Genomic DNA, 72,089 nt, shown 5'->3' with positions numbered 1-72,089 from the left:
TTCGGGATTAATTCAACTAGCGATTTGGATGAGCGTCTTGTTGTTTCTTCATATTAATAATTTTTTGGATGGGATGCTTTGAAATGCGATTAATTCCTTAACTTTTTAATCAATAATGTGTATACAATGTGAATTGTTGCAATGAAAAAACGATTATCACAGTATGTAATAAGTATGTAATAAGCAAAATTTGTATAAAAAACATTCACAAAAAATATATTTAGGAGGTTGTGTTCAGGGCACAAACGAATGTTTTTTTAGTAGGACTACACAACTATTATATTCAATTCGCTTCGTTATCACTTCGAATATTATTTTGGAATGCATTGAAATTCTAAAATTTATTCTTCAGTAGAAAGTTCTGAGAACCTAGGAACGAATGAGTCCCTCCTTCTTCTTCGAGTTATCACGACAGCCATGTGCCTTTCAAATAAAACAGAACCAAATCATCAAGATGATACAGTTTGTTCTCAAATTTGCCAAACCACTAAAATCATCACCCCAAACCATTAAAATCATCAAGAAAGCTGGAATTCGCAATGTTTCTTCGAGGCAACAATTTTGACATCGCAGCCATTACCTAGACTCATTTCAAGTAGGGATACCATCTGTCCTGATTTAGCAAGACAAGTCCTGATTTTGAGATGCTTTTGGGGCGTTCTGATTTATTTTTCCTATTCCACCATGTGTTTTAATTTTTATAAGAAATCCTATTTTGTTGACGAATCATAATCAGGGCCTTAAAATTGCGCTTCAATCAGCCTATCGCCTTTCAATTTGCTACAAACACATGCAGGCTCTATCTTGTTTCGTGTCACGTTCATTTGTTCCACTCTCAACACTGAAGCGAAGTTATCACATCGTCAAATGAAAATGAAAGTGTCGAATGAAATTGTCAATAAGGATTTTTACGTACATTTATGAACATAAGAGTGCCAACGGATTTATGGGAAAAAGTAACCTTCTTACTTTCTTAAAAATGTTAATTGCCATGGAAAACTATCCATTTTTATTGGCACTCTAATGAACATCGATACAATAAAGCCAGAGAATTTCGCGTTTTTTGTGTTAAAGTCTATCTGATTTTGAAGTAGGATTACGTCTTTCGGGAACATACTGGGGTACAAATAGTACATCGTGAAAATTGTCCGATTTCAAACGCTTATTGCTCAGTCATTTCATGATGGATTGATGAAATTTTTGCGTCAATCGATTTCAGTGTTAAATAACAAGTTTTTGTATTGAAGAAAATAATATATGTAATGAAACTAACTAACGAACAATTGAAAAATCTCAACCCCTATCCTAACGGAAATACCCACTTCTGAATGGTCGAAATTAACGATTCTTGCGGCGGGTCCCTAACAGAGACATCGAAACCAAGCTGCCTGGGAGAAATCGGCATTGCAAATACATGAAAGTAGGGGAGCTTTTGTTCCTACCGAAAAGCGTTCCTCTACAGAGACATCAAAACCAAGCTGCCTAGAAGAAATCGCAATTGCAAATACATTAATGTAGGGGAGCTTTTGTTCCTACCGAAATGTGTTCCCTAACAGAAACTGTATTGCAAGTAAGGTGCATGATACGATTAATTCTAGCAAATAAAATTTCAATTTGGAACTTTAATGTTGGTTGCTTCGTGAAATTTCATATGAATAATTTAGCACAAATGTAAGTGTAAAATTGTATATGATAGCAGTTGTGTTGGCTTGACTATATGAAACGATTTATTTCAATTTTCATAAATAAAAACCAAGGTGTGCTCCCGCTCGAGAACGGCTCGTTTGGTTTAAGCTGTCTGTTATGTTGTATTCAAGCTGTCTGTTATGTTGTATTCAAGTTCACAAAAAGTTTAAACGGCGATAAAAATTAAAAAAGTGAAGAAATAGTGATTTCTCATTTGCTCTACATATAGTATTAGGTGTTGTTAGTCCAAATAAAATGGGTTGAATAAACACTCAGAAAGAAAATTATCTTTCCCATTTCAAATATGTTTTCTGTATATTAAAATGACAAGTTTTACTGATGAGAAAAAATTATAATTGTGTTCGGTATTGGTAATCATCTTATATTAGATTGGTTAATGTTTTTCTTCTTTATTTCATCCATACATATCACGGGAGGCATCTCGTCTAGGATCACAGAGGGCGGTTTTCATCATATCTCGTTCCACTTTGGTATCTTATCTGATACGCACCATCTAACGACTGTTTACCATCCTTCTGTCATCATCACTCGGTAAACACTGGTGGAGTGAACAAACAATATCCAACAATCAAACAAGACGGCCCTTTTCAGAGTCACCATATCATTATCAAAGAGTTTAATGATGTAATTCTTCAAACATATTGTTGGAGAGTTATCATCCACCCAACACTACATCCCTGGATTGATGAAACCATAACCGCTCAGAGAACAACAGAAAACATAAGAGCTACAACGATATGGAAACAACAGCAATACAACAACGAGAGTGCGCTCGATCGAGAACGGCAGTGAGTGCCGTAAATGTGTGTGGTGTTTTGTGTTGGCTTTCGTCAAGTGGATAAAAAAGGAAGAAAGGAGAGATAGATTGTAGAGTAGAAGAATAGATGTATAGTACCGTAGAATAGTCGTTGAGTGTAGTTCGTCTAAAATTCAAATTTGTATATGCTGTAAAAATAAATGTAAATAGTCCTGTAAAAGAAAATATATGTTGTTTCGTGCTGAATGTCGAGTGCGTGAAATTTAATTAATTGAATTGTGTGATTTATCGCACACCCAATACGAGTGTTCGTCCACCCACCGCCCGTTGGAATACGGCTTAATTGGAAGGATTCTACTATTTGGTACTAACACGGAGTTATTCTCGGTACTGTGGACCCGCCAAAATTACATTCTACGGAATTGGAGCGCGCTGACGAGGGCTGTCACCTTTGGAAAATTAAATTGTACGAGCCGATACACCGAAGATTGATCGACTCCGGATACCTGCTGTTAGAGAGGAGCATAACAAGAAAACATCGACACCACTACCACCCACAACGTCATATTCGAGGAGGACAGTAGCATAATACGACATATGAGATAAGAAGAGGAAGTGCAGCTAATATTTTGCCTGGGTGAGTGCATAGAGCAGTATATGTGCCGAAGCTAGGCAAGATTAATACACCATTTTAAATAAATATATCCTCTTCGACTCATTCCTACACACTGATCCCTGCGAGAATATTGGTATTTGGCTGTTGATTATTCACTGCTGTTGAGCATAATCAACTTATCGTTTGGAATTGGTGCGACTACTGTTTCTGAGGGTGAGTTGGAACGGTATATGTCCGCCGAAGTTAGTTTACGGAAAACTACATAGCATACCTCTCTTCTTCTCCCAACCCTTGGTCCTGTCGGAGCGTGAAGATCATTATTTCTTGTGACGATCAAGGATTCAACGTTGCGCTGTTGCATACCATAATTATTTTGTCATATTAAGGTAAACTACACTGGTATATGCCTAGCGGAGCTAGGACTTCGATCGATTACTACCAACACATTTCATCCCTTTTCACTAACGGTACCGATAACGTGAGATCAACATGCCGCCAATGATACCCGCTGCCAAGAAGGCTCCTTCGCTGAAGCTGCTCATAGCGAGGTTGAACGATGTCCAGGCTTCCTTCAACGACATCTGGCGTTTTGTGGAGGACTATGAGGAAACGTCAACGGTTACGGATGTTGACATCCGTTTAGAGAAAATTGATGAACTGTGGGAGAAGTTTTGTGACACTTTAGTTGAGATTAGGGCACATGAGGATTATCTCGCGGATGAGGAATCATACGATAAGGAACGACAGGAGTTCAGTGATAGATATTATCGAGCCAAATCATTCCTCGTAGACAAATCCAAAAGGTTGCAGGGTCCATTGGTACTAGAGCAGTCCGTCCGAACAAACGACTCAGTTGGTTTTGGTGCTGATCGTGTGCGTCTTCCTCAAATAAGTCTACCGTCGTTCAATGGGGATATAGATGAGTGGCTGAGTTTCCGTGACCTCTTCACTTCGCTCATCCATTATAAAACTGAGTTGCCAGCAGTGGAAAAGTTCCACTACCTCAAGGGATGTCTTCAGGGGGAACCGAAGAGCCTGATAGACCCGCTGAAAATTACGACGGCCAACTATCAGATCGCCTGGGAAATGTTGTTGAAGCGGTTTGACAATAGTAAACAGTTGCGGAAGCGTCAAGTTCAAGCACTGTTTCTTCTTCCAACATTGACTAGGGAATCGGTCAGCGAACTTCACACACTACTAGAGGGATTCGAGAGGGTCGTGAAAAATTTGGATCAAGTGGTAGAACCAGAGGACTACAAAGATCTATTGCTGGTTGATATACTCACAGCACGACTCGACCCAGTAACACGTAGGGGCTGGGAGGAATTCTCATCGACTAAGGAACAAGACACGCTGTCTGATTTAACGGATTTCATTCGGCGGCGTGTTCAAGTACTCGAATCTCTTCCCAGTAAATCGGTGGATTCCAGAGGACCACAACAGTATTCGAAACTAAGACCGGCGTCTACAAAGGCAAGTTACAGCATCGTGCAAGGTTCCGAAGCACGTTGTGTGGCATGTAAAGGAGATCATCCGTTATATCAGTGTCCAGTGTTTCAACGTCAAGAGGTAGCGGAAAGAGACGCATTATTGAGAACCCATTCGCTCTGCCGCAATTGCTTCAGGGTAGGACATCAGGCGAAGGATTGCAAATCAAGGTTTTCCTGTCGGACTTGCAAGGGTCGGCATCATACGTTGGTCTGCTTCAAGATCGATAGAGAAGGTTCCACGAAAGTTACGGTGGTCGCAAGGGGCAACCATCAGCAGCATAGCAAGGAAACGAGGTCATCGGCATCAAGTTCAACACAAACAGCAAACGTGTCAACTAAAGCGGTTTGTTCTGCGCAGCAGTACTCATCCCAGGTGTTACTGGCTACGGCTGTTGTCATATTGGTGGATGATAGCGGTCAGAGGTTCCCCGCCCGAGCATTATTGGACTCAGGGTCCAAAAGTAATTTTGTTTCCGAACGGTTGAGTCAGCGGATGAATGTCAACCGAGAAAGCGTGGACATATCGGTTCTTGGAATAGGACAAGCAGCGACTCAAGTCAAACACCGAATTCGAGCGATGGTACAGTCACGAGTTTCTGAATACTGCCGAGACATGGATTTCCTAGTTTTGTCGAAAGTCACGGTGAATCTTCCGACCTTGACGGTGAATACAAAGGGGTGGTCGATTCCAAAGGGCATTGAACTGGCCGATCCTGCATTCTTCCAATCCAAGGGTGTGGATATCGTTTTGGGTATAGAAGCTTTCTTCGAATTTTTTGGAACTGGTGGAGTGATTTCGTTGGGTGAGAGACTGCCAGCATTGAATGAGTCAGTCTTCGGCTGGGTAGTATGTGGAGGCTTGTCGGTACCAAGTCAATCCATTCAGGTCAACTGCAACATATCCGCTTCGGGAAGTTTGGAATCCTTGATTGCTAGATTTTGGGAATGTGAAGAGATTGGATCAACAAATCATTATTCACCGGAGGAAGTTCAATGTGAGGAACATTTTAATCGAACGGTAAAGCGTGAAATGGACGGTCGATATACAGTGGCTTTTCCCAAGGACGATGGCGTTCTGAGCAGACTAGGGAAATCCGAGGAAATCGCACTACGTCGACTTCAGGGAACGGAAAGAAGATTATCACGCGATTCCAACTTACGGGATCAGTATTTGGCTTTCATGCAGGAATATCTTCGACTCGGTCATATGCTTAAGGTTGAAAAAGTTTCTGGTGAGGTTCAACGGTGTTATTTGCCTCATCACCCGGTAGTCAAGGAAGCCAGTACTACCACAAAACTACGGGTGGTCTTCGATGCTTCGTGTAAAACCTCAACCGGAGTATCGTTGAATGATGGATTGCTGGTGGGGCCAGTGATCCAAGAAGACCTACGATCGATCATCATTCGGTGCCGCACGAAACAGATCATGCTCGTTGCCGATGTGGAAAAGATGTTCCGGCAAATCAACGTCTGTCCAAAGGATAAATCCCTGCAATCTATTTTGTGGCGTTTTTCTCCCGACGATGAGCCGGAGACCTACGAGTTGGGCACAGTAACGTACGGTACTAAGCCAGCACCATTTCTCGCTACTCGTACTCTCAAGCAGTTAGCCATGGATGATGGCAGTCGTTTTCCATTAGCAGCAAGGGCGGTGTGCGAGGATGTATACATGGACGACATCATCACCGGTACAGATGAAGTAATGTCAGCAATCGAGCTGAGGATTCAACTCGACAATATGATGAATTCCGGTGGCTTTCACCTCCGGAAGTGGGCGTCAAATCATCCGATGGTTTTGGAGGGAATCGCAGAAGATGCCTTAGCGATTCGAGACGTGGAGGGTATCAACTTGGACCCAGATCCGTCAGTGAAGACACTTGGCCTAACATGGATGACGAACACCGACACTTTCAGGTTCCAGTTCAACATTCCGATACTGGACACCAGCACAGGACTTTCCAAGCGAAAAATTCTATTAGTCATTGCCACGCTTTTCGATCCTCTTGGTCTCTTGGGTGCTGTCATAACCAGAGCCAAGATTATAATGCAATTATTGTGGATGTTAAAGGATGAGAACGACGAAAATTTGAACTGGGATCACCCAGTCCCTTCGACGGTGGGTGAGACCTGGCGATGTTATCACCGACAACTACCGCTATTGAACGAAATACGCATTGAACGCTGCGTGATCATACCCGATGCGATCCTCGTCGAGATACATTGTTTCTCAGATGCGTCCGAGAAGGCATATGGAGCATGTGTCTACATAAAGAGCATGGATTCGAGTTGAACTATTAGGGTCAGATTACTGTCGTCCAAATCAAGGATAGCTCCGATGAAAACCCAATCCATCCCGAGATTAGAGCTTTGTGGGGCACTTCTTGCGGTTTTACTGTTCGAGAAGATTCGTGATTCGACGAGAGTAGCAGCGCAAACGTTTTTCTGGACGGATTCGACGTGTGTCCTTCATTGGATAGCAGTTTCCCCATCCACTTGGAATGTTTTTGTCGCTAACAGGGTTTCGAAAATCCAAACGATATCAGTTGGCTGTCAGTGGAGACACGTGTCAGGAGCTGAGAATCCTGCGGACCTCATTTCCAGGGGTATATCTCCTGAGGACATCATTGGGAACAAGGTTTGGTGGCATGGACCAGCTTGGTTGGAGAAGGGCCCCGATTATTGGCCAACATTTCCAGAGAATTCTACGGTTGAAGAAGGTGAGGAAGAGAAGCGTCGTACAGTAGTAATCAACATTGCCTCTGGAATGATGGAATTCAACGATTGGTATTTTGGGAAGTTTGGATCGTTCATTGCATTAATCCGGTGTACAGCTTATTGGCTGAGGTTGATGAAACTGCTTCGTGAACCAATAAATACTCGTAAGGACACGAGATTTCTTTCCGCAATCGAGTTGAAAGAGGCAGAAAGGCTGCTATTATCAAGGGTGCAACAGGAATGTTTTCATCTAGAATGGATTTCATTGTCTAAAGGGGAAATGGTTCCCCGAAAATCTCCGCTTCGATGGTACAACCTATACATATCCGAGGACGGGTTGATAAGAGTTGGAAGACGACTGAAGCATTCAGCGGAATCCGAAGAAACGAAGCACCCAGTTGTTTTGCCAGCTAGGCATCATTTTACGCAAATCATTATAAGGTACTACCACGAGAAGCTGCTTCATGCAGGACCGCAACTACTATTAGGAGCTGTAAGACTCCGCTATTGGCCATTGGGCGGAAGGAATCTCGCTCGCTACATTGTGCATCACTGCCAGAGGTGTTTCCGAGCAAAGCCGTCTGCAATCCAACAATTTATGGGAGAGCTGTCATCAGCACGGGTCACCGTATCTCGTCCGTTCTCACGAACGGGCGTTGTCTACTTTGGACCACTTTACCTAAGGGTAGCCCCACGACGACCAGCAGTGAAGGCCTATGGTGCAATCTTCGTTTGCATGTGTACGAAGGCGGTACACTTAGAGCTTGTAAATGACCTATCTACCGACCGATTTCTGCAAGCATTGCGGAGATTCATCTCAAGAAGAGGAATGTGCACGGATCTTTACTCCGACAATGGCACTAATTTCGTCGGAGCTCGAAATAAACTACGAGAATTCCTGATTTTATTGAAAAATAGTAGTCACCATAGTCGAGTTTCGAAGGAATGTGCCAATCAAGGGATTCGATGGCATTTTAATCCCCCCAGTGCGCCCCACTTCGGATGTTTGTGGGAAGCCGCCGTACGATCTGCTAAAATCCACCTGCTTAAGGTTCTAGGCGAAAGTGTTGCGACTCCCGAGGATATGAGCACTCTACTCGTCCAAATAGAGGGGTGTCTCAATTCAAGGCCATTGACACAGATGTCTGAGGATCCAAACGACTTAGAGCCATTAACGCCTGCCCTCTTCTTGATCGGAACTTCTCTGCAGGCGATCCCGGAAGAAAATATAGAAGCAGTTCCCAGTAATCGTTTGAACAAAGGCAGTTGATTCAAAAACGTCTACAGGATTTGTGGAAGAGATGGCGCAGAGACTATTTGGCACAGCTGCAAGGGAGAATGAAGCGATGGAAACCACCTGTGTATATCGCAGTTGGCAAGCTGGTGATCATTCAGGATGACAACCAGCCCCCTATGCGTTGGAAAATGGGGAGGATTGTTGAGGTTCACCCGGGGGACGATGGAGTTGTGCGAGTTGTGACGCTCAAAACTTCTTCAGGTATAATGAAGCGTCCGGTGGAAAAACTGTGCATGTTACCAATTGAGGATCGTGATAATTAAACCCATAGCTTCGAATCCCATTGCACCCCACTCCCTTTCCTGTCGAAGAGGTTTTTTATTTCAGAAATTTCGGAAATTTCAGGGTGGGTGAGAATGTTGGAGAGTTATCATCCACCCAACACTACATCCCTGGATTGATGAAACCATAACCTCTCAGAGAACAACAGAAAACATAAGAGCTACAACGATATGGAAACAACAGCAATACAACAACGAGAGTGCGCTCGATCGAGAATGGCAGTGAGTGCCGTAAATGTGTGTGGTGTTTTGTTTTGGTTTTCGTCAAGTGGATAAAATAGGAAGAAAGGAGAGATAGATTGTAGAGTAGAAGAATAGATGTATAGTACCGTAGAATAGTCGTTGAGTGTAGTTCGTCTAAAATTCAAATTTGTATATGCTGTAAAAATAAATGTAAATAGTCCTGTAAAAGAAAATATATGTTGTTTCGTGCTGAATGTCGAGTGCGTGAAATTTAATTAATTGAATTGTGTGATTTATCGCACACCCAATACGAGTGTTCGTCCACCCACCGCCCGTTGGAATACGGCTTAATTGGAAGGATTCTGGGTGGAATTGAACACATTTCCTAAATCTACAGATAGCCTGAGTAGGCGATCTGGCGTAGTGGTAACATCCATGCCTCTCACGCTAAAGGTCACGAGTTCAATTCTCACTCCCGACATTCTTCCAAAAATGGAAGTAAAAGTGACGAACCAGCCAAATGAGTTGAAAGTCACTATAATACAGATATAAAAATATAGATAAAAAAAATATAGATAGCCTAACGGAATCCTACGTCAAATCGCGAAATTTGTTGAATTTTGAGCGCTTTTTGCTCAGTTATTTGCTGATGGATTTTTGAGCTGCTTGCATCAATCGTAAATCGATTCTCTAGCGTCTCTAATAATTCAATACAATGAAGAAAATGAATATAAAAACTAACCATCGAACAATTGAAAAATGTCAAGCATTATCTCCACGAAAATCCCGTGTTCTAAATTTGTCGAATGACTGAAGCAATCTGTGCTCTTCCAGTCGCTCATTTAATAAGTATACGGGACTGTGTAATGAATTATGCATTTGTTTTGATTTTCTTCTGCATAAATCCCACGTTTTGATTAGACCAATTTGCACTCCCCCAGTTCTATTCTCAGTCCCCTTTGGCATCTTTTATCGTGTACCATCCAACGACTAAACACCATCCTTCTGCCAACATCGCTCGTTTGTACCACTGGTGGAGTATACAAACAATACTCGACAATCAATCTAAACGTTCCTTTTCAAGGCCATCGAATTATTATCAAAAAGTTTAATAATGGAATCTTAGAAACATATCCAGATTCAATTTGCAATAATAGCTTAACGTAATTCTACGTCATATGCCGTCGTTTCTCCGATACAACCTTCTCGTATCTTTTTTTTTTGTGGTTTAGTTTTTAAATGTCTAAACGGAATGGTCATTTTACCGACGAATTGCTTTGTCTCACAGAAAGACGTAAAGATTATAAGACTAAGTACTGCATATCTGATTTATAAATGTTAGTGGTCTATAGCGGTATGTGCATTTTGTTAATTTATCGAAAAAAAAAGTTGGGAATCCACAATGAACCATTACAGGTAAATCTGATTTGGGAAAGCATATCCGAACACCGAATATTGCAATTCAATTGAAATGCTCTTCCAAATCCATGCTGAATTATGTGGTTTAAAAATCTGATTGCTCAGAAGATTTGGGCTGCAGAAGGAACTTTTGCGTTTCATACATCATTAAAAATTCGAAACCATGGATTGTTGCCGGCACTATTGTGCATGATGTTTGACGACTCGGAAACCTAAAAATCCCATTTTCTCGTACAAAACAGAAGCCAATACTCCACCGCATGATTCGTCCGAGGAACACATTAAAAAAATATATTTAAGTATTTTGGTCTCTTAAAGTGCAAATCACATACAGCGTGTTCTATTAGTTTATATCTCAAAAGAATGATGATGGTTTAGTCATAATCGTAGCTGTGTCCGTAGGTGTACTGATTTTCAACTCTGACCAGATGATATCCCTAATATCAAGTCAAACATAAACTTTAGCCTCCCTGGCCATTTTGACATATGACTGGTTCGCACCGGCTTGCGCGAGGGCGGTGTCGATATAGCAGTGAGATGTGGCTGGAAGTTTTCAAGAAGGCTGCAGTGCAGCCTACCTACTTGTCAAATGATGTTATATTTAAAAAATGATAGTTATATTTAATCACCCCTTGCAATGCCCAGAAGACATCAGTTATACACTAGATATTATGGGAGAGACAATACGTTGAATCCGAGAGCAAAATATCCAACCAGTTTCAAATGTAAGAAGTATTCCCGAAATTTATGATATAACAAGATGTTTTATAAGTGCCACTCATTTTTTAGAATTGACCTTCCAACTATTGGAGGGATCGAAGCTGTTGCTTGTCATGCAAACATCAGAGGCAAAGACCTCTGTATTGTCAGCTTGTATTGGCCTCCGAGAGCTGCGGTTAGCCGCAAACAACTTGATGACATGTGCTCACTCCTTCCTGAGCCACGATTGATCTTGGGAGACTTCAACTCTCACGGAACTGCCTGGGGGGAACAGTACGACGACAATCGTTCATTGTTGATATATGACCTTTGTAACAGCTTCAATATGACCATTTTGAACACTGGGGAAACAACACGTGTACCTAAACCTCCTGCTATCCCTAGTGCTCTTGACCTCTCGCTTTGCTCGAATTCACTATCGTTAAATTGCAAGTGGAATGTAATCCAGAACCCCAACGGTAGTGATCACTTGCCAATCAAAATTTCCATCACCATTGGGTCGAATTCTTCTGAATCTATAAACATGGCATATGACCTCACAAGACACATTGACTGGAAAAAATATGCGGACGCGATTGCTCTAGCCATCAATTCCAGAGATGGTTTACCTCCATTGGAGGAGTATAACTTCCTTTCTCGTTTGATATATGACAGCGCGGTGCGCGCTCAAACGAAACCCATCCCAGGTTCCACCATTCGCCGAAGGCCTCCCAATCCATGGTGGGATAGCCAATGTTCCAAGCTTTATGTAGAAAAATCGAATGCATTTAAAGCTTTTCGGAAACGTGGAACCCCTGAAAATTTTCAAATGTATTTAGCCCTTGAGAATCAGTTCAAAAATTTGATCAAAGGGAAAAAACGTGCTTATTGGCGAAATTTCGTGGGAGGTTTGTCACGAGAAACGTCAATGAAAAAATTATGGAAAGTGGCTCGAAACATGCGAAATCGCTCATCAACGAATGAAAGCGAAGAATATTCACATCGATGGATTTTTAATTTTGCACGGAAGGTTTGTCCTGATTCCGCTCCTGTGCAAAAAATTGTTCGAGACATACCACAAGATAGGTGCGATCTTGATTCCGAGTTTTCGATGGTAGAATTCTCTCTTGCTCTCCTTTCTTGTAACAATTCGGCTCCAGGATCGGATAGAATTAAGTTCAACTTGTTGAAAAACCTCCCTGGTGTGGCGAAACATCGCTTGTTGAATTTATTCAATCGGTTTCTGGAACATAATATTGTTCCAGATGATTGGAGACAAGTACGAGTTATAGCTATTCAAAAACCCGGAAAACCCGCGTCCGACTTCAATTCGTACCGCCCAATAGCAATGCTGTCTTGTATACGGAAATTGTTGGAGAAAATGATCTTGTTTCACCTTGATCGATGGGTTGAAACGAATGGCCTACTCTCAGATACACAATATGGGTTCCGCAGGGGCAAGGGGACGAATGATTGTCTTGCGTTGCTTTCTTCAGAAATTCAAATGGCTTACGCCGAAAAAAAACAAATGGCTTCAGTATTCTTGGACATAAAGGGGGCGTTTGATTCAGTTTCAATAGAGGTCCTGTCAGACAAATTACACTCTCGGGGTCTGCCGCCTCTATTGAATAATATGTTATATAACTTGCTTTGTGAGAAACATTTGAATTTTTCTCATGGAGATTCGAGTTGTCGTGTGAGTCGAGTGAGTCGGATCTCTTACATGGGCCTCCCCCAGGGCTCATGTTTAAGCCCCCTTTTGTACAACTTCTATGTAAGCGACATCGACAATTGCCTTACACAAAATTGCAACCTAAGACAACTTGCAGATGATGGAGTGGTGTCTATCGTAGGATCAAACGAATCCGACCTGCAAGAACCCTTACAAGATACTTTGAACAATTTTTCAACCTGGGCCATTGGGCTAGGGATCGAATTCTCCACGGAGAAAACAGAGATGGTGGTTTTTTCTAGGAAGCATAGACCAGCAAAACCAAAGCTTCAACTTTTGGGTAAACCGATCACTCATGCTATGTCATTCAAGTATCTTGGGGTCTGGTTCGACTCCAAATGTACTTGGGGGGCCCATATTAGGTATCTGAGTAAAAAATGTCAACAAAGAATAAACTTTCTCCGTACAATTACCGGCACCTGGTGGGGAGCCCATCCTGAAGATCTTATAATGTTGTATCGAACAACTATTCTCTCAGTGATGGAGTATGGCAGTTTCTGTTTTCAATCAGCTGCCAAAACACACCTCATTAAACTCGAGCGAATTCAGTATCTTTGTCTCCGTATCGCGTTGGGATGTATGCCCTCAACGCATACCATGAGTCTCGAGGTTTTGGCAGGCCTACTCCCACTAAAAGATCGCTTCAATTTATTATCTCTTCGGTTCTTCATCCGGTGTAAGGTCATGAACCCATTAGTGATCGGAAATTTTGAGCAGCTGATCGAGCTAAATTTTCACTCCGGATTCATGAGTTCATATCATGAATTCATCTCCATGCAGGTTGATCCTTCTTCGTATATTCCCAACCGTGTTTGTTTCCCTGACTACATCAATTCCTCTGTACATTTTGATCTGTTCATGAAGGAGAAAATCCATGAAATTCCAGATTATCTTCGATCGAGGATCGCTCCTACGATCTTCAAAGCAAAGTATGGGCGTGTCAATTGTGATAATATGTACTTTACTGATGGGTCCTCTATGAATGAGTCCATAGGATTTGGAGTGTTCAACGTATTTTTTAGCACCTCACACAGTCTTCAGTATCCTTGCTCAGTATATATTGCTGAATTGGCAGCAATACACTGGGCGCTGGACAGCGTCGCCTCACGACCTGTTGAACACTATTACATTGTAACGGATAGTCTGAGCTCTGTCGAAGCTATCCGTTCAGTGAGGCCGGAAAAGCACTCGCCGTACTTCCTTGAGAGAATACGAGAAATTTTGAGTGCTTTATCCAGACGCTGTTATGTCATTACCTTTGTCTGGGTCCCTTCACATTGCTCCATTTCGGGTAATGAGAGGGCTGACTCATTAGCAAAGGTAGGTGCAATTGAAGGCGATATTTATCAGCGTCAAATCGCCTTCAATGAATTTTATTCTTTAGTTCGTAAAAATACCATCGCTAACTGGCAACGCAAGTGGAACGAAGATGAATTGGGCCGGTGGTTCCACTCGATTATCCCTAAGGTTAGCCTCAAACCATGGTTCAAAAGTCTGGACTTGAGTCGGGACTTTATTCGGACCTTCTCCCGACTCATGTCCAATCACTGTTCTTTAGATGCGCTGCTTTTTCGTTTCAAGCTTGCCGACAGCAATCTCTGCGTTTGTGGCCATGGTTACCACGACATCGAACACGTTGTTTGGTCGTGCGAGCTATATTTTGTCGCCAGATCGAATTTAGAAAACTCCCTTCGGGCTCGAGGAAGGCAGCCCAATGTGCCGGTGAGAGATGTGTTGGCTCGGTTAGACCTTGATTACATGTCCCAAATATATGTTTTCCTTAAAGATATCGATCTTCGAGTGTGATTGTTCTTACATCCTTTCCCCCCCATTTTCTCCTCCTTTTCGTCCTTCGCGAGCTATCGGTTCCCTAACATTAGAATAAGTTAAATTGTTAATACATATTAGATGTGAGGATAGTTTAAGAATTCAGTGTGATGTGTGAGTATGAATGTGAAAGTGAGTGTGAGTGTGAGTGTGAACATGGTTACAATCTCCTTACATCCCATCCTTTTCCTAAAGAAAATGTGTCACCCTTCTAAACTCGAGTCGACCGCGAGTAATCGGTTTCCTATTTCATTAACCGTAGAATTAAGAAAACATGTTAATAGTAAAAGTATAGTTGAGAGTTTGGCTTCTTTAAACCTATGTAACTGAGCCTGTACAAATAAACGAATTATAAAAAAAAAAAAAAAAAAAGATGTTTTAGATTGAGGTAGATTGAGGAAAATCTTCCGGAGGCAAATAAAATATAATAAAAAAAATATTGAAATAATTTATTTTGCATAAAAATGAATTTCGGACGTTTTTTCGAGCTCCGAAAAAATTAACAAAGAATATTTTTACCATAGAACGGAAAAAATATTCAAAATTTTAATAGATACAAGCTGATGAAGTGAAGCTTCAAAACAAAAGTTGTACCATGGCGTACACGATCCCAGCCATTCTGGTTAACTTAGGGCAGTATTCTAGTCTGGAAATTGGAAAAAAATGAAATTTCGTTTTCTTCATATTTCTGATGTTCAGGCATTCAAGAATATCCCCAAGAAAGGACTTTTCGAAAATTCCATTATTGACCGAGTTATAGCCATATTAGTGATGTGATATTTAATATAATACGGTTATAACAAATAACTTCAAACGGGGTCTTCGTAGCCTAATTGGTTGCGTGTCCGCTACTAAGCGAACGATCATGAGCTCATAACTCAGGGCCCCTCAACTGACCATCTTTGTGTGTGATTGTAGCTACTACGTCCACGCAACAATCATCATGTGTCGGTAATCCCAATCCCTTACCGCTCACATTACGATCTGCTGCATCGGTAATTGGTGCTAATTCTAATACAACAATGGAAGCCTTGTATCAACAGTTCCGCTGTGAACAGTCCAACTGTGAACATTCGAACAATAGGAATATTCTAACGTCGAAAAGGCGGCATGTGCTGTGTATCGATAGAATTGGAATACTCGGCATGTGTTGTGTATCGATAGAATTTGAATACTCGGCATGTGTTGTGTATCGATAGAATTTGAATACTCTTAGGCCTAAACAGCTACTGTGTAATAGATAAAAACAAAAACCAAATGTTTATCGTTGATAGGAATCTTACGCCTAAAAATGGCTACAGTGTAATATACAACAATAGTTATCTTAAGATAAATATGTATACGAATAAATTCGGCTCTGTTACAGCTGAGTTGCTTAATGAGCCTAATAAACAGATGGGATAAAAAAAAATAACTTCAAACGCGTTTTTCTCGAAACTAGTTTTTTTTTAAATTGGCGTACACGATATCTCAAGTTCTACTGAACCAATTCATGTCGAATTTATATGAATACAATCTGCATGCATCTCTCTATCGTATGAACCACTAAAGAATGATATTTTTTTAGATTTACTGTTTCTAAAAAATCTGGAAACGTAAGAAAAAACGTTTCAAACCGCATTTTGTTTTAAACGGCCGCCATTTTGTCAAAAAATATGTTTTTGGCTTGTACGAGGTTCATGCGATAGCGGCATCTTTACTTGTTCCGAATCAGTTCGATTTTTTTTTGTTTACTCTTTGGCTATGTTCCCTAGCGGTGAAATTTAGCTGAAGCCAGGGAAAGTTCAAACATCAACCAATCGGCTTACTCATTACCCGAACCTCAATTGACATTGGAAGTTGAAACGTCATTCTAAAATATCTGATACGATGATCTGTTGTTCAAGGTGGATCAGCGACGTTTTAAAGGGATTCACATTAAAATAATATGATTTTTTTTTTTATCCAAAATATATATTTTTATTAAGGCTCATATGGCGTCAACCTGACGTCAGGTTGACGTCAGGCCGGGAGTTCAATATTTCGACAATGTTTGCCTTATAACTATGTTAGTAATATGTAACCGATTACTCGCGGTTGGCTCGAGGTTAGTATTACAAGTGTTTTCGTAATTGTGATGTTGCTGTCTTCAATGATCTGTACCTGTGCCCGACACGGGATACTTCCTATTGGGATGCAGCTGACCATTAATCAGCAACGCCCCCCTAGTCTGTACCCCATATCTAGCGTGGTGCGTCTTCTCGAGGAATCCAGGATAGAATGGTCACTAGCCGGCGCAATCATCAGCTCGTGTAGAGTTGTCATGAGCGGTACAACCTTTGGCATTTGTTGAATCATCAGTGGACTGCACAACCTTTGGCCCGTGTATCTGTAAAGAGTGTGTGTATGTATTGCCGCGACTAAGTAAAAGTTTATCGATCGGATAGGAGGGATACGAAACAGGGACACAACGAAGGAAACATCATTAAACGTTGACATCGGCGTTTCTGAGGAACAGGTATAGATGAAGCAGAAGATCAGGATCACGGCTACCTAAGATATCCCGGACGGGGATATCCGATTGTCTGCCTTTTGCTCTCAGTGCTCTAGAGAGCTGGGAGCGAGCAGCATGGAACCGGATACACGACCAGACAATATGCTCGATGTCGTGGTAGCCATCGCCACAATCACAAAGATTGTTTGCTGCGAGCCCAATGCGATAGAGATGCGCGTTTAGGTTGTAGTGATTGGACATAAGCCGAGATATCACGCGAATGAAATCACGACCGACATTCAATCCCTTAAACCAAGCTTTCGTCGAAACCTTAGGGATAATCGTGTGTAACCAACGACCGAACTCATCTTCACTCCACATGCGCTGCCAACTAACGAGTGTGTCCTGACGAGGAATGTGAAAAAATTCGTTATAAGCAATTTGCCTTTCAAAAAGTGTGCCTTCTGAAGCGCCCACCTTAGCTAGCGAGTCCGCTTTCTCATTCCCCGGAATCGAGCAATGAGAGGGAACCCATGCTAAGGTAATCTTGAATAATTTTTCGATCAAAACACTCAATAGATGTCTTATTCTTGTTAGGAAATAAGATGAGCGTTTATCAACTTTCATTGAGCGGATTGCCTCTATTGAGCTGAGACTGTCTGAAAAAATAAAATAATGGTCGATGGGCAATGTTTCAATGATCCCTAAAGCGTAGTATATCGCACCCAGTTCAGCGACATACACGGAACAAGGATCTTTGAGTTTGAAAGAGGCACTGGAATTTTCATTGAAGATGCCGAAGCCAGTGGACCCGTTTATGCATGAACCGTCAGTAAAGAACATTTTATCAGATCTAACTTTCCCATATTCTGCCGAAAATATCTCCGGAATATAATCGGAGCGTAGATGATCTGAGATTTGCATGGACAGATCAAAATTGACAGAGGAATTGCAAAAGTATGGGAAGCAAACTTGGTTGGAGATGCCCGGTGAAGGGTGCACTTCATGGGTAAGGTACTCATGGTATAAAGACATAAAACTTGACTGAGGAGTCAGTTGGAGTAGATTTTCGAAGTTATCAATCACCAATGGATTCATGATCTTGCAACGGATGAGAAATCTGTAGGATAATTCTGTGAACCGAAGAGTAAGCGGGGGTACTCCTGCCAAAACTTCGAGACTCATCGTATGTGTCGAATGCAAACACCCCATGGCTATACGCAAGCAACGATATTGTATTCTCTCCAGCTTGAGAATATGAATCCTGGCAGCTGATCGGAAGCAAAAACTGCCATATTCTAACACTGATAATATCGTTGTTTTGTACAACTGAATGAGGTCTCCTGGATGGGCGCCCCACCATGTTCCGGTTATTGTTTGGAGAAAATTGATTCTTTGCTGGCATTTCTGTTTCAAATACGCAATGTGTATTCCCCAGGTACATTTAGAGTCAAAATATACTCCAAGGTATTTGAAAAACATCGAGTGCCTGATCGCTTTGCCGGATAGGTGAAGCTGGAATTGGGCGGGTTCGTGCTTCCTAGAAAAAACGACCATTTCGGTTTTCTCCGTAGAGAATTCGATACCCAGCTTGAGAGCCCACGTGAACAGGTTGTTCAGGGTATCTTGCAAGGATTTTTGCAGAACGGCGGGATTAGTACCCGTGATGGAAATAACTCCATCGTCTGCAAGTTGTCTTAACGTGCAATCTCTAGTTAGACAATCATCTATATCATTGACGTAAAAACTGTACAAGAGGGGGCTTAGGCAGGAGCCTTGTGGCAGGCCCATAAAACTGTATCGAGAAGATTTCAAGCTGCCATGATTGAAAAACATGTGCTTTTCTGAGAGTAAATTGTACAGAAAATTATTCAGAATTGGCGAAAGTCCACGATTATGAAGTTTCTCTGAGAGAATTTCCATGGAAACTGAATCAAATGCCCCTTTGATATCGAGAAAAACGGAAGCCATTTGTTCTTTGCGAGCAAATGCGATTTGGATTTCAGAAGATAGCAGCGCGAGACAATCGTTCGTCCCTTTACCTCGGCGGAAGCCAAACTGCGTATTTGACAGCAAATTGTTCGTTTCAACCCACTTGTCCAAACGAAGTAGAATCATTTTCTCTAACAATTTACGAATACAGGATAACATTGCAATCGGCCTATACGAATTGTGATCGCAAGCCGGTTTGTTGGGTTTTCGTATGGCTATCACTCTCACTTGTCTCCAGTCATGCGGGACTATATTCAGCTCCAGAAACTTGTTGAACAAGTTCAGCAAACGCTGTTTTGCCAAGTCGGGAAGATTCTTCAATAAGTTGAATTTAATCTTGTCCGACCCCGGAGCTGAATTGTTACATGAGAGAAGGGCAATTGAGAATTCTACGGAACGGAATCGGGACAAACCTTTCTTGCAAATCTGAAAATCCAACGGTCAGAGTATTCCTCTCTTTCATTTGTATGGTTCCAGCCACGCATTCTCCTAGCCGTATTCCAAAGAGTGCTCATAGCTGTCTCCCTTGACAAACCATTGACGAACTTCCGCCAATATCCACGCTTTTTTGCTTTAATCAGACCTTTTAGTTTGGCTTCTAGAGCTTGGTACTTTCGAAACCATTCCACTAATCCAGTTTTCCTGAATTTTTTAAAAGCGGATGATTTTTCAAGGTAGACCTTTGAACACTCCTTGTCCCACCAAAGTGATGGAGGACGACGTCGGAAAGTGGTAGCAGGAACACGTTTCTTTTGAGCTTGAAGTGCGCTTTCGTAAATCAAACTCGATATAAAGTTATACTCTTCGAGTGGAGGAAGTTCATGCATTGAAACAAGTGCTTCAGATATTATTTCTGCAAATTTTCTCCAGTCAATATTTTTCGTGAGGTCATACGCAATATCGACTGACTCACGAGAACCTGATTCATTGGCGATCGATAAAATTATTGGCAGGTGATCACTACCGTGGGGATCTTGGATTACCTTCCACGTGCAATCCAGGGATAATGAAGTAGAGCAAAGTGATATGTCTAGCATACTTGCCCGTGCAGGAGGGTTGGCTATCCTAGTTGCTTCCCCTGTATTTAAAACTGTCATGTTGAAGTTGTCGCACAGATCATAAATCAACGTGGCACGGCTGTCATCATAGTGTGACCCCCATGCTGTTCCATGGGAGTTGAGGTCACCTAAGATTAGCCGCGGCTCCGGCAATGCCGCGATGATATCAAAAAACTGAAGGCGGCCGACCATGGTTCTTGGAGGAATATATATCGAGGCAATGCAGAAGTCTTTGCCATTGATTTGTGTCTGGCAAGCGACAACTTCAATGCCTGTCATCGACGGGAGAGTGACTCTATAGAAGGAGTGACATTTTTTGATCCCCAATAGTAGGCCACCAAACGAGTCATTTCGATCGAGGCGGATAATGTTGAAATCGTGGAAATTCAGCTCGTCGGCTGAAGAAAGCCATGTTTCACAGAGGGAAAATAAAGGGTGTGTCACATCAAATTGCATCACGGAAAAAAGACTGTAGAAATTCGCCCAGTAGACCGATCCTTTTGAAAATTTTAGACAGTAAAATAAAAACTATTAAACAACTTTTGGCATTTTCTTTTTATTCAGACTTCGAGCCCAATCCCGTATGCTCGCACCTTCCTCTTTACCCCGTCCATAAGGTTCTGTACAACGTCAGGTTGTAGTTTTTTTTTAACAGAAATCCATTTTCTCTTGAAGTCCGCCTCCGATTTGACAACTTTTGGGTTCTTCCGAAGGGCCTGCTCCATAATCGCCCAATATTTCTCTATTGGGCGAAGCTCCGGCGCGTTGGGCGGGTTCATTTCCTTTGGCACGAAGGTGACCCCGTTGGCTTCGTACCACTCCAACACGTCCTTTGAATAGTGCCACGAAGCGAGATCCGGCCAGAAGATGGTTAGGCCCTCGTGCTGCTTCAATAGTGGTAGTAAACGCTTCTGTAGGCACTCCTTAAGGTAAACCTGCCTGTTTACCGTGCCGGTCATCACGAAGGGGGCGCTCCGCTTTCCGCGAGAGCAGATCGCTTGCCACACCATGTACTTTTTGGCAAACTTGGATAGTTTCTGCTTGCGAATCTCCTCCGGAACGCTGAATTTGTCCTCTGCGGAGAAGAACAACAGGCCCGGCAGCTGACGAATGTCCGCTTTGACGTAGGTTTCGTCGTCTATTACCAGGCAATGCGGCTTCGTCAGCATTTCGGTGTACAGCTTCCGGGCTCGCGTCTTCCCCACCATGTTTTGCCTTTCGTCGCGGTTAGGAGCCTTCTGAACCTTGTATGTACGCAGGCCCTCCCGCTGCTTGGTCCGCTGGACGAATGAACTTGACAAATTCAGCTTATTGGCGACATCCCGGACCGAACTTCTCGGATCACGTCTAAACTGCTTAACTACGCGCTTGTGATCTGTGATGTTCTCACAATCGGAAGCAAACATAATACTATGCTTTTAAGAGGGTCATTTATATTTAGAGCATTTAAAATGTTGTCCACCAGGTCAGAAAGCGCAAGCAAACCAGATTGTGGCTGTTGCCTCGACCGCGAAAATGGAACAGACGGGGTGGGTGCTGTTCCGGGCAGTACTGAGGACCCCTGGTGCGTAGAAGAACCGCTTAAACCAGGAGGTACTTGCTTCGGTTTATTCTCAGCACGTTCAATTCGAGTTTTCATTCCAACTTGGGAAGTTTCGGACGTCTTTCTGGGGAGTGAAGGAAAAGAAGTAATTTTTCTAACAACATTTTTTCTGGACATTTGTTGCATTTCATTACCCGGGGTACAAACAACCGAACAGGTAAACGAAGTACACCTATTGCAACGTAGTTAGGAAGGGCGGAACCCTCGAATGTCACACGAAAAGAGTTTGTCCGATTGAGAACCCTTTTGTCATTTTTTTGTGACACAGATTTCAGTCGATCGCATGCAAGAATCTTCACAGCTTTTAGTGAAGAGTTCTTGAAGCGACCGACACCATCGATAATCTCTTTTCGAGTCAAACCCTTTTTGGTTATTACGCCGTCTATTTCGACGTTGCAACAGGGCACGTATACGCGATACTCAATCGCAAAGAGGTCGCAGCGCGTGATTTCGTTCGCTTGGGTCCTGCTTGAGACGACAACTCGTAGTTTGTCTGGCCCCATCCGTGTAATCTCGGTAACTTCGGAAAACTTCTGAGTAAGTTCCTTCGAGATACGAATGAGATTGAGAGGTTTAGATTTTCGTCTAAAGTATACAATTAATGGGCCTTTGGAGCCTCTAGGGTATTCTTTTGGACGAAAATCCTGTTTTTCTTCAATGTCCTCATCTTCGGAACTTCCAACTTCATATACAGAAGTTTCTTCCTCAATTTCTGCTTCATCTTCCTGCTCTTCAGGAGGAGGATCGGTATCGAAAATATTCAATGGCGTCGATGGGGGATCCTTCCCGCCCTCAGCCATATCAAAAAAAATCGGTCAACTGTTCGATATGAACAGAATATAATGATAATCAAAATAAATAAATAAGTGAAAAAATATTTTTTATAAGGTTATGATGCGAATATTAAATTCAATTTATTTTATGTTAAATAAAATGATAAAATGAAAAAAAATCCAATAAAAGTTCAACGGTATATAAGAAATAATGATCACCCCTAATGCCAACGTTTGCCGATTTGGTTAACACAAAGTTGAACAATGGTGTAAATCGTGCACAGAAGGTAGAAGGAATGATAGGGAAACAAAAGAAAAATAAATTTCTACTTGCCGCGGCTGTGTGACGTGTGTGATGAATGTGTCTGATTTGGATCCTCAGCGCGCACCATTTTAAACTTCGCTCCACTCGCAAGCGCAACCGGTGAAAAAGAACACTATTATTCGATGTGAAAAAAACACCTTTGTTGGATCGATTAAAAACTTATCCGATCTGCTTGCGAGTTGTCGAACCAATGAATCATTGAAGTAATGATATCATTGAAGTAATCCAAGTAAAGATTGGACCAATGTTATGAACACGAAAAACTGTAAAAATTAAAAAAGCTGCCATTAAGCCAATTATTTTTTTCAAAATTTCACTAACTCAAGCTAATAGTGTATAGAAGTACCACAGTACCGTTTTGTCTCATATTCCGAAAACTTTTTTTCTGAATGTGAATTTACTGAACTTTTATGTTATAAATAATTGAATGATGGAAACCCTGACAATCCTTGGGGTGTAGGCTTCATTTTAACACCATTTACAGGTATCGATACAGCCTATAATTTATAATAATAAGCATTTGCGAAAAAGTGACAGTCAAAACCAATACTTAGTCGCGGCAATACATACACACACTCTTTACAGACACACGGGCCAAAGGTTGTGCAGTCCACTGATCATTCAACAAGAGCCAAAGGTTGTACCACTCATGACAACTCTAAACGAACTGATGATTTCGCCGGCTAGTGACCATTCTATCCTGGATTCCTCGAGTCGAGAAAGACGCACCACGCTAGATATGAGGTACAGACTAGGGGGGCGTTGCTGATTAATGGTCAGCTGCATCCCAATAGGAAGTATCCCGTGTCGGGCACACGTACAGAGCATTGGAGACAGCAACATCCGAATTACGAAAACACTTGTAATACTGACCTCGAGCCAACCGCGAGTAATCGGTTACATATTACTAACATAGATAATAAGAAAAATTGTATTGAACTCCCGGCCCCGTGAGGCTAACGCCTTTTTTGACAGCCTAATATAACATTCTTCTGTAGTTCAAAAGTTATGATTTTTTTTCTTAATTGTATTTTCGCTGTTCGGAATTCGAGACAAAAGTGTTCGGAATATGAGTCAGTGACTAATATGGTGTTCGTAAAAAAAATTGTACCATCGAAAATTAAAAAAAATATCCTACCAATATGAAGACCTACTGGCTGGCTCCCATCTCGGAAACATGGAAAACCAAAACAGACCCTCGTGGTTTACTCGAAAATCGTAAATTCGCTTTTCCTTTCGACAATTATCTCAATAAACTTAATGATTCACTAGATTCCTACATAGAAAAAAACCATGGTGACATTGATCTCTTGATCTGTCAAATTTGGGTCCATTCAACAGTAAAGCTTTCAGAACTTCGTCCGAAGTCATGGTACGTTTATGACAAGGTAACCTGGACTCGAAGTATGTAGGACACGATTCACTTATACAATCTCAACTATGACATCTTAGCTTTGACGAAAAGTAGCGACCACAGAGCAATTCAAAACAAGTGTTTTTTTGTTGTTGTTTACGTGTTTTGCTACTTTTTTTTAATTCTTCTACAAGACGCGAGATAGAGTAGTTAGTGAACCATTAACATTAAATGCTTTCCGGAATTAGTACCCTGGATGTGTTTTTTCTGTGCTGCTTTTTGAAACAGGTCTTATGCGGCGGCTCGACTGCGAAGGAATATACATAAAATATTTCCATTTTCAGACAACTCTATGGCTCGATGTGTTGTTACCGACTCTTCTTTGCGGGTCGTTTTCGGATGTGGGAGCTCGAACAGAGAACAAAATATAAGAATATTGTGAACTAACCTCTTTATTTTCTTTAATAAATTTGTGTACCGGAATTGTCCACCAGCTCGCGTCGCTCGGCCTTGTCCGCAGCTGCGTTGCAGCTTTGATATTCGGTTGACTGGTACCACCTTCAGTACGGATGCACAATTGCACAATCTACAGTACATTGCTCTTTTTGTATTCCACTGGCACCACCTTCAGCTCGTCGAATCGATGTTTCTGGAACAATCTTCAGCCCGTCGAATTATTAGCTGGCACAACCTTCAGTTATGATCAAAGTTTAGAACATCTGAAGAAAAACGTCTTAATGTCTTGAATGCTAATCGATGATTGACCCCAGTTGGGTCATGGTCATTTTATGCATGACGGCCTCCGGAAATACGCTTTGGCGCGATAGGTGGATATTTTATAGCATTATTTGTGGTGAATATTACCCAAGTAATACACAAAACATTATTTGTGCCAATGTCACAAATCCGCCCAGAGGAGGTGAATAAAAAAGTTCACATTTTTTTTCTTTATTATTTGTTCGTCGAACATTTAATTCCAACCAGAAATTCAGAAATCTCATATTACGAATAATTCGGGTTTCGCAATAATAATCATGTGTCTTGCATGCACGCCTTTCGCATATATGATTCCTCAGCCCATAGTGTCTTTTCATTTCACAGAGTCTTCGTCCCAACTTATTTATATCGCTATCCGTTACAGTTATCATCTTTGCGGCTATGATTTCAACATATTTGCTGGCCAAATGCCCAAATTCTTGCCAGAAAAGTCTGCAAGCTCATATGAGGAGCTGCCATGCTTCTTCAGGATATAACATGGCAAATACTGTCGGCCTAATTTGGAATTATAACCATCTAATGCACTGGATAATTTTTGATTACGGCGGTATACTAACTGCCCTTCTTTGAATGGTTTCGAAAATGTTCGATACCTCAAATTATAACGCTGTTTCGAAGCATCATACAATTTTCTAGGTTTTTAGTGACGATATCTTGAATTCGTTTTAATTTAAGTTGTCTGTTTTGTAAAGGGTGTGTCACCTCAAATTGCATCACGGAAAAAACGCTTTAGAAATTCGCCCAGTAGACTGATCCTTTTGAAAATTTCAGACAGTAAAATAAAAACTATTAAACAACTTTTGGCATTTTCTTTTCATTCATACTTCGAGCCCAAGCCCGTATGCTCGCAACTTCCTCTTTACCCCGTCCATAAGGTTCTGTACAACGTCAGGTTGTAGTTTTTTTGAACAAAAATCCATTTTCTCTTGAAGTCCGCCCCCGATTTGACAACTTTAGGGTTCTTCCGGAGGGCCTGCTTCATAATCGCCCAATATTTCTCTATTGGGCGATGCTCCGGCGCGTTGGGCGTTTTTTTTTTTTTTGATTGGCAGACTTATCTCACTTCTTAACTAGGCGAACCTAGCCAGAATTTTCACCTGCCCCCGGGCTTCTGAATGCCAAAGGGGGACTAGGCTCTGCGGAATGCACGTATCTGCATGCTCGTGCTGTTTTAGTCCTGACCGAGGAATTGTCGGACAATCGCGCAGGTGCTAAGGATGATCGACTTTTGGATGCCGGACAATTCCTTCTCGATGTTCAACACCTTTAGCGCTTCCAGAAGTGTCTTCGGGATAATTCCAGTTCCAGAGAGAACGACTGGAACAATTCTTGGGACCTCCCTTAGCCCCCACAGTTCCTTGAGCTCCACGGCCAATGGTCGGTACTTGCAGATTTTGCGACCGTGGGTCTCCTCCAGATTCTGGTTCAGTGGAATAGCGACATCGATGATGGTGACTTTGCGGTCGCTCTTGTCGTAAACCATTATATCTGGGCGGTTGTGGTGGATCGAGAGGTCGGTCAGAACAGTGCGATCCCAGTACAGCTTGAAACGGTCATTTTCCAGGACAGGTGCAGGCAGGTACCGGTAGTTTGGTACGTTGTCTTCCAGTAGAGCACATTGGAGCGCCAGTTGTCGATGAACAATACGGGCCACGTTGTTGTGGCGCTCGGTGTAGGCTGCGTTGGCCAAAACGGGACAGCCTCCCATAATGTGCTCTATGTTTTCACCTGGTTGATGGCACATCCGGCAAATGTCATCAACGTCTTGATGCCAGACGTACCGCCTGCAGTTTCTCGTCGGCATTATCCTGTCCTGGATGGCTATCATGTCGGCTTCTACTACTGAAGAGAGTTCACCACGCGTTAGCCACAGATTAGATGCGGCCTTGTCGACGTGTGGCCGGTCCAGTTGATGGGGGTGGGCACCATGCACTGCCTTCTGCTTCCAAGCTGCAATCTTCTCCTCCACTGTCTGCAGATTGCAGTTGAGTTGGTTTGAGTTGTTTTTTTTTGCAGACTTATCTCACTTCTTAACTAGGCGAACCTAGCCAGAATTTTCACCTGCCCCCGGGCTTCTGAATGCCAAAGGGGGACTAGGCTCTGCGGAATGCACGTATCTGCATGCTCGTGCTGTTTCAGTCCTGACCGAGAAATTGTCGGACAATCGCGCAGGTGCTAAGGATGACCGACTTTTGGATGCCGGCCAATTCCTTCTCCATATTCAACACCTTTAGCGCTTCCAGAAGTGTCTTCGGGACAATTCCAGTTCCAGAGAGAACGACTGGAACAATTCTTGGGACCTCCCTTAGCCCCCACAGTTCCTTGAGCTCCACGGCCAATGGTCGGTACTTGCAGATTTTGCGACCGTGGGTCTCCTCCAGATTCTGGTTCAGTGGAATAGCGACATCGATGATGGTGACTTTGCGGTCGCTCTTGTCGTAAACCATTATATCTGGCCGGTTGTGGTGGATCGAGAGGTCGGTCAGAACAGTGCGATCCCAGTACAGCTTGAAACGGTCATTTTCCAGGACAGGTGCAGGCAGGTACCGGTAGTTTGGTACGTTGTCTTCCAGTAGAGCACATTGGAGCGCCAGTTGTCGATGAACAATACGGGCCACGTTGTTGTGGCGCTCGGTGTAGGCTGCGTTGGCCAAAACGGGACAGCCTCCCATAATGTGCTCTATGTTTTCACCTGGTTGATGGCACATCCGGCAAATGTCATCAACGTCTTGATGCCAGACGTACCGCCTGCAGTTTCTCGTCGGCATTATCCTGTCCTGGATGGCTATCATGTCGGCTTCTACTACTGAAGAGAGTTCACCACGCGTTAGCCACAGATTAGATGCGGCCTTGTCGACGTGTGGCCGATCCAGTTGATGGGGGTGGGCACCATGCACTGCCTTCTGCTTCCAAGCTGCAATCTTCTCCTCCACTGTCTGCAGATTGCAGTTGAGTTGGTACTCCGCTTGCGCCAAGTGCAGAGCGCTGTATCCTCTGTCGGCGGCGCAGACAGCCCGGTATAGCGCGTTTTGGTTGGCGCGTTCTGCGAAGTACTCGCGCAGTTGTCGTACCTGGGCAACACACAGTGCAGATATGTCGACTATTCCAAGTCCCCCTTCTTTGCGTGGCAGTGAAACTCTCTCCAGTGCCGATTGAGGATGGTGCATTCCGGCCTCTTTAAATGCTTTCCTCATCCTCCTCTCAAGGTCCTCTAGGTCAGTTTTGCTCCATTTGACTACACCAAAACTGAAGGTCAGCAGGGGAACCGCGAATGTGTTGATCGCGCGTACCTTGTTCCCCGCGTTGAGGAAAGTCCTCAGGACACAGTTCACTCGACTCAAGAACTTGTCTCGCAGCTCTTCTGCGATGATATGGTGTTGTTCGCAGTGGGCAGAAACTTTGGCGGTTATGATGCTGCTTAATATCTTGTACAGACTCGATAGGCACGTTATCGGCCTGTACTTTGATGGGTTCAATGTGTTGCTGTCTTTCGGGAGGAGGAATGTGACGCCACGGGTGGCGAATTCAGGGAGGTTGTGTGGGTCACGTAGCACCTTGTTGAAGCACTCAGCTATCTTTTGATGTGCGACGGTCAGCTTCTTGTGCCAGAAGTTCTGAACACCATCGGGGCCCGGTGCTGCCCAGTTCCTCAGGTACCGCGAGGCTTCGCGGACATCGTTCTCTTCGACGATGATAGCTGGCATCTCTCCAATTTCACCACAACTCTCCTCCTCCCGTCTTAACCACATTTGCCCGTCGCGATGTTGTACTGGGGTCTCCCAAATACCAGCCCAGAAGTTCGTCACATCGCTAATATCTGGCAAACCTTCGCGGTAGTCGGGCTTCTCGTCGCTAATGTGGTCGTAGAACGCTTTTTCGTTATCTCTGAACATCCGATTTTGTTCCTGGCGCTTTGCAGAGTCAGAGTAACGTTTCAGCCGTTTAGTTAGGACGCTCAATTGCTGTACCAGTGTGTCGAGTTTTTCCGTCAGCTGGTGAGCTCCCAGCTGGCGAAGTTCGGTAGGCCGCACGATCACAGCAACTTGGCGACATAATTTCGCCGATCTGCTGCCTCTTTTGTACGCCATCAGTCTTCCAATTGCGGCGCGCTTGTTTAGGATCCGTTGCTCCAATCTCCTTCGCCATGGAGGCTCACGCCTTTCACGGAGATGTTGGAGCAGTCCGCCTCTTGGCCTAATACGGTATCCTAAACTTTTGGCGGTCGCCACAGCAGCACAGTAAACTTTCAGTTGCAGCTCCTCCATGTTCTCAGCATCAACCAAGTGCAGCGGAAGAACGTGCTCGTTCATGAGCTTTACTGCACTTGTCAGCCTGCGGGAATGCTGCAACTTCGGGATCCTGGGGCGCGACAATGGGTCTGTGTCGCGGAACTGTGAGATCGCCTCGTCGTAGTGGAAGACCAGATCGCGTAGTAGTTGTTGATCTGGCTGTGGGTCTTCCGGCTCAGGGGGTTGTAGTACTGTGGCCTCCACTGGTGCTGATTCGCGTGCCCCACTCGCGAATGAATTGCTCAGCCGTACTGAACTTCGTCTCGACACATCGCTTGCTCTGTTGTTCCTGGAGCTTATTTCTCTCTGCACCTGCTGCTTGATCTCGTCGATTTGCGTTTGGGAGAGCATGTTGTTGCGTACTATCGCTCTACGCCTCGCGTTCATCGCGTTCTGATCAAGCCTCCCGACGAACTCTGGATACGCTTCCTCGAACATTGTTAGTATTCGAGGGCGACCGCTCATGTCCGTCTCCAAAGCAGTGCAGATGTAATAGGCGCGGATCACGAATTCATTCATTTCGTGTGTCCACATGATCCGGCGCCTAGTGGTACCCACAAGTGTGGACGACTGTCGTCTGGCAGTCGCAACACGTCTCGTAGGCGCAGCGTTTCTTGGGTGATGTCGATGGCTGCTGTTTCCGTGTGGCGGTAGCTCTTCGGGTTGAACCCGGCTGGTGGCCCGCTCTTGCACATCGCCCTCCAGCCGCTGGCCGCTCGCTCTTACGCCCGTTCCAGGACCAGCTCCAGTTCGGGGACCCTCCTCGGGCGATCGCATTCTGAGTATTCTTCGTGAACGTAGCTCCATTTTCTGGGTGTATCTCCTTTGACCGGGAGACAGCGGGTTGGCAAGGCCTCCATGACCCGGGAGGCCTTCCCCGGGAGAGATATAGCGCTCTGACTCGCTCGCACCCCCTCACTTAGCCACTTTCGACACCCGTTCTCGGAGCCAAGACCAGGTGTGTGTTTCCAGTTCACGCCCGATCTAAAAATGTCGTCATATGATCTTCGTGGAGGCGTGAGATAGGAACATTTGAGACCAACAGGCAGGCTCCTACCCTATGTTGATCCCCATTTGAGAACCCAGTTTTTTTTGAGAACCCAGTTTTTTTTTGAGTTGTTTTTTATTGGCAGACTTATCTCACTTCTTAACTAGGCGAACCTAGCCAGAATTTTCACCTGCCCCCGGGCTTCTGAATGCCAAAGGGGGACTAGGCTCTGCGGAATGCACGTATCTGCATGCTCGTGCTGTTTTAGTCCTGACCGAGGAATTGTCGGACAATCGCGCAGGTGCTAAGGATGACCGACTTTTGGATGCCGGCCAATTCCTTCTCGATGTTCAACACCTTTAGCGCTTCCAGAAGTGTCTTCGGGATAATTCCAGTTCCAGAGAGAACGACTGGAACAATTCTTGGGACCTCCCTTAGCCCCCACAGTTCCTTGAGCTCCACGGCCAATGGTCGGTACTTGCAGATTTTGCGACCGTGGGTCTCCTCCAGATTCTGGTTCAGTGGAATAGCGACATCGATGATGGTGACTTTGCGGTCGCTCTTGTCGTAAACCATTATATCTGGGCGGTTGTGGTGGATCGGGAGGTCGGTCAGAACAGTGCGATCCCAGTACAGCTTGAAACGGTCATTTTCCAGGACAGGTGCAGGCAGGTACCGGTAGTTTGGTACGTTGTCTTCCAGTAGAGCACATTGGAGCGCCAGTTGTCGATGAACAATACGGGCCACGTTGTTGTGGCGCTCGGTGTAGGCTGCGTTGGCCAAAACGGGACAGCCTCCCATAATGTGCTCTATGTTTTCACCTGGTTGATGGCACATCCGGCAAATGTCATCAACGTCTTGATGCCAGACGTACCGCCTGCAGTTTCTCGTCGGCATTATCCTGTCCTGGATGGCTATCATGTCGGCTTCTACTACTGAAGAGAGTTCACCACGCGTTAGCCACAGATTAGATGCGGCCTTGTCGACGTGTGGCCGGTCCAGTTGATGGGGGTGGGCACCATGCACTGCCTTCTGCTTCCAAGCTGCAATCTTCTCCTCCACTGTCTGCAGATTGCAGTTGAGTTGGTACTCCGCTTGCGCCAAGTGCAGAGCGCTGTATCCTCTGTCGGCGGCGCAGACAGCCCGGTATAGCGCGTTTTGGTTGGCGCGTTCTGCGAAGTACTCGCGCAGTTGTCGTACCTGGGCAACACACAGTGCAGAAATGTCGACGATTCCAAGTCCCCCTTCTTTGCGTGGTAGTGAAACTCTCTCCAGTGCCGATTGAGGATGGTGCATTCCGGCCTCTTTGAATGCTTTCCTCATCCTCCTCTCAAGGTCCTCTAGGTTAGTTTTGCTCCATTTGACTACACCAAAACTGAAGGTCAGCAGGGGAACCGCGAATGTGTTGATCGCGCGTACCTTGTTCCCCGCGTTGAGGAAAGTCCTCAGGACACAGTTCACTCGACTCAAGAACTTGTCTCGCAGCTCCGTCTTGATGTCGGAGTGGCGAATCCCGGTGAGCTGTCGGAATCCAAGATATTTATAGGATTCGCCACGAACCATGTCTCTTATAAACTCGCCGTCATAGACCTCGTAGCCTCCGGATTCGGTAAGTTGTCCTTTCAGCAGGTGGACACAGCGACACTTGTCGAGGCCGAACTCCATACAGATGTCCCTGCTTATGTCTTCGACAACCCGGATAGCTACACCTAGACGCTGACGTGAATCAGCGTAGACCTTGAGATCGCCCATGTAAAAGGTATGGGTCACTTCTTCGTGGGCGCCGTCGCCATACCTTATTTTATAGCCATGACCGTTTCTATTGAGCGTCCTACTGAGGGGGTTCAGTGCCAGACAAAACCAAAGCGGGCTGAAAGAGTCGCCTTGGAATATCCCCCTCTTTATCTGCAGCGTTCTAGACTGCAACACATTTTCCCCATCACTGAGGTGCAGAGACGTACTCCACTGCCTCATCGCATGCTGCAGGAACCTAACGACGACGGGATCAATTTTGTAGAGCTCCAATACCCGGACGAGAAACGAGTGAGGTATGGAGTCATAAGCCTTCCTGTAATCGATGTAGGCCATACTTAGGTTCCGCTGGTTATATACCGCCTGGCCGACTATGGCTGCGTCGATGATGGCCTGGTCTTTGCAGCCATGCGTATTTTTCCTGCATCCTTTCTGCTCTTCTGCGATGATGTGATGCTGTTCGCAGTGAGCAGAAACTTTGGCGGTAATTATGCTGCTCAGTATTTTGTACAGACTCGATAGGCACGTTATCGGTCTGTACTTTGATGGGTTCAATGTGTTGCTGTCTTTCGGGAGGAGGAAGGTGACGCCACGGGTGGCGAATTCAGGAAGGTTGTGTGGGTCACGTAGCACCTTGTTGAAGCACTCAGCTATCTTTGGATGTGCGACGGTCAGCTTCTTGTGCCAAAAGTTCTGGACACCATCGGGGCCCGGTGCTGCCCAGTTCCTCAGGTACCGCGAGGCTTCGCGGACATCGTTCTCTCCGACGATGATAGCTGGCATCTCTCCAATTTCACCACAACTCTCCTCCTCCCGTCTTAACCACATTTGCCCGTCGCGATGTTCTACTGGGGTCTCCCAAATACCAGCCCAGAAGTTCGTCACATCGCTAATATCTGGCAAACCTTCGCGGTAGTCGGGCTTCTCGTCGCTAATGTGGTCGTAGAACGCTTTTTCGTTATCTCTGAACATCCGATTTTGTTCCTGGCGCTTTGCAGAGTCAGAGTAACGTTTCAGCCGTTTAGTTAGGACGCTCAATTGCTGTACCAGTGTGTCGAGTTTTTCCGTCAGCTGGTGAGCTCCCAGCTGGCGAAGTTCAGTAGGCCGCACGATCACAGCAACTTGGCGACATAATTTCGCCGATCTGCTGCCTCTTTTGTACGCCATCAGTCTTCCAATTGCGGCGCGCTTGTTTAGGATCCGTTGCTCCAATCTCCTTCGCCATGGAGGCTCACGCCTTTCACGGAGATGTTGGAGCAGTCCGCCTCTTGGCCTAATACGGTATCCTAAACTTTTGGCGGTCGCCACAGCAGCACAGTAAACTTTCAGATGCAGCTCCTCCATGTTCTCAGCATCAACCAAGTGCAGCGGAAGAACGTGCTCGTTCATGAGCTTTACTGCACTTGTCAGCCTGCGGGAATGCTGCAACTTCGGGATCCTGGGGCGCGACAAAGGGTCCGTGTCGCGGAACTGTGAGATCGCCTCGTCGTAATGGAAGACCAGATCGCGTAGTAGTTGTTGATCTGGCTGTGGATCTTCCGGCTCAGGGGGTTGTTGTACTGTGGCCTCCACTGGTGCTGATTCGCGTGCCCCACTCGCGAATGAATTGCTCAGCCGTACTGAACTTCGTCTCGACACATCGCTTGCTCTGCTTGTTCTGGAGCTTAGTTCTCTCTGCACCTGCTGCTTGATCTCGTCGACTTGCGTTTGGGAGAGCATATTGTTGCGTACAATCGCTCTACGCCTCGCGTTCATCGCGTTTTGGTCAAGCCTCCCGACGAACTCTGGATACGCTTCCTCGAACATTGCGAGTATTCGAGGGCGACCGCTCATGTCCGTCTCCAAAGCAGTGCAGATGTAATAGGCGCGGATCACGAATTCATTCATTTCATGTGTCCACATGATCCGTCGCCTAGTAGTACCCACAAGTGTGGACGACTGTCGTCTGACAGTCGCAACACGCCTCGTAGGCGCAGCGTTTCGTTGGTGATGTCGATGGCTGCTGTTTCCGTGTGGCGGTAGCTCTTCGGGTTGAACCCGGCTGGTGGCCCGCTCTTGCACATCGCCCTCCAGCCGCTGGCCGCTCGCTCTTACGCCCGTTCCAGGACCAGCTCCAGTTCGGGGACCCTCCTCGGGCGATCGCATTCTGAGTATTCTTCGTGAACGTAGCTCCATTTTCTGGGTGTATCTCCTTTGCCTTTTTTTTTTTTTTTTTTTTTTTTTTATAGAGGTGAGGAACGCTCTTCCAGCCTTATCTGGGAAGGGATAACCCAGACGTCGAGTGGGGATCGCACCCACAAAAACCAAGCCCTCTACTCGTAGCCTCATTCCCCCCGGGACCACATCTAGGCGACTACTTCAGGGGGCGGCTGTGCTCATGCACTTCACGAGTTTTCAACGCTAACTAGCGTTGATCCTTCCCTTTTTCTCTATACATCTCATTTACGTTTCCGTTGTACTCCGCCACGCACATCCGCAGCACAGGCTTCCTTTTACCCGTCGAGACGTGTACCGATTAGGAATTGCCCTCCAACTTGACGCGCAACCCGTCACAGTCACCCTCGCGGGGTTTCTCACCTGTCGAGACGTGAACCGATTAGGAAGCGCCCTCCATCTTGACGCGCGCCCCGTCACAGCCACCCTCGCAGGATTTCTCTTCCCAACGGAGCACCGATTAGACAGTGCCCTCCAACATAACGCGCACTCCGTCACAGCAACTCTCGTGGGGGTACCCACCGATTTGATGATGCTCTCCTAGGCTCTCGCTCCGCCGAAACGACCCTCGCAATGTTCCTCTCTCAATCCACCAACAGGCATTGCCAGCATTTTCTTGACCCTGCTCTCCAGATTCCGCTTATCCGTCGAGACGTGTACCGATTAGGAATTGCCCTCCAGCTTGACGCGCAACCCGTCACAGTCACCCTCGCGGGGTTTCTCACCTGTCGAGACGTGAACCGATTAGGAAGCGCCCTCCAACTTGACGCGCGCCCCGTCACAGCCACCCTCGCAGGATTTCTCTCCCAACGGAGCGCCGATTAGGCAGTGCCCTCCAACATAACGCGCACTCCGTCACAACGACTCTCATGGGGTACTACACTTTGCAACAGCCCTCGCATTTGTTCCTCTTCTATGGTCAGGGGTTATTACTACGCTGGTCGGCCCTCCACTTCCGCTGTAGCTCGGACATGATGTGTATGATTACACTGTTCACAGCGTTCCAGGTGCCCTCGTCGCGACACATTTTCTCTACTATGTTCCCGGCATGAAGGGCAGGCAGCCCCTCGCGTCTTGCGGTGAACCTGGGACACACAAATACCACGTGTTCTGGTGTTTCCTCCACATCTTCACACTCCGGACAGAGTGGCGACGTTGCGTGCCCGAACCGGTGCAAATATTGCCTGAAGCAGCCATGTCCAGACAGGAACTGTGTCAGATGAAAATTCACCTCCCCGTGCTTCCTGTTCAGCCAGGTCGATAGTACCGGTATGAGCCCATACGTCCACCTGCCTTTCTCCGCCGTGTCCCATTCCTGCTGCCACTTCGAGAGTGATTCTACTCTCGCTGTTTTCCGGATACCCCTGATTTCCTTTCGTCTGTAGCACTCTCTGTCTTCCGCCAGAGTGATGCCAATAGGGATCATGCCGGCGATAACGCAGACTGCCTCCAACGAGATCGTCCTATACGCGCTCGCAACTCTCATCGCCATGAGCCGAAACGTACGGTCCAGTTTTCTACGATTCCGGTGGGTTTCGAGAGCCGCCGACCAGGCTGGTGCTCCGTACCGCAGTATGGACGAGGATACAGCAGCCAGGAGACGCCTTTTGCTACTGCAAGGTCCTGCGTTATTCGGCATTATTCTCGCTATCGCGCTAATGGACTTCTCTGCTTTCTCGCAGACGTAGTCGACGTGGTTGTTGAAATTCAGCCGGTCGTCGATCATAACTCCCAAGTATTTCAACCTACGCTTAGAAGTTATCACGTGTTCCCCGACTGTGATTTCCGCTCGCTGCACGGCTTTGCAGTTACTCACCAACAATACTTCCGTTTTATTATGAGCAATCTGCAGTTTCGCTGCTTGCATCCAGTTCTCTACTGAGACGATGGACTCGATTGCAAGCATCTTCACCTCTTCGAGTGTCTCGCCTGCCACTGTGAGAGCGATATCATCCGCGAAGCCCACGATCTCCACGCCTTTGGGAAGCTTCAGATTCAGTACTCCGTTATACATTACGTTCCAGAGCGTTGGGCCCAGGATAGAGCCTTGTGGTACTCCGGCCGTTATATTCAACGTTGTCTGCCCCGTGCTCGTCTCGTAGACTAGGACGCGGTTCTGGAAGTAGCTTCCTAGAATTCTGCACAGGTACCCAGGAACCTTCATACGGTGTAGGGACTCGGCAATGGCTTCCCAGCTAGCGCTGTTGAAAGCATTCCTCACGTCGATCGTTACTATAGCACAATGTCGGTCGCCCCTCCGCTTTTGCTGTGACGCCTTCTCTGCCTTTTCAACCACTGTCCGGATAGCATCAACGGTGGACCTCCCTTTCCGGAATCCAAACTGCATCTTTGACAGACCATGGTCACTCTCCGTACATTTCGTCAGTCTGTTGAGGATAATCCTTTCCAAGAGTTTCCCAAGAGTATCCAGCAGGCATATAGGCCTATAGGATGTTGGTACCCCCGGGGGCTTTCCTGGTTTTGGCAGCAACACTAACTTTTGGATCTTCCATTTCTTAGGAAAGTGACCATCATCCAAGCATTTCTGTAGCACTATCCTGAAAATGTCCGGGAACGCCTGAATCGCCGTTTTCAAGGCCGCGTTGGGGATTCCGTCGGGGCCGGGCGCTTTGTTTACCTGCAGTCTCTTCGCCACTGCTACCAGTTCTTCACTGGAAACTTGAGAACGTTCGGTAGCTATTTCGGCGTACGGTGTCGGTGGCCATATCGTAGGATCATGCATCGGAAATAAACCCTCCACAATGACCTTCAGCTTCTCGGGACACGATTCGACGGGCGTCACAGGTCCTCTGATCTTCGCCATCACGACTCGATACGCGTTGCCCCATGGGTTGGCATCTGCATCTCGGCACAGCTCCTTGAAACAGTTCGCTTTGCTCAGTGTAATTCCCCGTTTCAAGGCGGCTCTAGCTGCTCGGTACACCGTATTTCGTTCCTCTCTATCAGCGCTATTTCGTGCTCTCTGAACGCGTCTTCTGGCTTGAAGACAGCTAGCGCGAAGGTTGCGAAGAGAGTCGTTCCACCAGTAAGCTGGGCGTCTTCCATTTTTTGGTACAACTTTCCTCGGCATGGTAGTGTCGCATGCTCTCACCAGTAGATCTGTCAACTTTTCTGCGTTCCAATCTGAAGCTCCGCCAGCTAGACGAAGTGCTTCGACGAAAAGGTCATTGTCGAAAGCATTCGTCTTCCACTTCCGCTCACCGCTTGTTGTCCTCCGAACTAGCACGTGGTTTCGTTGACCGATTCTGTACCGGATCGCCTGGTGATCACTGTGCGTATACGACTCGCACACTTTCCACTCCGTACTCGCCAACAGCGACGGACTGCAAAAAGTAACGTCGATGATGGATTCGCGCCCATCTTTCCGGAAAGTGCTAGTGGTACCTTCGTTTAGTAACGTTACTTCCAGCTTTGCTAGAGCTTCCAGTAGACTGTACCCTCTGATGTTGGTGCATCTACTTCCCCACTCCACCGCCCACGCGTTGAAGTCGCCTCCAATGACGATCGGTGTTCTACCGATTAGTTCCTCGGTCATTGCGTCTAACATCTGGTGGAATTGCTCAGTTGTCCATCTCGGGGGTGCGTAGCAACTACACATGAAGATTCCATTAATTTTGGCGATTACGAAACCTTCATGTGAACCTCCAACCACTTCCTGGATAGGATATCTGCCCATCACCTGTATTGCAGCAATCCCTAAGCTATCCGTCGCCCAGCTGCCATTATCACGGGGTACTCGGTACGGCTCCGCTATGATTGCAACGTCGCATTTTGTCTCTGTTGTCGACTGCCACAACAGTTGCTGAGCTGTGTTGCAATGGTTCAGATTGATCTGAATTATCTCCGTTACTGCGATTCTGCTAACGCCTTCTTATACGAGGGACACTTGAAGCTTCCTGTCGCATGGTCGCTGCCGTTCTCTGGTTTGCAGAGCAGGCATTTCGGTTGCTTCGTGCAGTCTCTCGCAACATGCCCTTTCTCACCGCATCTCCTGCACAGTTCAGACCTGTCGGGGCCTGTGCAGCTTCTTGCCTGATGTCCAAAGCCCATGCACTGGAAGCATCTCTCCATCCGCTTGGCCACCCGGGGCACCATCTTCAGCGAGCAAACCGACCAGCCAACTTTTATTTTGGTCGTTTCTACCATCTTATTGGCTGCGACTGTTGAGAGCCGTATCGACGCCGTCTGCGTGCCACCATACGCCTTCCTCATACGGATCGTCATTGGTGTATTGTCCAGCTTACACTGTTCTATTAACTCGCGCCTTAACTCCTCGTCTGTCGTGATTTCGTCGAGATTTCTGCATTCGACCACTGATTCCTGGGAAAGAGCCCTCACCTTCGCCTCCTCACCGAGCGACTTCGCAACCAGTTCCTTGAAGGCTGAACTTTTGACCGCCGGATCCCTCTTGAGCTCGAAGAGCATCTCTCCTTTCTGGGTGCGCCTGGTTTTCACCACATTCTCTCCCAGTTCTTTCAACTCCGGATCGTCTCTCACTTTCCGCAGGAGTGATGCGTAAGTCACTCCTTCCTTCACCTCGACGATCAGAGCATCTCCCTTACTTCGCTCGCGTCTGGGCCTGGTTTTTTTTTGTCTCCTGCACACCTTTCTTCTTTTCTTCTTTCTTCTTCCGTTTCTCCGTCTGTTTTTCGACAGTTCGCCATCCACTGCCTTCACCTTCCTTTTTGTTTTCCAGGTTGTCATTTTTAACCTTCTTCAGGTCTTCTTCATCCCCTGGGGTATCCCTCTTCCTTTTGTCCGATCGTGGGTTTCGTGGCGTCTTAGGCGTCTCCTGTATCTCGACGGACATCTTCTCTCTTGCTTCAGCGAGTGCTTTTTCAACAACCTCTGCTCGCGTGATCATCTCCTTCTGTTCGCGGTCAGCAGCCGTAACGGCGGATTTGATGCTTGTGACTAAATGTTTGATCTTAGTATGGACATTGTTTTTGTCCTTAATGAACTCGTAGAGCTCGTTCACTTTTTTCTTGACCTCCATCAAGCTTGACCTCCCGACCTGCAGCCCTTCTAAAGAAGTGGTGGTGTTGGCTTTATGCGTTAGCACTTGTATCAGGCTAGTCTCTCCTTGTTGTGGATGCTGTTGGTGTCCTATAGGATTCGCTATGGCTGTCTGGTTGCGAATTGGTGATCTCTGGAGCTTACCGCTCCTTGCGAACACGCTCGCCTCTCCCGTTGGTGTGTCTTCATTACCGTCGTTTCGTCTGTTGAATTGTTCGATGATATTCATGTCTGTTGGGTCCCAACTTCGGGCCGCTATCTCCGCTCGTTGTACATAGTCGCTATCAGTGATCCCATGGTTGTCTATGCAAGCAGTGAGGCCATGCAGGGGTTGACACGGTCCTTCATAGGGACCGTGTTCAGAGCCAGATCAGCGCAAGTCAGGAATGTGACATCTGACGCCTAGTACCTAGTGCCTGAGCCTAGACGAGCATCGAACGTACCCGAAGACTTGCCAAGTTATTACCGGGACGGGGGCAATCGCACTATTAGCCTACACGCCGTTTCAGGAAGGTGTCACCCTTCCTTACTCAGGGAACAGGATAGCACGACTGTCAGCCTTTAGCGTCGTGTTGAAATCGTTTCCGTATCGTGTCCGTTTTCTATGTCGTAACCAGTATGTCGTAATCAGGATCTTACTGGCGTCAATCCTGATGTGCTTGGCACTCCTTTCGTGGCTCCTGTACACGGTATTTCCCCCGTGCAATCTCCAATAGGCTTTACCGCGCCCTTACTCGCGTTGTCACCCGATTAGTCGCCTCATACGACAGGGACAGGGACCAAGACCCGAAGTGCTATTCTAGGCCGGCAACTCCACGGCATACGGCGCGTTGGGCGTGTTCATTTGCTTTGGCACGAAGGTGACCCCGTTGGCTTCGTACCACTCCAACACGTCCTTTGAATAGTGGCACGAAGCGAGATCCAGCCAGAAGATGGTCGGGCCCTCGTGCTGCTTCAATAATGGTAGTAAGCGCTTCTGTAGGCACTCCTTAAGGTAAACCTGCCCGTTTACCGTGCCGGTCATCACGAAGGGGGCGCTCCGCTTTCCGCAAGAGCAGATCGCTTGCCACACCATGTACTTTTTGGCAAACTTGGATAGTTTCTGCTTGCGAATCTCCTCCGGAACGCTGAATTTGTCCTCTGCGGAGAAGAACAACAGGCCCGGCAGCCGACGAAAGTCCGCTTTGACGTAGGTTTCGTCGTCCATTACCAGGCAATGCGGCTTCGTCAGCATTTGGGTGTACAGCTTCCGGGCTCGCGTCTTCCCCACCATGTTTTGCCTTTCGTCGCGGTTAGGAACCTTCTGAACCTTGTATGTACGCAGGCCCTCCCGCTGCTTGGTCCGCTGGACGAATGAACTTGACAAATTCAGCTTATTGGCGACATCCCGGGCCGAACTTCTCGGATCACGTCTAAACTGCTTAACTACGCGCTTGTGATCTTTTTCACTGACGGAGCATCCATTTTTGCCGTTCTTCACCTTCCGGTCGATGGTTAGGTTCTCGAAGTATCGTTTTAGTACTCTGCTGACCGTGGATTGGACGATTCCCAGCATCTTACCGATGTCCCGATGTGACAACTCCGGATTCTCGAAATGAGTGCGCAGGATTAATTCACGACGCTCTTTTTCGTTCGACGACATTTTTCCAAATTTACGAAAAATTGACAGTGAAGCATGGCCAACGTGATCTATACACTCTTATCTGATTATAAGCGAAAGCTGAAGATATAATTCCTAAAAATTAAATTTCTACAGCGTTTTTTCCGTGATGCAATTTGATGTGACACACCCTTTAGGTTTTCCTCAGGACTATCGCTCGAACAAGGGTTAACAAAGTCAATACCTGACATGGCCCACGCGTTGAAGTCGCCTCCAATGACGATCGGTGTTCTACCGATTAGTTCCTCGGTCATTGCGTCTAACATCTGGTGGAATTGCTCAGTTGTCCATCTCGGGGGTGCGTAGCAACTACACATGAAGATTCCATTAATTTTGGCGATTACGAAACCTTCATGTGAACCTCCAACCACTTCCTGGATAGGATATCTGCCCATCACCTGTATTGCAGCAATCCCTAAGCTATCCGTCGCCCAGCTGCCATTATCACGGGGTACTCGGTACGGCTCCGCTATGATTGCAACGTCGCATTTTGTCTCTGTTGTCGACTGCCACAACAGTTGCTGAGCTGTGTTGCAATGGTTCAGATTGATCTGAATTATCTCCGTTACTGCGATTCTGCTAACGCCTTCTTATACGAGGGACACTTGAAGCTTCCTGTCGCATGGTCGCTGCCGTTCTCTGGTTTGCAGAGCAGGCATTTCGGTTGCTTCGTGCAGTCTCTCGCAACATGCCCTTTCTCACCGCATCTCCTGCACAGTTCAGACCTGTCGGGGCCTGTGCAGCTTCTTGCCTGATGTCCAAAGCCCATGCACTGGAAGCATCTCTCCATCCGCTTGGCCACCCGGGGCACCATCTTCAGCGAGCAAACCGACCAGCCAACTTTTATTTTGGTCGTTTCTACCATCTTATTGGCTGCGACTGTTGAGAGCCGTATCGACGCCGTCTGCGTGCCACCATACGCCTTCCTCATACGGATCGTCATTGGTGTATTGTCCAGCTTACACTGTTCTATTAACTCGCGCCTTAACTCCTCGTCTGTCGTGATTTCGTCGAGATTTCTGCATTCGACCACTGATTCCTGGGAAAGAGCCCTCACCTTCGCCTCCTCACCGAGCGACTTCGCAACCAGTTCCTTGAAGGCTGAACTTTTGACCGCCGGATCCCTCTTGAGCTCGAAGAGCATCTCTCCTTTCTGGGTGCGCCTGGTTTTCACCACATTCTCTCCCAGTTCTTTCAACTCCGGATCGTCTCTCACTTTCCGCAGGAGTGATGCGTAAGTCACTCCTTCCTTCACCTCGACGATCAGAGCATCTCCCTTACTTCGCTCGCGTCTGGGCCTGGTTTTTTTTTGTCTCCTGCACACCTTTCTTCTTTTCTTCTTTCTTCTTCCGTTTCTCCGTCTGTTTTTCGACAGTTCGCCATCCACTGCCTTCACCTTCCTTTTTGTTTTCCAGGTTGTCATTTTTAACCTTCTTCAGGTCTTCTTCATCCCCTGGGGTATCCCTCTTCCTTTTGTCCGATCGTGGGTTTCGTGGCGTCTTAGGCGTCTCCTGTATCTCGACGGACATCTTCTCTCTTGCTTCAGCGAGTGCTTTTTCAACAACCTCTGCTCGCGTGATCATCTCCTTCTGTTCGCGGTCAGCAGCCGTAACGGCGGATTTGATGCTTGTGACTAAATGTTTGATCTTAGTATGGACATTGTTTTTGTCCTTAATGAACTCGTAGAGCTCGTTCACTTTTTTCTTGACCTCCATCAAGCTTGACCTCCCGACCTGCAGCCCTTCTAAAGAAGTGGTGGTGTTGGCTTTATGCGTTAGCACTTGTATCAGGCTAGTCTCTCCTTGTTGTGGATGCTGTTGGTGTCCTATAGGATTCGCTATGGCTGTCTGGTTGCGAATTGGTGATCTCTGGAGCTTACCGCTCCTTGCGAACACGCTCGCCTCTCCCGTTGGTGTGTCTTCATTACCGTCGTTTCGTCTGTTGAATTGTTCGATGATATTCATGTCTGTTGGGTCCCAACTTCGGGCCGCTATCTCCGCTCGTTGTACATAGTCGCTATCAGTGATCCCATGGTTGTCTATGCAAGCAGTGAGGCCATGCAGGGGTTGACACGGTCCTTCATAGGGACCGTGTTCAGAGCCAGATCAGCGCAAGTCAGGAATGTGACATCTGACGCCTAGTACCTAGTGCCTGAGCCTAGACGAGCATCGAACGTACCCGAAGACTTGCCAAGTTATTACCGGGACGGGGGCAATCGCACTATTAGCCTACACGCCGTTTCAGGAAGGTGTCACCCTTCCTTACTCAGGGAACAGGATAGCACGACTGTCAGCCTTTAGCGTCGTGTTGAAATCGTTTCCGTATCGTGTCCGTTTTCTATGTCGTAACCAGTATGTCGTAATCAGGATCTTACTGGCGTCAATCCTGATGTGCTTGGCACTCCTTTCGTGGCTCCTGTACACGGTATTTCCCCCGTGCAATCTCCAATAGGCTTTACCGCGCCCTTACTCGCGTTGTCACCCGATTAGTCGCCTCATACGACAGGGACAGGGACCAAGACCCGAAGTGCTATTCTAGGCCGGCAACTCCACGGCATACGGCGCGTTGGGCGTGTTCATTTGCTTTGGCACGAAGGTGACCCCGTTGGCTTCGTACCACTCCAACACGTCCTTTGAATAGTGGCACGAAGCGAGATCCAGCCAGAAGATGGTCGGGCCCTCGTGCTGCTTCAATAATGGTAGTAAGCGCTTCTGTAGGCACTCCTTAAGGTAAACCTGCCCGTTTACCGTGCCGGTCATCACGAAGGGGGCGCTCCGCTTTCCGCAAGAGCAGATCGCTTGCCACACCATGTACTTTTTGGCAAACTTGGATAGTTTCTGCTTGCGAATCTCCTCCGGAACGCTGAATTTGTCCTCTGCGGAGAAGAACAACAGGCCCGGCAGCCGACGAAAGTCCGCTTTGACGTAGGTTTCGTCGTCCATTACCAGGCAATGCGGCTTCGTCAGCATTTGGGTGTACAGCTTCCGGGCTCGCGTCTTCCCCACCATGTTTTGCCTTTCGTCGCGGTTAGGAACCTTCTGAACCTTGTATGTACGCAGGCCCTCCCGCTGCTTGGTCCGCTGGACGAATGAACTTGACAAATTCAGCTTATTGGCGACATCCCGGGCCGAACTTCTCGGATCACGTCTAAACTGCTTAACTACGCGCTTGTGATCTTTTTCACTGACGGAGCATCCATTTTTGCCGTTCTTCACCTTCCGGTCGATGGTTAGGTTCTCGAAGTATCGTTTTAGTACTCTGCTGACCGTGGATTGGACGATTCCCAGCATCTTACCGATGTCCCGATGTGACAACTCCGGATTCTCGAAATGAGTGCGCAGGATTAATTCACGACGCTCTTTTTCGTTCGACGACATTTTTCCAAATTTACGAAAAATTGACAGTGAAGCATGGCCAACGTGATCTATACACTCTTATCTGATTATAAGCGAAAGCTGAAGATATAATTCCTAAAAATTAAATTTCTACAGCGTTTTTTCCGTGATGCAATTTGATGTGACACACCCTTTAGGTTTTCCTCAGGACTATCGCTCGAACAAGGGTTAACAAAGTCAATACCTGACATGGCCATTTCTTGTCCATGCATTATAAAATACGGTGAGAACCCAGTTGAGGAATGTTGTGTGATATTTAAGATCCGTTCAACGTCGGATATTCTCACGTCCCAGGTACGTTGATCGTCTTTTACGTATGCTCTAATCGCGACATTTATTGACCGGTTCACTCGTTCAACAGGATTCGCCTGGGAATGGTATTTTGATCTAAGCCAATGTTTCACATTAAATTCACCGAGGAAGCTCTTAAACTCCCTCGATGTGAATGTCGAAGCATTATCACTCAATAACACTTCAGGAATACCATTTCTAGCGAACCAGTAGTTACGTAGTATTGAACATACTTGGTTACTTTGTATCTTCCGAACTGGGTGGAGCATCACCCATTTACTGAATACATCTAGTACCACAAACAAATATTGGTTTCCGCTTTTGCTGCGGGGTAAAGGACCAATAAAGTCTATGGAAATTATTCGCCAAGGGTTTCTAGCTTGTAGCATTTTACCCATTTCCGGCGTTGCAGCTCTCGAGGGATGTTTGATCTCTTTACATTTTCCACAATTTTGGACAGTAATTTTAACAGCGCTAGCCATTTTCGGCCAATAATAGCGAAGCTTTATATGATTTAACGTTTTCTCGAATCCGGCGTGTAGCAGTGATTCGTGAGTTTCAATTATGATTCCTTCCCGACACTCTGGTGTTGGAACTAATTTCCACTGGAATCGATAGTCGCCTATTGAATCTGGACTGGAAACATATTTGTATAGCTTGTTCTCACAAATTTTAAAATCCGCGTAATCCTCAGGCTTATTTCGGACCTTATTTCTGAGAAGGTTATATGTGTCTGCTATAACCAAACACTTCGCGCTAGAAATTCCGGATTGGTGATGAACAAAGTAAAACGCGTGTTACTTATTCGCTTGCTTACAACTTAGTGACAGTTTATTTCGTTTGCTCTCTTCTTGTACATCAATGACAATTAATGCTGGTAGACAGGTTGTGAAAATAGTATTGTGCTTTATGGGTTAAATCCCAACAGCTTTCCCCCTCTAGCAGGGTTGTGCCCTAACATGAACGAATGAATTGGTAGTTACATTGATCATTACAAATCAAGACGTTTTGGTGGCTTCCTAATTCTAGATGATCTACGGGGTGTTTCGTTTTTGTCTTGTGCGGGCCTGTCTATATATTCAGTCCCTGTCCGCGTTTCGCTCTGAACCCTTTCGATAACCTGACTTGAATGTGCCATAGGATTTACTGAAACTGGTGTTGGTGGAACGCTCGACGTTTGAAGATTCGTTGTTTGTTGACGGATAACAGAGCTATTACTTTCAACAACCGACTGGCTAGGGTGATAAGATACTGTATCAATGCGTGGTCTATCGAAAAACTCCATCCAGGAATCGTTTTCGTTATTCTGCTTCTTGGGTCCTGGTCTCATCTGGTCCACATGCCGCTTCCAGATTCTGCCGTCGTCTAACTCGATCATATAGTGGAGCTTACCCAATCGTTCAGTTACTGTCCCGAACTGCCATTTGGAAGATCCCAAGAAATCTCGCGCAGCAATTCTCTCGTTGATCGCAAAACGTCGTACACTCTCTCCTTCCTCGCGGATTGAATTCTCCTGGGCGCTAACAGGAACCAATAAATCAAGCCTGGACTTCATCTGTCTCCCAAACACTAGCATAGATGGTGACTTTCCAGTTGTTGGGTGTACTGTCCTTCGGTATGCCATCAAGATTTTGTAGAGTTCAAACTGTACGTCTTTTCGCTCGCATTTCAAAGCCTTCAGTTTATCTTTGAAGGTCAGAACGAACCGTTCGGCCTGGCCATTTGTAGCTGGGTGGTAAGGTGCTCCCATTTTGTGCACGATGTTGTTTCGTTTTAGGAATGCTTGGAATTGATCTGAAGTAAATTGAACTCCTCGATCACTGACGACAATTGACGGAACTCCATAAGTCACGAAGTACTCTCGCAGACGGTCGATGGTGGTATCTGTCGTCATATCGGGAATTATCTTAACCTCTGGCCACTTCGTATATGAATCTACTATCACAAAAAAGTATAGTCCTAGAAAAGGCCCAGCAAAGTCAATATGGATTCGCTGGAACGGCTCTGAAGCTCGTTCCCAGCAATGCGGCGCAACTTTCACGGGATTTTTCCGTACTCTGGCACACTCACAACAATCTCTTGACAATTCTTCTATGTCACGGTCAATGGTTTCCCACCAGCAATACGATCGGGCCAATGATTTCATTCTGGATACACCAAAATGTCCTGTGTGCAATTCTTCCAGTACTCGTCGTCGCAGCTTGGGCGGAATGTAAACTCGTATGCCTCTCATTAGGCAACCTTTCTGGATCGAGAACTCGCTCTGGTCGATTCCAAATCTGTCTCGCCCTTCAACGTTTCTACCAACTTTCAGACTTTGTAGCAATGTTTTCACATTAGAATCCTGCTTGGTGTATTCCGCCAACTCTTCTGCTGTAACAGGTAACGTTTCGATTTGATTCACCTCAATGAGATCTACTTCTTCAATCAGGCGCTGATTATTTTCATCGTGGATCGGTAATCTAGACATTCCGTCCGCATTTGCATTCTCCTTCGAAGACCGAAACCTTATTTCATAATCGAATGACTCGAGAAAAACAGCGTAATGTTGCATCCGTAAAGCACTCAGGGCTGGAAGTCCTTTGTGAGGCGCCAAAATTTGTGCAACAGCCTTGTTGTCAGTTACGAGAATGAATTTACGCCCATAGAGGTATTGGTAAAACTTTTTAACCCCAAATATAATTGCATACGCCTCTTTATCAACTTGAATGTAATTTTGTTGCGATTTATTCAATGTTTGAGACGCACAATGAATTGGCCTTTCTGTTCCATCCGGATACAGGTGGCTCAGCACTGCGCCAACACCATATGGTGAAGCATCGGTTGCCAAAACGAGCGGAAGTTTTGGATCATAGTGTACTAAAAATCTGTCGGATTGCATCTCCTTTCTAACCCACAGGAACGCCTTTTCACAATCTTCATTCCATTGAAATGAAACGTTCTCCTTCAGCAGGTTGTTGATTGGATAGATTCGTGTGCTCAAATTCTTCATAAATCGGCCATAATAATTTATTAACCCTACAAACGCTCTGACTTGTTCTCGGTTGCGTGGTCTTGGCATCTTCTGGATAGCGTCAACTTTGGTTTTCATCTTCCGTATACCTTCTCTATTAATAACGAACCCGCAGTATTCAATGCAGTCCGCGAAGAATTCACATTTCTCCACGTTCAATCGCATGCCGTGCTCGTCCAACCGTTGCAGAACTGTTCTCAGCCGTTGCAAGTGGGTTTCGTCATCCGCACCAGTCACCTTGATGTCGTCCAAGAATACTGAAACTCCGGGGATGTCCCCAAGCAGCTGCGAAATCTCACGTTGAAAAATCGCTGGCGCAGATGCCACGCCGTACATTAGGCGAGATGGTTGGTAGAGCCCAAGATGTGTGTTCAAGGTCAATATTTCACGGTCTTGCTCGCGAACTTCCATTTGTAAGTAAGCCTGCGCCAGGTCTAACTTCGTAAATTTCTGACCACCGGCCATGTTCGAAAACAACTCATCGATAGTCGGCAAAGGATGTTCATCAACCAAGAGACATTTGTTCACCGTTACCTTGTAGTCTCCGCACAAACGCACTCGATCCACTGACTTCATAACAGGTACCACTGGAGTAGCCCATGCACTACGCTCTACTTTCTTTAGTATACCGCTCTCCACCATGCTTCTTATTTCACGCTCTACGGTGTCACGAATTGCAAAAGGAATGGTACGCGCTTTTATGAAAACCGGTTTGCTGTTCGGCTTCAAATGTAGCGCAGCCTTAACGCCCTGAATCGTACCCACCGATGGATCAAACACCCGTGGAAAATATTCAATAAGTTTTCTCACGGACCTGGACAATATTTTTGTAGGGGGACGGGACATGATAGCTCCCACGCAAAAATCTGGGTTTCGTATTACTTCATTCCAGTCGACGTTCAACTCCCGCATCCACTCACGGCCCAGCAAAGGATGACGGCCTGCCTTCACAACAAACATCCGCAAATAATTCGTATCACCGTTATGCTGTACCTTCGTTTTCATGTAACCACAAACTTCTATCTTGTTTCCGCAATAGCTAATCAACTCTACGCCAGTCTTATACAGCGGCAGCTCGTTCAGGTAAAGTTTCTTGTCGTTAAGACTCATGAGCGAAACGGGAGACCCACAATCAACTTCGAATTTGATTACTCTTTCGTTTACATTCAACGGTAGAATAACTTTTGATAATGACTTTGACTCATCAACTTTGCAAATTTCGAGAGTAAGAACCTCATCTGCTCCTGACTCTTCATCTTCTTCCCTATAATCATCACTACTATTTCCATGATTTATCAAATTAGCATGCATTTTCTTTTTCATTTTCATTTTTCTGTTATCTTTGTTCTCCGAATGTTCTCCCTGCGATTTAAACTTAAGGCATACCCGCTGCAGATGCCCTACCTTCTTACAGAAACTGCAAATAGTTTCCTTGTGATGACATGTACTCGCCAAGTGTGCCTCTTTTCCACAACGATAACATTTCTTCTTAGTAGTGCTATTTACCTTCAATGGTCGTTTCTCCGTGTAGTTTACCTCGTGTGATCGCTTCTCGAAAATCTCTGCACCCTCTCCGGATGCTTCCATCGAGAGCGCTACTTCCAACGCCTTCTCGAACGTCAAGTCCTTTTCCTCAATAAGTCTCGACCGAATCCGTTTCGACCGCAATCCGAATACCAACTGATTTCGTAGTTCCTTCCTCAGGTAGTCACCGAATTTGCAAAACTTCGCAGCACGTTGCAGCTCTGTCACGAAATCCTTAACAATTTCTCCTTCCTTTTGCTTCCGGGTGCGGAACTTCCACACCTCAACCATCTCGAGTGGTTCTGGCTCGAAAAATGTGCCCAACGTAGAAACAATCTCGGCATAAGTTTTCGTCTCAGGCTCGACTGGGCCAATATGGTCGCATAGCAAATCGTACGTCGTGATCCCCATGTAGTGTAAGAGGTAGTCCTTCTGACGATTTTCCGGTACATTGAACATTCGAAAACTTCCTTCTAAGCGCTTCACCCATCTCGTCCACTTGCCTTTATCTTTGTCAAACGGTTCGATCGCGAAATTGGGCGCGACTGACGCAACAGCTTCTTCTATTGGCACACTCATTTTTCCGTGTAAGTGAGAACTAGCTCAAAAACAAAGTAGTCGTCACTGGTGAAACGGCAGCATTTATTTTTCTCTACACTCAACAAGAGTAAAGTGGGACGCCTCTCGTCCACACAACAGCAACCATCCGATTGTACACGCACTCTGACTTCTCGTATATGTAAATGTACATGTGTTGTATATGAATCAAACCACACCGTCGGCGGCCCCTTTTCGTAGCGCTAACAAGGTTATGAATAGCTTCTTTCCTTCTGCAAGCGGAATTCTCTTCTAGAATCTACTTCCTCGATGAAATTTCTTCTCCGGTACAGCAACTTTCGTTTCCGGTTATCTCCTTCGTATCCGCGTAGGTTTTTTCCGTATCGTCGCCAAACTGCTATAACCAAACACTTCGCGCTAGAAATTCCGGATTGGTGATGAACAAAGTAAAACGCGTGTTACTTATTCGCTTGCTTACAACTTAGTGACAGTTTATTTCGTTTGCTCTCTTCTTGTACATCAATGACAATTAATGCTGGTAGACAGGTTGTGAAAATAGTATTGTGCTTTATGGGTTAAATCCCAACAGTGTCGGATTCAGATTCGGCTGAAATGGTTGATACATCACGCGAGAGAGTATCTGGGACAACATTCTCAGATCCCTTCCGATGGATGATGGTCATATTGTATGTCTGAAGATCTAAACTCCATCGACTTAAACGTGATCCAATCTTCCATTTGGATTTTTGGATCCACGTAATCGCGGAATAGTCAGTAATAAGTTTGAAGTGGTAACCTTCAAGGTAACCTCTAAAATGTTCTATAGCCAAAATTACCGCCAAACCTTCCTTCTCAGTGGCGTGATAATTACGTTGTGGACTGGTTAGTTTATGTGAGTAATATTCTATTACCCTCTCTCCGTCGTCAAATTCTTGGGTAAGAACCGCCGCCACGGCAGTATCGCTGGCGTCTGTTTGCAGGATAAATTCCCTGTTGAAATCAGGTGATGCAAGTATTGGAGGAGTGACCAGTGACCAGGAGTTCCTTTAAGGTAAGGAACGAGTGTTCGGCAGCAGGAGACCAAACTAGAGTTTTGCTCTTGGTTTTTAGCATCTCAGTTAAAGGTGCACTTATCTGACTGAAAAACGGAATGAACCGCCTATAATAATTTGTCATGCCAAGGAAGCGCCTCAATTTGGGTAAGCTAACTGGCTTTTGAAATTCAAGGATGGGTCGCACCTTCTCGGGGTTAATTTTCAATCCTTCGCAGGTTAAATGATATCCTAAGAAGCTGAGTTCTGGTACACCAAATCTGCATTTTTTTAAATTGAAAGTTAGATTAGCTTTGGTGAGACAACCTCTCGAAGCAGACGAATATGCTCATCGATTGTCTCCGTCACCACGATAATATCGTCTAGGTAGACGAAGACATTCGGTTCATATTTTCCTTTTCCGAGAACACGGTCCATTAGTCTAGCGAGAGTAGCTGGACTATTTATCAGCCCATAAGGAAGCCTAGTAAACTGGTACATTCCTTTTCCAGGAATGCTGAACGCAGTATATTTGCGACACTCGTTGGCTAGCGAAATTTGGAGGAAAGCTTCCTTCGAATCGATTGTAGAAAGAAAATTCGCTTTCGGTAGACTACCAAGGATTCTACCAGGGTGTGGTAGGGGATAAGCATCCCTTACTGTCCGCTCATTGAGAGGTCGGGCATCAAGACATAGTCGAACAGAACTATCTGGTTTGTTAACGGCTACGATATTCAGGGACCAATCAGAATCCGATTCTTCAATAATCCCTGATTCTAGAAGTCTATCTATTTCTTCCCACACTTTCTTTAGTTTTGCGGGATTCATGGGATATGGATACTTACAAACAGGAGTTTTATTCCTATCCTCTTCTTTGATTGTTATGCGGTGCTCGGTTAATGTTGTACATTCCAAAGCTCCCGCGATGACATCTTTAAATAGCTTTTTCACATTTTGAATATCTCTCATTTGCTGTTCACTCATAATGGATTCTTCTGAGTTTTCCTGTGAAGTGGAATCTTCGTGTGACATGATTGCACAATTTTGGATTTCTGGTACGATACCAAACTTAGACCAAAAATCCATTCCACATATGCATTTTATTATCATGTCATCTACTATCAATAACTCTATCGCATTGGGCTCGCAGCAAACAATCTTTGTGATTGTGGCGATGGCTACCACGACATCGAGCATGTTGTCTGGTCGTGTATCCGGTTCCATACTGCTCGCTCTCAGCTCTCTAGAGCACTGAGAGCACAAGGAAGACAATCGGAGATCCCCGTCCGGGATATCTTAGGTAGCCGTGATCCTGATCTTCTGCTTCATCTATACCTGTTCCTCAGAAACGCCGATGTCAACGTTTAATGATGTTTCCTTCGTTGTGTCCCCGTTTCATATCCCTCCTATCCGATCGATAAACTTTTACTTAGTCGCGGCAATACATACACACACTCTTTACAGATACACGGACCAAAGATTGTGCAGTCCACTGATCATTCAACAAGAGCCAAAGGTTGTACCGCTCATGACAACTCTACATGAACTGATGATTGCGCCGGTTAGTGACCATTCTATCCTGGATTCCTCGAGTCGAGAAAGACGCACCACGCTAGATATGAGGTACAGACTAGGGGGGCGTTGCTGATTAAGGGTCAGCTGCATCCCGATAGGAAGTATCCCGTGTCGGGCACACGTACAGAGTATTGGAGAAAGCAACATCCGAATTACGAAAACACTTGTAATACTAACCTCGAGCCAACCGCGAGTAATCGGTTACATATTACTAACATAAATAATAAGAAAAATTTTCAAAGTATTGAACTCCCGGCCCCGTGAGGCTAACGCCATATGAGCCTTGATAAAAATATATATTTTGGAAAAAAAAAATCTACTATCAATGTCGGAATTATTTTTGTAGCATTATTGAAAGTATACGGTAAATCAATCTGACCGATTACTTTTAGCTGTTTTCCATTTGCGGTTGGAACCATCCCGTGGTGTCGCAACTTCAACTTCCGATAAAATTGTGAACTCATTAATTTGGTGGTGGAATTACTTCCACTATCCAGCAAAGCTATTATTTTGATTCCAAAAATTTCAGGTTCGATGAAAGGACGATTATCAAATTGATCGGCGACGAAAATGGTACAAGTCTCCACAGCGTCAAAGTAATCGTGATAATCGTGATAATCGTGGGCAGCGATCTGTATGGAAACCTTTGAATCCGCATATTTCGCAGAACACACGACCAGGCTTTGGACACTCTGGATGATTATGTCCTCTTGAACCACAGTTGTAACAACTGTCATAGACCGGAGGACAATGGTTGGCCACTAGATATTCTTATGAAATAATCGTTTTGTCATTCGATGTCTTGGGTAAGGAATTTTCTGTATTTTTATTCACATTAGTTTGTAATAATTTTCGATTTTCCTTTTGAGCGTGTAAGTTTATTGAGGAAGCAGATTGATTGTTCTTATTGTTCGGATTCGAATTTGAAACAAATTTTCGAGAAGAATCTTGTTCACGATTCCAAAATATTTTTGGTTTGTTGTTTTTCAAGTGATTTTTGATATTTTCTGTGTTTGAACTGGGAAATTGATCCACAGTATTAGGCACAAATTTGTGATTTTGATTTATAGCATTCACCTCGCGGGTATTTCCAAATACACGAGTAAATATTGGAACTTTAGATGCGTCAATTGCTTTACCTATGGAAAGTAAGTCCGCCAATCTATCCACCGCTTTAAACATCATAATTTGCTTATAATCGGATCTAAGATTCCGTTTCAAATATCCTAGCTTCTCATCAGGAGGTAATGGGATATTCAATGCTCGGAATAACTTTTCCATATCAAGGAAATATTCTTGAAAACTTTCGTTTTTCTGCTGTCGCCGAGAAGCTATTTTCATCTTCAGCGTAGCGTCTAACTCTGGGTGCACAAAATTATCTTTCAACTCACATACTAAATGATTCCAATTTACTAGCCTCATCGAAAGGTACCATTTTAATGCAGTTCCTTGGAACAGATGCATTGCTGAGTGAAATAATTCTTCCTGAGTTATGCGTTCTGATAGAGCATAGTGATATATACTGTCTAGAAACTCATTCAACGCTAACCCTTGGTCTTCTCCTGCGTATTTCAGGATCTTCCAGTCAGCCACACGTTGTGGACGACGATTTTGAAATGGTTCTATGGGAAAGGTATTTCCTGGTTCACCGACGGACGACGTTATATGTACATTGTCATTGTCCGAAGCCAGTGCGGAACCACTATTGTTGTTTATAAGCAATCTAGGATTCAGTATAGATGAAGAGATATTATTTGTTCCAATGGATAATCGAGAAGTATTGAGTAGAGGACTAGGTGTAGTGAACGTGGCATGGCTTCTCAACGAGTTCAATCCCCCACTTGACGGAATCGAAGGTGGTATTGCTTCCTTAGAACCACCCGACCGCTCATGAACCAATGAACCTGATGATTTTTGTTTTGCGTTTATCAGTTCGTGGATTGACCTATTCATAGTTTTTATTTCTCGCTTTCCAACCACCAATGCCTTTGACATCGTTTTGACTTCTTCCCCAACAGATAACGTGTTCTGCATCGATTCTATCAGTGCATTCGTGTTAGCACAATCGGATATACGAAACTCTTGATTTCAAACCGCATAAAACGTAATTCACTAGTCATTTTATTCAAGTAAGACATCATTTCCGCTGATGTTTCACTTTTTGATTTTTCGACAATATTCTGACTAATATGTGATTGGAATGCAACAATCGGCATTTCTTGTAAATTATTGTTACTAGGCTTATGTAATTGAACATTTGATTGCACCGTACTTTTATCAACAACTTCATCTTCCTCTGTTTCGGTTTCTTCTTGAATTAAACCGTCAAATATTGATTCGTAATACGAAACTGCGTCTTGAAGCAAATTACTGACATGAACATTTGGCTCTCCAGCTGTGTATTTCATCAACAGCTGAAGGCGATTAACCAAATGGAGCAACCTAGATTTGAAAATAAGTTTGTTCGGTACTCGATATCTAAGGTCTTCTTTGATTGCCAATAACTTAGAGGCACATAAGTTCCCATCTTCTACAGCATCAACGCGTATTGTTCTAACCATATCTTTTTTCCCTCTTCTTTCAGCTTTTATCAAATCACGCAACCGCCGTTTTCTATGCGTACACTGAGGATCATTATCTTTAAATTCATCGAGTGATACGCTACGCGATTCAAGTTCGAAATCTAATTCATCCTCTGTTAAATGATCTACTCGCATAGAGTAATACATCTCATTAAATGTAGATAATAATGTTTTAGTCATTGTGAATTCCGATTACCGCGAACTAAATTCGAAAATAATTGTACTGTTGTTTTATTACACCTCTGTATTATCACACCAATCTAAGAATCTAAGGATATTCTATTGTCCGTGTTATGAAAAGACACTATGGAGATCACAATACTTATTCCTACAATAGGGGTCCTTAATAGGATGCTATTGTTTCACACTTTCAATAGCGAATTAACACACGCATTTTTTTACGAATTTCACTATGCTGCAACAATGCTTTTAATTGAGATTTTCTGAATTTTCTGGTTGGAACCACCCACATCCGTATGAGAAAAAAAAAATTGCAAAGTATTTGTTCTTTTTTTTTAATTTTTTACGTTGGGCGCCAATTTCTCTTACCGACTCTTCTTTGCGGGTCGTTTTCGGATGTGGGAGCTCGAACAGAGAACAAAATATAAGAACTTTTTTGTGAACTAACCTCTTTATTTTCTTTAATAAATTTGTGTACCGGAATTGTCCACCAGCTCGCGTCGCTCGGCCTTGTCCGCAGCTGCGTTGCAGCTTTGATATTCGGTTGACTGGTACCACCTTCAGTACGGATGCACAATGGCACAATCTTCAGTACATTGCTCTTTTTGTATTCCACTGAAACCACCTTCAGCTCGTCGAATTGATGTTCCTGGAACAATCTTCAGCCCGTCGAATTATTAGCTGGCACAACCTTCAGTTGTGATCAAAGTTTAGAACATCTGAAGAAAAACGTCTTAATGTCTTGAATGCTAATCGATGATTGACCCCAGTTGGGTCATGGTCATTTTATGCATGACGGCCTCCGGAAATACGCTTTGGCGCGATAGGTGGATATTTTATAGCATTATTTGTGTTGAATATTACCCAAGTAACACACAAAACAATATTTGTGCCAATGTCACAGTGTGGCGCCCGAATGCGTTAGTGTTCGATCATTGATGCCCGGCCTCGAGTCCAACTCGAATTATGAAAACATATCCCACAAATTATCATTTTATCGATTCCCGAGGGATGTGACCATTCGGGTGAAACGGTTTTGATTCTTCGGACAGGACATAAACAGCAATTTTAAAAACATGTACATTTGCTCGCTTCACTTCAGTCCAGATTGTTTCGTGCATATCGATGGTATCAGTATCGTCGAAAACTAATATCAATAGGAAATTTTAAACAAATCCAGATTATACAATTAATACACAAAACAGTTAATTTTTAGTTGCTCCTACTGTCAGAAAGGCCAACGTTTCTTATGCCTCGGGAAATCAAAACTGGACGGCTCGCTGAAAGATCTTGATTGATATCAAGCAAGAGTTGTATCTAGTAAAAGCATCCGTTAAATCCGCGGAATCGGCCCAACTTTCTAATGGGACTAAACAAGACTATCCCGAGAGGGATATTCCGTCAAAGGAAATCATGAGCAGCATCATCAACATCTCTAATGAATAACCTAGCGATTCGGCCGGTTCTGATGGTTTAATTAAAGCACTGCGGCAGGAGATATTGAAGAGCTACAGCTAAAATCCGAATTACCAAACCACAATTTCCCCTATGTTTTTAATAGGTTTTGATATTTTGATATTTAGATTATCTTTACGCTGCAATGAATAAATATATACATAAGGCTAAAATACAATAGATATAAACTTATTTAGACAAATTTATTATACCGCTCCATGATACTTGCAAGGCTAACACGTCACAGGCTCACTACTATTGATGCACTAGTCAGTCCAGACTACCTTTCCATATACGCACCCTGGACCGAAGTCTTTAAATCAAGTCCAATCTCTGCAGCTTCAGGCTACAAAATGATGTTGTACAAGGATACGTTCGGAAGGTCAATAAAAAAATGGATTACCCACATTCAAAGTACAGTAGAACCTGGATTATCCGCGAGCGAATATCCCGCGGTGCGTATAATTTACGAAAGCGATTTTGTTTTTTTCTTCGGATTCTCTCCATCAAAGTTTGTACTCTCTGTTGCAAAAAGCGCAAAAAGCGGTCGAATTCAAATTGGTGTATTTCTGTTAAAAATGCTTTTAAAAAAATCTGAAAAAGCTGCATTTGGTACATGCAAACTAGCGTTGGCAGAAAACATGTCATCTTTGGCAGAAAAGATGCCATTTCCTGTGCATGAGAGTCAAATACGCAAATAATGAGCTATTTTAAATGCTTAAAAATGGTTTGTATGTATGCGAGCAGACATCTCTTTCTGTTTTCTTTTCTCTTTTCATTTGGGATTTTGCAAAAAAAAAAGTCCATACGACGTCAATGGGGATCGAACCAAGGCCAGCTGGAATACAAAGTTACTTTACACGACCACGCTATCCATATAGCTGCCAGTGCTATTATGAAGGAGCGTGATAATATTACACCTCATCATAAAATGAAGTTGGAAGGTGTTTTCTAAGACGATAAAGAAGAACATGAACGAGAATATATTTTTCTCTGTCTGGGCCGTGTATTTGGCAAACTATACGAAAAGCTTTCATATACTTTCATTTAAATGTGTCTCCTGTTTCGCTCCTTTATATTGGCTCTAGCATATATATTATACAAATGATATACATGTATTGGGGAGTAGAGCATTTTATGTTATCTTTCAGCTCATTTAATGTCATAAATCAATCGGGATGCCAGAACATGTGCTGAAAATTAACTTTGGGTGTAGTTGAGTGTCACTATGATGAAGTTTCACCGTTCGCTTCCCAGTTTCAAAATGACGTCCAAGCAAGAGGAGCAGCGTGTCAAAATTTAGCTCGCGCAGCAAGAGAATCCGACGTTCTCGCACGCTAAGTTGGCAAAATTGCTGGATGTGGCCAAATCGACCGTGGCAAACGTTTTAAAAGAGTTCGGGGAGCGCCCGTCGGCCGCCAGGAAACCTGAATGCGGCAGCAATCGTTATCCCAACGATGACGAAGAAGGTGGCGGGGAAATATTAGCGGAATCCTAACCACTCCATCCGGGACGACACTGGCCTGCTCATTGTGTCCCATACTACATGCAACGGGCCAAGAAACGAGCCGGGTTTTAGGAGATGAAGGGGGTGAGCCGAAATTACAAACAAAATACGTCGGGAAAGCAGCGGTCACGAAAGTTGTATATGAACCTGCTCACAAAGTTCGACTGTATCGTCATGGACGATGAATCTTATGTGAAGACGGATTTCAAGCAACTTCCGGGACAGGAGTTTTATACCGCATCAGGAAAATGGAAGATGGCCGACATTTTCGAAACTAACAAACTATCGAAGTTCTCGAAAATACTTCGTCTGGCAGGCACTAGTGGTATAAAAGCGGCATTTTCATCACTACGGGAACCATCAATCGAGAGATATACGTGCAGGAGTGCCTGGAAAAGCGGCTTCTACCATTCCTAAAGCAACATAATATACCTGTGCTGCTCTAGCCGGACATGGCGTGCTGCCACGATAAGAAAGAGACAATGGTGTGGTACGATGCAAACAACATGATTGTGGTACCCAAACACCACAGCCCTCCCAACACCCCAGAACTCCGCCGTATCGAACGGTATTGAGCCTTGGTCAAACGGAATCTCAAAAAAACTAATAAATCCATGAAAAATGAGCAGCAGTTTAAATCTAAATGGCGCTCGGAGGCGAATAAGGTCGATGAGTCCACTATGCAAAATTTAATGGAAGGGATTAAGCGAAAGGCAAAGCAGTTCGGATTTGGCAAACCAAAAGAATAAACGAACGGTTTTCCCTTTAAATATACGAATTGAACAATAAAAAAAAATGAGAACATTTTTATATTATGAATTTTGACTGAAAGAAATGATTTTTTGTCGACCAATTTTTGCACGTTCCTGTCTTTACGACCGCTGCTATAAAATGAACAGTGATTCCAGATTATAACAGAATCAAACCTTACTATGTAACGCTAAAAAGTCACAGGAGGTATGTGTCCGAGACACGACCGCATAGTTGACGTAGTATTGTGTTAGGCTATCTGTTGATTTAGGATATGTATGAAGAATTACATCATTAAACTCAATCATGATAATGATTTGGTGACTCTGAAAAGGGCCGTCTTGTTTGATTGTTGGATATTGTTTGTTCAATCCACCAGTGTTTACCGAGTGATGATGACAATTGGATGGTAAACAGTCGTTGGATGGTGCGTATCAGATAAGAGTGGAACGAGATATGGTGAAAACCGCCCTCTGTGATCCTAGACGAGATGCCTTATGTATGGATGAAATAAAGAAGAAAAATATTAACAAATCTAATATAAGATAATTACCAATACCGAACACAATTATCAATTTTTCTCATTAGTACAAACTTGTTACTTTAATATAGAGAAAACATATTTGAAAAGGAAAAGGTAATTTTCTTTTATAATTTTTACTTTCTGAGCGAATTTTAATTGGCATATAGCTCCCCCTTCTTTCATGTATTTGCAATGCCGATTTCCCCCAGGTTACTTGGTTTTGATGTCTCTGTTAGGGAATCGCCGCATGTGTCGTCAACTTCGACCAATCAAAAAAGGGTATTTCCGTTAGGATAGGGGCTGATATTTTTCAATTGTTCGATAGTTAGTTTAATGACATATATTATTTTCTTCAATATAAAAAAATTTTATGGAGTGTCGAGATCGATTGACGTAAAAATCCCATCAATCCATCATAAAATGACTGAGCAATAAGTTTTTGAAATTGGACAGTTTTCACGATGTGCTCGATTTTCGATTTTCAATTTATACCCCAATACGTTTCCGAAAAACGTAATCCTACGTCAAAACACGCAACGCAACACATTGAACAGTTGTGTTGTGTTGCACGTAAAGCAACGTCGTTTCCCTTCTCACTCGGCACGTTACGTTATCTGTGCACGAAGCTTCAGTTAATAATAGTTTATTGTTAATATTTACACCTAAAATTTGTAAGGATTATCATTGTAAATTTACCTATTCACAACCGCTTATGGAACGATCCTTCAAACTTTTTTTCTGTAAGGGTTTTACATTCTGTTCATGCACATTACGCACATTATAGCTTTCAAAGAGTTTATGTCTGTTGATAAAACTGAAGAATCTCAATTGCATTAAACTTATTGCTTCACAAACGTAATAGCATTGGCGCTATTTTTTCAGCAGCACTGGATTTACATTTCTATACCAATTAACAAACCTTAATTAAATTTAAAGTTAACTTTAAGTTCAAGTATAATAAAGTGACCAGATGATCAGAGGTCTAACGCGGGACACAAAAAAACAAAACGTTATGTATATACGTTATGTGAACATAAACCATAGTTTAGCGAGTCTAAACTGATCAGTATTATTTCTTTCTGAGTATCGGAACTCAGTTGTGATTTTTCGGTAGTTAAGATTTTGTTTTTTTTTTATCTCATTTATTTATTTATTAGGCTCATTAGCATTTTAGCTGTAACAGAGCCGGGTTTTAATCGTGTACATGTACATATGTTTATGTTTCTATAAATTATAATTACACAGTAGTTAGTAGTAGCCATTTCGGCGTTAAGTATTCTGTTCCATTACATTATGGTAAATCACACAGTAGTAGCCATTTAGGCGTAAGGGTATTCTTTCTGTTCTTCCATTGTTCAGCAGACCGGACAGCGAAGACAGTTGATATTGATCATTGTTGAGTTATTTATAGAACAGCAGCCCGATGTGTCTTGCAGAGCAGAGCATTGTATGGATGAATCGATCTCATTTCGACCGTGGATCGATTTCCATCGCTGATGATGGTTGCGTGGACGTAGTTATTCTATAACAACACAAAGATGGTCAATTGAGGGCCCTGAGTTTGAACTCACGATCGATCGCTTGGTAAGCGAACGCGTAACCAAGTGGCTACGAAGACCCCCGTTAAGATTTTGTTAACGTCCGAAAATCACTCGCTCAATCAGAGCATTTACGCCTGGCAAGCACGATTCAAATTGTACAATTTTCTTCAAATTACCGAATGGAATGCTCGAAAATTCTAATTAATTTTTCATCGATTTCAGTGTTAACGTATGCATTCAAAAAAAATGGACTAATTTGGGATGGCTGTTACGGACGGAAATGTCAAATCAGGGCCGGTGGTAAAATTTGTTTACGATCTAGGGATAATAAAAGAAATATGTGTTTCCCTATCTCGAGCAACGGCGAGAATAGGAGAAACTGAATTATGAAACACATGTTTTCCCCGTATCTCGTATAGGAGCGAGAAAGGGAGAAAACAACTAGAAAATAGGTACTTAGAATGACGCAGGCAAAAAGAATTTGGCACCAAGGCAAAAGAGAAGTAATGAATACCCTTGCGCACCAACAGGCAGTTATTATTGTGATAAGATGTTCAGGTAGCTTATCGCTATGTGTGGTGAGGGTAGAATTAAGAACTGGGGAGATAGTTTTAGTATAAAAACTGTAGAAATCACAGAAATAAACACTCTCGATTCGTCCACGGAAGAAGCGTTTTCTTTGTGAGTAGAATCCGAACCAGCTAGTCAAATTACTAGCATCTAGGGAATTTTGACATTCCCTAGATTAACAATGGCAATGAAAGATAATTTATACGAACAAATTTTCTTTAAATCTTATGTTTATTAAGTCTACAACAAAAAAGATTCAAGGCTGTTGATTCGCCTAAAGGGACATTTTTATGCGGAAGCGTCAGACGAGACCGGCCGTATCTGAGCAGCAGGCAATCACCCAGAAGCAGTAGCTTGAGGTACTGGTGAAAAACTTCTTTCCGGCGGAAGAAATGAAAAACTTCTATTCGTACTCATAATGAAAGACGAGACGTGCTTGATGCTAGAATTCAACGAATGGCAGGGGACCGGGTACTTTACGTTCCCCAGGTAAGCGATGACGTCGAATATATCATTCACATCAAGTTCTCGAAGAAGGTCCTTCTCTGACAGATGTGAAAGGAATGTCCAAGTCGCTCTTCTTTCGAGTCATATGGTTAACGGGGAGATATATAGTACGAAGTGCTTGCCGGAGTTGGGAAGGTGATGTGGTCTTTATACCGAACCTGGGATCAGCCCATTATGCCAAAAGATCACTGGAGGATGGATCGGTTGGAGATAAACATTGTCGCGAAGACCACCAACCTTCCCGACATTCCCCAGCTGCGCCCAATAGAAAACTTTTGGGCGAATGGTCAAAATAGAGAGACAGACGACCACCAAAGCCACGAAAAGATAAAATAACACGCCGATATACATCTTTTCATCGGCCATGGTTCAGGTTCCGGCCAACTTCCGTAAGACCGCCCAGCGCTTCATTTACGATACTTCATCAAACAACTCTGCCTCTTCCTGTCGAGTATACACTAGTTCTTCCGGCTTATTTAAAACGTTAAGCCCTGACCGAGCTAGGGGACCAAAGAGCAACTTTTCGTCTGACTCACGTTGGTCCCTGCGGATCAATAGGGGACTTTTATAAAAATCATTTTCCAATTTTGTTGCTGTCGCTTCCAGTTGACACTCTCTAAACAAAAAGCCCAATGTCGGTGCGATGAAACCAACTCAACGTATTAATCTTTGGATGCATTAGAAGCGCTCTTGAACAGTCTGCCAAATAAAAGTTTTTTTAAGGTTCATCCATTTAAGAAAATCAACATGATCAAATTGTGATATTGAAATATATTGATATCGCGGGACATTTTCGTTTCTTTTGCCAAATGCGGGACGTTTCGCGGGACGGAATCTTACGCGGGACATTTTGTTGAAATGCGGGACTGTCCCGGGACTGGACGTCTGGTCAGTTTAAAGTATAAGCATGGTGGCCAAAAAAACTAATGTTCTCTTGGTCCGAATGAATGAACACCAAAAGCCATGCAACATATATGATGCTGTCATTTAAATTAATGATAGCATTTATCTATAAAAATTATTAATAGTAACCGATCTTCGACTGATTTCAAAGTTACATTTCGCCATCCAACAACGAACAATGTAAATTCTTTTATTCTCGATACGAACAGTAATTGCTGCTGAAAGTGCAGAGCAACGATACACTTTCATGTGAGATGCATTGCATGCATATATGCAAATACGCCTGATTTTTTTTCAACCTCGAAAGCATCGAGAATAGACTGATGATAAAAAAAGGAATCAGCGATAAGAGCGTAGTGCAGCCTAATAACGAAAGTCGCCACGGCATATGATCCTCAGTGTAGTGCTTCGGCAAGTTCGCAATCCATCACAACGAAGTCGCGTAATCAACTTCAATTTTTCTTAACGTGTGAATAGTATTGTTCACGACAACTATCAAAATTTCATACATTTCTCATTTCTATTTCTAATATTAATAGTCTTTAACACGTGTTCCCTAATAATACATTTATTCAATTCTAAATAAAATTGTGATGATTGCCTAAAAATGTTTAAGTGGAAAACAAAAGATGAAAAACGGTGGTTGAGCACTCGATACATACTCGCTACGGACTGTATGAGACGGTTCCCAGACACAAACAGCATATTCTAGTAGATTTTAAGATGCTGCGGACTAGATTGATAAAATATCAATTATGCTACTGGTACTACGTCAAAAAAGTCACAAGAGGGTTGTGCTCTAGACACGACCGCATAGTTGACGTAGGATTCCGTTAGGCTATCTGTTGATTTAGGATATGTTTGAAGAATTACATCGTTAAACTCTTTGATAATGATTTGGTGACTCTGAAAAGGGCCGTTTTGTTTGGTTGTTGGATATTGTTTGTTCGCTCCTCCAGTGTTTATAATCGAGTGATGATGACAGAAGGATGGTAAACAGTCGTTGGATGGTGCGTATCAGATAAAAGATACCAAAGTGGAACGAGATATAATGAAAACCACCCTCTGTGATTCTAGACAAGATGCTTCCTGTGATATGTTTGGATGAAATAAAGAAGAAAAACATTAACCAATCTAATATAAGATAATTACCAATACCGAATACAATTATCAATTTTTCTCATCAGTCAAACATGTCACTTTAATATAGAGAAACATATTTGAAATGGAAAAGGTAATTTTCTTTATAATTTTCACTTTCTGAGTGTTTATTCAACCCAATGCGATTTTTAATTGGACTAACAACACCTAATACTATATGTAGAGCAAATGAGAAATCACTATTTCTTCACTTTTACATTTTTTCTCGCCGTATCAACTTTCCTTGGGTGAAAATGAATACAACAAAACAAACAGCTTAAACCAAACGATCCGTTCTCCAGCGGGAACACACCTTGGTGCTTATTTATGAAAATTGAAATAAATCATTTCACGTATCAAGTCAATTTTAATTAGACACTAACTAACAAAACCTTATACTATATGTAGTGGGAAATCACTATTTCTTCACATTTTCAATTTTTCTCGCCGTATCAACTTTCCTTGGGTGAAAATGAATACAACAAAACGAACAGCTTAAACCAAACGACCCGTTCTCGAGCGAGAACACACCTTGGTTTTTATTTATAAAAATTGAAATGAATCGTTTCATATAGTCAAGTCAACACAACTGCTGACATATACAACTTTACACTTACACTTATGCTAAATTATTCATATGAAATTTCACGAAGCAACCAACATTAAAGTTCAAAATTGAAATTTTATTTGCTAGAATTAATCGTATCATGCAACTTACTTGCAATACAGAAATGCCTCCGGCTTATATTTGCAATACCGATTTCCCCCAGGCAGCTTGGTTTTGATGATTAGGGAATGCATTTTGGTGCGAACAAAAGCTCCCCCTACTTTGATGTATTTGCAATGCCGATTCATCCCAGGCAGCTTAGTTTGATGTCTCTGTTAGGGAACAATATTCGGTAGGAACAAAAGCTCCCCTACTTTCATGTATGTGCAATACCGATTTCTCCCAGGCAGCTTGGTTTTGATGTTTCTGTTAGTGAACATTATTCGGTAGGAACAAAAGCTTCCCTACTTTCATGTATTTTCAATGTCGATTTCTCCCAGGCAGCTTGGCTTTGATGTTTCTGTTAGGGACCCGCCGCATGTGTCGTCAATTTCGACCATTCAGAAATGGGTATTTCGTTGGGATAGGGGTTGAGATTTTTTAATTGTTCATTAGTTAGTTTCATGACATATATTATTTTCTTTACTACAAAAAATTGTTATGGAGTGCCAAAATCGATTGACGCAAAAATTTCATCAATCCATCTTGAAATGACTGAGCAATAAGCGTTTGAAATCGGACAATTTTCATGATGTACTCGATTTTCGATTTTCAATTTGTACCCCAATATGTTCCCGAAAGACGTAATCTTACGTCAAAAAATCATGAGGCTGCGAACGAGTTTGCGGTGACGACATACCAAGTGTTACAAAAAACGTGATTTAGAAAACGAGGGTATCGGCTCGACCAAATAGAAACACAACTACTCATTATACCAGCACGGAAGACTTAAGTGTCTATTGACGAATTTACGCAAAGCTGAATCAGCTAATGCGACATCTACATTAGAGCTTAGAACCACAAAAGTGAGGGTGTTTGTTTATTTCACGCACTGAAAAGCAAGATTCGGTGGTGATTATTCATTTTATTTCAATTTAGATTCATTTCAGCCATTGAATGTCGTCAGTATATGGTAAGAAAGTTGGAGTTTTGAATATTTACGATGGTTTCAACACGCGATTTGAGCAAAGTCATAGATAATCTTCGAAAATTTTATGTTTGATGATGCATACCGGCTATTGATACTATGGATAACTGCGATGAAATCGATATCACATCAAATTGGCTGATATCATTGATTATGTAGGGGCCGATACGAGAAGAATTTGCAGTATTTTTAGCGCAAAACGCCCTATTCATCGTTTACTTAGTTGAAAAAAATTAAAGTTACAATACTTATAACAAGCCATTCCTCGTAATGTACATAGCACATTGTAAAATGATGATTTTCTAACCTTTTCAGCGTGGAAAGAATACATGAAACCGGGAAATTTGAAGATAAATTCTGATTTTTCTAGAAAATTTGAACGAATTTCATATCAAAAAAACAAAACATCCTCATTATACTCGCTGCGCCATCTGGTTGTAAATCCAATGTAAATTCGTCAATTCCACAGCCGTGAGATCAAACGATTGGCAGATCGCCAATTCGCGTTGACGGCGGATTGGTGTCGACATCTGGATACGATATTAGTTTGTATGAGGACAACTATTCTCTATCAGATTAGTCGACCCTAAGGCAGTTTTAAATTGCTAAAATTTGTATGAATTTTTTTTCTTGGCATTATTTACCTACTAGAAGTACGTTTTTCTGACCCTAATTTAAACTATTTTCTATGAAATTTTCAGATATTCTCACCGAAACTTTCCATTATAATGCAAAATTATCTTTAGACACAATTTGTGTATGATATTTTTTCACTGCTTGCAAGCAAAAGTGATTTTCACTTACAAATAGTACTAATTTGGTTTGGTAAAAATAATTTTCATTCATAATTTTTATTTTAAAACTACGTTCATTTCTTCTGCAAACCCATATTGTCATGCCTACTCCCTCAATTTGTAATACGAAGCTCAATGCCGTCAACGCGGATTGGCGATCTAACTCAAAACGTAAACGATCGGTGAGACAACTGGATTTTGTTTTTGAACTAAGAAAATGATGCTAATGTTTATAGCAATATTATAGCAATAGATACCCAACACGAACGAAACTCATGAGACCATGTAAAAAAGAGAGAGAATAGCTATACTGACCAGTATCCCCACAATCGTACAGGAATAAATACCGAAAAATAAAAAAAAATAAAAATTTGTTTGTTAGATTTGTTGTTTGTTAAATTTGTTAAACGGAATGTGGTTTTAATAAAGTTCTATAAAAACGAAAACATAAGTTTTGGAGTTGTGAGTTGGCGAATTCATCTATGGAGGATAAGGAAAACTGATAATTGGATTCGTGAAGGATTTGGAAAGGACGGTATTCAATAGGAAAGGAAGGAATTCAGTTTGGGCAAATTACAAATTACACAACGTAGGATCAAAGATACGTTCCAGTGTTAGAGGTGCATCTATGGAGCCATTTGGAGGTAGTACTCAACCCACGAACCTATATGCCCCATCACTGTTTTTTTGTTTGCTCCATTCAATTGTGAAGTACAGGGTGTTAACAATGGAGGTACATTTTACACTTTTTCTTTCATAAATGCGAAAATGCAAGCTAGGCCACTGAAATTGTGAATGGTGTTTATGTTGTCGATACTGCAATAGTAGAATACGTGTAACTTAATCTATTTATCAAAATTCTTTTTTTTCTATTTTTATTTTAGTGCAAGACACTAAATTAAGATCTCTACTGTTAACAAATGGCCTGTTTGAATCTTGCAATTGACCAGAAACGTTCAAAATTGGCCAACAGAAGAGGTTTTTTGTTCCATCAGGACAACGCTAGACAATGCATCCACCATATAGACCGGACCTAGCACCAAGCAATTACTACCTTTTTCTCGCATTGCAAAATTTTCTGAGTAATAAGAAATTAGGACGAAGAGAAGATTGTAAAAATCTATTGCTAGAGTTTTTCGCCAATAAGGACCAAGAACTCTATGATAGAGACACTATGAAGCTACCTTTACAATGGCAACAAATTTTACAACAAAACGGTGCATATGTGATCCGAATCAGACAATCCGAAGCATATTAAAAATAGTTTTGAATTTCACCCAAAAATAATGGATTACTTTTTCCTCAACCTAATATTAAAGCAGTATTCAACCGCTTCGAGAAAGTGCGGTTACGGTGCAAGGTAACTTCAAATTAAGATATTTCTGAGAGCTATAGATTGAGAAAAATAGACAATCTTATCTTCGAAAGTTATTTAAGCAGGTTATTGATTTTATCGTCCAAGATCGCTAGCAAACGACCAAAAATTGGAGGAAATTTGCTTCTTGCAGTGTTTGACTCGAATGTGCTACCGTGTCCGCGTGGTTTGCGTCACACATTATCATGCCGGGGGTTCGGGTTCGATTTCCGTTCAGGTCGGGGGTGAAAGACATCAAGACCTGTTTGACTAGGATAACGCTGGATCATAATTACATCAACACATGCGGTGCGGCCAAAACCTGTTTTAAGTGTAATAGACCCTGCATGCTTCGGCTATCCATTCGAATGTGTCGGTATCGGCTTGCTCAGAGGTTATTATTGTTATCAGGGTGGACACTTTATCAATAACGCGAAGTAGACTCACAGTTTAAACGGTGGATTACGAAATAAGGTAGACTATTGGCGATAGACGACGAAAGTGGACGAATTTCTACAGCGTTTTTTCCGTGATGCAATTTGATATGACACACCCTTTAGGTGTGGCAGCCACTGGACAAGAAACTAAGGACCACGAATGAGGTCTATTTTATGCCTGCAGGTACGCGAAATATCGATGGCACGCTTAGTCCGGTCGTTTACCAACCAACTTCAACTTCTACTTTACTCGAATCTCGTTTCGATTTCTTCGACGGTCTATGAGCTAAGAAGGAGTCGAGTCATTCTCCTTTCCTTCAAACCCGAATCTGTTTTCATTACCTTCCTTTTCATCTTCCTCTATACACTTTCTCTCTCTCTCCTTTACAACTTCCTTAATCATTCGGGACCAAAAATATCACAACCGAATGCCAAATTCATCATGAATGTTGGTAATATTTTTACAATTGTTTCAGTACATTTATTCTGGCATTGTCTTTCAGGTAGGTATCGACTGGTACTGATTCATAATATTAATTATCGTGAAATTTCATCACGACTCACCACAAACACCTCTGGAAAGCTGGGAACCGTTCAAATCTATATCCAAGATGTTTCGAAATTAAAAAGGTTACATGTTACGCGTACTCCATTTGGAGCTACTGTATGCAGACGAGACAGTCGATCGCCACCATTATGGTAAACAGTTAAGTTCTTTACAGTTAAGCATACCGGGTTCTTCTTGGCTTATACTTAGAAAAGTTCACTCCAGCACTAGTGAAATATTGATAATTCGGATCATTCATTCGGAAGAGGTTCGTGGAATGTTCTCAGCATATGCTAAAAAAAGAGATTTATTGTTTTCTCCGAACATATGCATTAACACATGCAAGAGTCGCAAGCAGTCATCTTCACATAAAATGGTACTTATGTTCCATATATCGATTTACAAATGATATTTCTCATATCTGTGAACTGTTCACAATTCACAGATGTACATTGTATTGTATCAAGGCCATATATTGTGCATTGGTTCGATCCATTCTTGAATATGTTTGTGCTGTATGGCATGGTATGGAATGATTCATTGAATCTGCTCAGCTACGAGGATCGCTGTGAACTCATAGGGTTCAATTCATTGGGCCCTCGAAGGAATGTTACCGCTCTCATAATAAGCAAAAGTTCTACCAGAAACTCAATACATCCCGAAAAGGCTTCGAGCACAAATGTGTGGGAATAAGGATGGAAGTATCCTGACGAACGAACGTGAAGTGAGCGAAAGGTGGAGCAGCACTTCAATGAACACCTGAATGGTGTACAGATAGAGAACCAAGATAACGATGGAGGCGATTACGTTGGTGCAGTAAATAATGAAGAAGTATCACCCCCAACGATGAATAAAGTTCATCAAACAGCTTAAAAACAACAAAATAACTGGGAAAGATGGCATCGGAGTTGAACTTATCAAGATGGGCCCGGGAATGTTGGTTAATTGTCTGCATCGACTGATTGTCAGAATTTGGGAAACAGTTTCCCAAATCATCTTCCGTCGTCTATTGCCACTTACAAACAGATTCATGGGAGGTTATCAGGCCGGTCTAGCACTGACCAAATCTTCACCTTGCGGCAGATCCTCCAGAAATGCAGTGAGTACAGAGTCCCAACGCACGATCTATTCATCGACTTTGAACCAGCGTATGATTCAATAATAAAAGTGCTATGGAGAAACATAGACTAAAACGGATTACCTGGGAAGCTGAATTAGTCTGATTGAGGGCTACGATAGATAGAATACAGTGCTGCTGGCGAATATCGGATGAACTATCCTATTCATTTGAGTCCCGCAGGGGAACAAGGGTATGGTCTCTCTTACCTGCAATTCAACATTGCACTAGAGAGTGTTATGAGACGTGCGGCGTTTAACAACAGTAAATTCATCTATTTCGCTGATGACGTAGACGTTATCGGCAGATCATCTGAGACGGTAGTTGAACATTACACCAGTCTTAAGCACAGCACGAAGTAGAGAGAGTTGGACTGAGAATCACTGTGTCTAAAATCAAATACATGCTGACTTCCGGATCCGAGCACGGCAGGGCCCGATTAGGTAGTAGTGTAGAGACCGACAGCGATGAGTTCGAGGCAGTGGACCAATGTATCTACCTTGGATCAACGGTATCATCTGGCAATGATACCAGCCACGAGATCCGGAGACTCATTATCAATGGGAGTCGTACCTACCATGATCTCCATAAATACTTGGGGTCAAACAGATTTAGCAACCGTACGAAATGTCCCCTGTACAAAACACTCATAAGAACGGTTGTCCTCAACAGACACTAAACGTGGACAATACTCGAAGAGGTCCTGCGAGCACTCGGAGTCTTCGAATGACGAGTGTTAAGAACCATTTTCTCACTGATGATTCAACAAGAGCCAAAGATTGTACCGCTCATGACAACTCTACACGAGCTGATGATGGCGCCGGCTAGTAATCATTCTATCCTGTATTCCTCGAGTCGAGAAAGACGCACCACGCTAGATATGGGGTACAGACTAGGGGGCGTTGCTGATCAACGGTCAGCTGCATCCCAATAGGAAGTAACCCGTGTCGGGCACACGTACAGAGCATTGAAGACTGCAACATCCCAAATTATGAGAACACTTGTAATACTAACCTCGAGTCAACCGAGAGTAATCGGTTACATATTACTAACATAGTTGTAACCATACATTGTCGAAATATTGAACTTCCGGCCCCGTTAGGCTGACGCCATATGAGCCTTAATAAAAATATATATTTTGGATAAAAAAAAGAACCATATGCGGCGATGTGCAGGGGGACGACGAATGAACGCGAAAGATGGACCACGAGCTCACGCAACTCACCGCTGAACCCAGTGTCCAGAAAGTGATCGAAGCTGGACGGATACGCTGGGCAGGACATTTTGCAAGAGGTTCCCGGAGTAAATCGAAGCAGAAAGCAACTGCAACAGAAAAAGTGTAGTAGGCTAGAAATATTGTGGCGCGGGAAAAAAAATCATGGGTAGAAGACGATCAGTGATATCGTGCGCGAGTATGTATTGATTATAATTTTGTTATGATTTTGCGCCGGGCAAACGTATGTCGTCCGACGCTCGCTAAAGCTCGGTTGGACCTTGCCAATGTATCGTTTCCTATGTTTCAAACTAACCGGCCAATCAGTGGAACACTGGTTTGCGTGCAAGACACCACCGCTTCCGTCGCGGGTCGGCGGTGGACTCGGATCGCGTCATCTTGGCGGCTAGAGCCTCCTCGATTCCTTATTCTCGTTAAACGAGGACTTCGTCCCCATTACATTGACCTCAGAATAAATTTCGAAAAACGTAAACGAAATATCAATTTATTATAGAAATTACACTTTTCTTCTGTGAGGCACTTATACCCATCATGTTTTTCCGGCGCCACAATATTTCTAGTCTACTACACTTTTTCTGAGCGGTCGATTCTGTTGCAGTTGCTTTCAGTTGCGATTTATTCCTGTCACGATTGCAAAATGTCTGACAACTATCTTGTAAAAATGGTATTAATCGGGAATCCGACTGGTTCGAGACGACGAGGAGCGCAGCTAACAAGGTGGTTAGACCAAGTGGACGAGGTTATCTGAAAGACGAGGTTAGCACCAAATCGTTCGAAGATGGTACACAATACAGAAGCGTTGTAGGTGCCCTACTATATATTGCGATGGTCGGACATTGCGACAAGTGT

General features: G+C 43.9%; 3 protein-coding genes across 3 annotated transcripts; 2 read left to right on the top strand and 1 right to left on the bottom strand.

Annotated features, from left to right (window-relative positions):
* The first annotated feature begins 3,569 nt into the window (after positions 1-3,569).
* LOC129761322 (uncharacterized) lies at positions 3,570-6,860 on the top strand. Its single transcript, XM_055759041.1, has one exon. It carries the CDS (start codon positions 3,570-3,572, stop codon positions 6,858-6,860), a length of 3,291 nt encoding a protein of 1,096 aa, XP_055615016.1.
* Positions 6,861-7,565: 705 nt separating this feature from the next.
* LOC129761321 (uncharacterized) lies at positions 7,566-8,555 on the top strand. Its single transcript, XM_055759040.1, has one exon. It carries the CDS (start codon positions 7,566-7,568, stop codon positions 8,553-8,555), a length of 990 nt encoding a protein of 329 aa, XP_055615015.1.
* Positions 8,556-45,695: 37,140 nt separating this feature from the next.
* LOC129761320 (uncharacterized protein K02A2.6-like) lies at positions 45,696-49,820 on the bottom strand. Its single transcript, XM_055759039.1, has one exon. It carries the CDS (start codon positions 49,818-49,820, stop codon positions 45,696-45,698), a length of 4,125 nt encoding a protein of 1,374 aa, XP_055615014.1.
* Between the last annotated feature and the right edge of the window lie 22,269 nt (positions 49,821-72,089).

The sequence above is a fragment of the Toxorhynchites rutilus genome, chromosome 1 (genome assembly GCF_029784135.1).
Source record: "Toxorhynchites rutilus septentrionalis strain SRP chromosome 1, ASM2978413v1, whole genome shotgun sequence".
NCBI lineage: Eukaryota > Metazoa > Arthropoda > Insecta > Diptera > Culicidae > Toxorhynchites > Toxorhynchites rutilus.
Note: the sequence above shows the minus strand (reverse complement) of the source record. Positions and strands in the feature narration are given on the sequence as shown.

Excerpts from the sequence above, each read along its gene's own strand:
- LOC129761322 (XM_055759041.1), top strand. The coding sequence starts at position 3,570 with ATGCCGCCAATGATACCCGCTGCCAAGAAGGCTCCTTCGCTGAAGCTG.
- LOC129761321 (XM_055759040.1), top strand. The coding sequence starts at position 7,566 with ATGGTTCCCCGAAAATCTCCGCTTCGATGGTACAACCTATACATATCC.
- LOC129761320 (XM_055759039.1), bottom strand. The coding sequence starts at position 49,820 with ATGAGTGTGCCAATAGAAGAAGCTGTTGCGTCAGTCGCGCCCAATTTC.